The following is a 68961-nucleotide window of genomic DNA, read 5'->3' as shown; positions in this document are numbered from 1 at the left end:
TGGCGATAACTGGAAAGTGGAGGGAGTCATGGTGCCACATCCGAATGAGACCGTCCAGCAAAACTTCGTGACCTCTTACGGGTCAGTATTCACCAGCAGTGGCCCCAGAAAGCAAATGGCAGTTATGCGCTGTGCAACATTCCGGTTGTGTTGCAGCTAAAATCCTCTCTGTTGTCTGCAGGATGTGCAAGAAGTCGCAGCTGATTGATTTGGCGGTGGAAGGTTACAACCCATTGTTTATGGATCACTTCCAGCCAGACATCAAAGTATCTGATTGGTGAGAAGGACACACATGAAGAACTCTCGCAGCTCTAAATCCTGATGATCGGTCACGAACCCAATTAAGTCAGTTCTTCAAGTCTTCCTCTTTGTTCGATTACGTTAAAACTTTGACATGCTTTTCATACATCCACGTAACGTTGTAGTTGCGAGGCTCGTGTAAAGGCTCATTGCATATAATACAGCCCCCCCCACATGAAGAGAGGCAGGCTATTTGAACAGCTTATGGTGCTGGAATGAAGTCTGCTACATGTACAACGAGAAAAATAACACAGATAAATAATATAGCGTAGACTATTTCAACATACTGATTTGTGTCGACAACAGAACCTCCATTTATCTATAAATGAAGGAGGCAATAGTTTGCCATGTGTGTGACAATGAGACAGTATGTGATTTTAAAGTTCCGAGTCTCATAGTGCAACACAGAACATACGTTTGCCTGTGAGTCGTTTTTGCCAAACGAGGATTAACAAAAGATGCTTTAACTGTAACTATTAAAAATAATTAAAAGCAATAAACAAAACCTATCAAAAACATACAGGAATGTGTTTCCACTGAGGCTGCGGACCCCTGATCTATGTGCGCATGCTTTCGTTGTATTAGGTATGCCCCACGATGGGATTGTGGCAGTGAATATCAGATCTGCGTAGAGTTGCTGAATCAAAGAAAGAAGCCTGTCCAGACGTTTGCTCCTGAGACGGTTTACTTCGAGCAGTGGAACGATCATCAATGGACTCAGGTGAGTACAAAGCGTGAGGCATTAATTGACGAGATGAAGTTGAGGTACTCGAGGACAATTCCAGACTTACCGAGATGTATTTTTCAGATGACCCATGTATTCCAGAACTACGGAACAGGAGTGCGGTTCATCCGTTTCACCCACGGAGGCAAGGACACCCAGTTCTGGGCGGGGTGGTATGGAATTCGTATCACCGACAGCTGCGTGGAGATAAGTCCAGCAATGGACACATAGAGCTTAGTCATTCAGCGACTGCCTGCTTCCCGCCTCTGCATCAAGAAATTCTAAATTGCACCTTATTTTGGGAAATTGCACCAATTGTTATTTTGCTTATGTAATCTGCAGTAATTTTACATGTTCAAGGAACATCTTGTAAGAAGCTATGAATACTGTATGTGCATCAGTTTCTTTATGAAATGTCATTTTTGTAAAACTCCCAATGCCGCACCGTAACAAGACATACATGTAGATTTAGAGTCGCATAGCACGCTTTTATGATATGCGGTTCATGAGTTAAAGCAGTTCTGTACAGCACAACTGAAACATTTTTGTCGAATTGAACATGTTAAAAAATACTATTCTAGATCATGCAAATCTGAGATTATAATAAAATCACTCAAATAAACATTGAAATACCGTCCATGGCATCGGGTTTCAAATTTTGAGGTTAAAAAATGATCCAATTTTCCCAAAGAGCCTCACACACACACACACACACACACACACACACACACACACACACACACCTTTGCATCGAGGTTAGTCGTTTCAGTACCAACACGTCGTTATGGTCCATGACATAACAGCCGCATCACAATCAGTTTCAGGTGCATTAAACGGTAAATCCCCCTCCATATTCAACATTCCTAACTTTTAATGAAAACTTAATGCTTGAGTCAGAATTCAATCATTTTGTGTTCAGTGTTTTTGTACAACTGGTCGTAGAAGTCGTGAGGAGAAGATGCCAGATAGAGTAAGAAGGCAGCTTTGCTGAGCAGACTCTTGGACTGAACCATCTGGCTCTGTCTCAGGACGATAACACCATGAAGTTTTATGAAGGCACCTCTGGGTGCTGCGACGTCATTATTTAAACATCCACGATAAGGCCAGAATGAAGGCAAAATAAAAAGCCGATCTCTCAGATCAGAAGGGATTCTGTGTATGAATATGAACACTGCAGCACTAAAACAAACCAGCCTTAATGGACATTCTATTAATCTTTGCACTAACCTGTAAATGCGTAAGTTATGATGCTAAAAAGTTGTTGGAAAACTATATTATGTGGAAAATGTATACAATGTCACAACATTTAATCATGTAACCAGACATTAGTATTTGAAGTTAGGTTTATTCATAATACTGGTTTATCGTGGCGCTTCATCACAAGCAAGATACAATACAACTTTGATGTCAAATTGAATAAAAACCAAAGAGTAACTCGTTCTCTCAACATTTTCCTGGTTATTTTGTGTTCAGCGTCGCTTCATTTCCTCCAAATCTTTATTTGTAATGCACACATTGTATTCAGTCAATAAGTTATGAGTTATTCTCACTGTATGTACAAATCAAATTCAAGCCCGTCACAATACAGGCACGGTTCTAGTAAAAGACAAATGCAAACAGTGCGAGTTCAGTCACTCAAAACTCTTCACAGGGTTTCAAACTATGTATAGCATTTTTGAAAGAAGGGTGTTCACTTTAAAAAACAGTTCATTAGTCTGGAATCCTCCAACGTTCATCTACTACAACTTCCGATACGCATTCAACACACATTAACTCACTTGTCACAAAAAGTAAATGTCTGGGAAACTGTTGTGCTCCAACTCCTTGCATATAGTTTGATGAATTGACAACTTTTTTTTCATTCCCACGTCTTTATCAGCTTCTGACGAGTGTCAATTTATAAAGTTATATTTTTGGCAAACTAGAACTACGATGGGAGTTTAGCCTAGAAGTGTCATGTGTCAAATATTTCTCAGATCCGCCCAGAGGCTCTGTTGGCTGACATTGAACATGAAATTATGTATATATAAAAAGAAAAAGAGTAAACTACGGAAACTTTTATTAACACTTTAAGAAATTAATTTGTCTGTTTTTCTGTGACAATGCCGTGTCAGCCACATGCAGTCTTGTGCGACAGGGTTGAACATATAGTACACATGATAAACTTCAAGGGAATTACTTAAAGAGTAAGGAATAGATGGAGCACACACTAATACATGACTGGAGCCGCTCACTAACCCAACACACTCAGCTTGTTTGAGTATTACAGGGCCCACAATAAAACTATTAAAATACCATTTCATATTGTTTTCTTTTGGAATCACACTTCTGCAAAATGAACTCTAAACATAATGCGGTCAAACTGAAACTGCATTTAATTATGTCACCAACAGCTTGTTGATGTGTACAAGTATTCAGTGTTCCCATCATGTAAAACCATTTCAACGGCATCAAATCATCACAAGTCACTCCATCTCAAAACCACGTTCAACACATTGAATATGTATTTAGGTTAGGCTAAGTCAGTCAGAAGGCAAATATGTCACAATATCTTAACTCATGTTGGAATGTGCTTGTGCAACACACCTCCTCAGTACTGTTAACCTAGATTTGGAAACTGGTGTGGAGAAGGCTGCGACGGAACTTAGAGCAGAACGCATTTACGCCTTTTCTTAGGTTCAGGAGGCTCCAGGGCAGCCAGTATTGCCTCATCAAACACATTCTTTAATCCTTTCTGTGGAGATAAAATATTAATATTCAAAACAGGGGCTGTGCTCCAAATACATATTAGCATCTTCAGGGAACTAATAGCAAAAGAAGGCTGGGGTAGAAATGGGAGCAGGGCAATCAAACGTTTCCTTTATTCAAATAACATTATACAAGATTCCTTCATGATCAAGTTGTCCGAGTAAAGACAAGAAAAGGCTCATGGGGGAATTTATGATGCTGCAGTAGAAGAAGAAGAAGAAAAAAAAAAAAGGTTACTACTGTCTAAGACGGATTGTGGCAGAAATGCTTTGGAGGTAAAACTGATGCTGAATAACAAACAAATGCATTCATGTCCAGTTTCACAGACAACAGAAAGAAGAACTAAAGGTTGGCACTCTTGTTATATCAGGCAGCATAATTGTGATTAGGCCAAGTTGAAAAGAAAGCACGCATGAACAGAAAGGGGGGAAATAAAGTTAATGGGCACAAAGTTGTTTTTTTTTTAAGTTTAAAAGAGCGTTGTGGTTGTTTTAGTGACAGACATCTCTTTGCAATGAGTAAGCAGCAGACAATCGAGAGGCAAAGCTAGATGCAAGGAGACATCAGAACAAACAGCATTTTCTCTTTCTCTGAGTTTCAGGGGGCTCTAAAGCGGCTAGGATAGCCTCGTCAAATACGTTCTTCAGTCCCCGCTACAGGAGGAGGAAAAGAAAGGAGAAAGACAGGCACACAACACAGAGTTAGATGAAGGTTGTTGTTTTTTTTTTTTTTAGCCAAATGCTGTTAGCAAAAGACAAAAGGCAACGCGTGTCCACCCCGGCTAGGAAACTGACAGTCAGGCACATGCTTGCCATGCTGGCTTCAAGCGCTGTTTACTGGAAGCTCTTACCTGTGTTAGGGCTGAGCACTCGACATATTTGACTGCCTTAAGGTCCCGAGCCAACTTTTCTGCCGTCTCAGGGGTGATCGGCTTCTGTTTGTTCTTAGCGAGCTTCTCCACGGTAGAGGGGTCATCGCGCAGGTCGATCTGAGTGCCTACCAACAGGAACGGGGTCTTGGGACAGTGGTGAGTTATTTCAGGAACCCACTGGAGGGAAAAAATAAATAAAACACACACGGGATAACTCATCACCAAAAAGGCAGACACACTCATTTACAAGTGATGCTACATGTAGGACGTTATGCATGAAAATGCTATTAGCTAAACTCTAGATTTGTAGATCAACACAGACATAGATTAGAGTTTAATTGTATGAAATATGCCGTGCAAGCGGTTTAATTTCAGATATTTGGAAAGAGGATGTTATTAGATTTGTGGGTGAGCAATCTCACTGCACTTGATAAACACTTTGTACTCACCTTTTCTTTAACATTCTCAAACGAGGAAGGTGAAACACTTGAGAAACACACTAAGAAGACATCTGTCTGTGGGTAGCTTAGTGGTCGTAACCTGTCATAATCCTCCTGTCCTGTAAAGAGACAACACTACAAATTAGCTTATCATGTGTCAGACAAGCAGATGTACTTAACTCCATTAGGAATATAATTAAAAAAGGAGTAAACATAATCTTACCTGCTGTATCAAATAAGCCAAGGGTGTACGGTTCACCCCCAATCATTACAGTTACTGCATAGTTGTCAAAAACCTGTGATACAAGAGTGAATGGAATGTTTATGTTTCGTTCAAGGGTAGCTTTTACTTTACTTTCTGAACCTGTCAGCATGCATCGGACTCTGAAACACACCAAACTCACTTACTGTAGGTACATATTCAGAGGGGAATTTGTTCGTGGTGTATGAGATCAGTAGGCAGGTTTTTCCCACCGCTCCATCACCCACCACCACACATTTGATAGTCTGCATCTCTGTACTTTTTTTTGATTCTGCTGGGAATGCAGTTAGCTGTTGGGAGAGGTGATAACTCGTTAGGACATTTAATGTGTTTGGATTGTTGTTGTAACATTGGCTCTGAACTCATTACGTTTATCTCGGTGTCTGCCCCAACGACAGCTTTGATTAAGCAAGGGGGTCTAAGGGAAAAAAGGCTTCGTAAGCTAGCATTAGCTAACGCTGGATAAATGTCACACCCCATCACCAGAACTGTCTGGAGGCTAACGTTAGCTATTGACAACGTTAACTCACTTGCATCAACACTTTATTATCGAGCTAACTAGTATTTTTAAATTAGGCAATATATAAATCACACAATATCACACTACCCAGCTTATTGAACGCGTAGTGACGGTGAAAATGTATTTGTTATCGGTTAGCAAGCTAAGCTAACGCAGTGCTAGCAATCACTAGACAATGCTAGCTAGTTAGCTAGCTTAGCTAATGTTAGCTTGCAAAGTAACGCTAGTTCACTCGCTGTATCTCAGTCCCAGCTAACAAGACGAAGCATGAAAACATATATCCGAACTCCTATCTATACTAACATCAGTCAGATAATTGTTTTCGTACGTACCAATGTCCCTCCGCTAGCTGACGTTAGCTGTCTATTTCGCCGGGCGTTGGCACCAGCGATCAGCGGCAACTTGCTACACTCGGGGAGAAGCTAAGTGAAATCCAGACATCAACTGTCAAGGTAGAGAGAATAATACCGGTTATCACCTTCAAAATAAAACATTTAGCATGCGTACCTAAATATTAGACTACGTATTATTTTAGAAAGACAGGAACTACACTAACAAATTATAACATATTTTTAATCAAATCTAAAGTTTTTTATTTGAGGTACTTCGTCCCCATATGCAGTTTTCATATATTGTAGGCACAGCGGTGGAATGTAACTAACTTATGTTTATTAATTAAAAGAAAACTGTGCCTGTGCTGTCCATTTTGAGGTAACTTAATTGTAGGCTACTTTACTTGAGTATTTCCATTTTATGCGACGTATTGGATGCCAATACAGTACTTTTTACTCCACTACATATATTTATATTTGAGTCAAGGCAATTGCATTTATATAACCCAATATCCCAAATCCCAAATTTAAATCAAGGGGATTTACAAACCGTTGGCTACGACATTCAACTCCCTCTGTCCTTACTTAGGACTTTTAGTTGTGTGCTTTTATTTCATTTTATTTAGTTTTATTAGTTTTGGATATATATTATATATTAGTGTTAGTCCTTCCCATCCCAATTCTAATGTCTGAATAACTTTAAGACATAAAAGTGAATTGCTCTTTTAGAAGGTGTACATGTTTATGCTAATTATTATTATATAAGGGGCATAAAGTGTAATAAAAATATAATTTTGAAATTATTTTGTTTAACAAATGTAAGACAGGCCTAACCGTTTATTCATACAAGCCTGCACTTGTTTTCGTTGTGCTTTTATTTTGAAAGCTAACTTTCTCTGGTTATGGTGGCTGTCTTGACACGAGTTCATGCCAGTGGTTCCTGCAGCAGAAGTGGTGACATCACCTCCTAAATCCCTCACACCCTCTTCTAAATTTGAGCTCCACCTCTTCCACACTAAATCTACACGCTGCAATTTAAGTAATTTGAGTACGAAACATGTTTTTTTATACATGCACTATATTGTGTGTATTTAGCTGAGCTGTTAAATACAGAAAAATATGAAAACATGTACAATACAATAGCCCTGAAATGAATACTGCATTACTGTAATGATCTTTTGTTGTTTTTATTGTTTATAAGTTGACACAATCCTGTGATATGTTTTAAGGGCACAGCTACTTTGCTATAGGCCTCTTTGTGGAAGACAGTTGTGCATGTCACAGTAGAAAAAGCACAGGTGCAACTAATAGAATGACCGATGGCTGAATTCCTTTATTGCATGCTGGCTCACTGTCACACTGATTGCTTTACTGGGGCACATGAATAGGAGAGAGTCGTTGTTAATGTTATTAGTAACAACTGTGCTTTATATGACAAGTCTGCTCTGAAAAAGACCTCAAAGGCGTTTTTCTAATGTTTTGTCCCCCCTCATTTACATGCATGAGGGTGACAGAACAACAAAAACAACATATAATGCAATCTAATAACGCACTGCCGGAGACTAAATACTTCAGTACCTCTTTGACAGGTATAAACTGAACATTGCTTTGCAAAAAATAAGGATTATTGCATTCGATTGTACAGGTTTGTCTAATAAAACTGTGAATATATGCGGCTCTATGTGCTGTTCTCTGAAAGCACAGACCAGCAGACACAATTATCCAATACCTTGCCGCTACAACCGGCAGGGTAATGAAATCTGCTTGACAAGGTTGACAAATCACCAGTGCCTCTTTGAGAGAATAAGTCACATTTTCTGGGGGATTTTAATATAATTTAGCTTTGATTTGTGACGGTCCCTCCTCCGTTCGTTGGTGGCTGCAGAGCTATTGGAGGGTAATCAGTGACATGGGACACACCTGGGCCCGGTAAACCCCTTTAAGCAAGAGCAGCAGCCAGCAGTTTGGGCAGATGTCCGCACACCACACATCTCTGCATTGTGGCTTTTGGTGTCTTTTCCTTGTTTTTACAGCGTAAACATCCATGCAGCACATTTTACAGATCAAATCCTTTTCAGACTTCACAGATTCCTCCCATGGATTTTTTACAAGTATAAATAAATTACCTTGCCTTCATTTTTGCGTTTCTGCAACGTTTCAGATCTTTGGAGCACTAAACCACTGACTGATTTTGGTGGTTAAATTATCAACCTCTATTGTCCATATAAGACCTGAAAATATGTTAAATGAAAGCCAAAAGCCTCACTTCTCCAGGGGTGCCAATTTTAAGATGATTGGATATTCAAAAGTTGGAACCAAAGTTATCCAAGGCCCTGGCACCAGAATTAATTTAGGTTTTAATCATTTATACTAAGAAAAAAAGAAGCCGAAAGCCACTTTTTGACTTTGGTTTATTTCTCAGTTTAATTCACCCACTGATAGAATGTCCACTGGAGGAATAGTTTTGTAGCCTGCAGTATAAATTATATAATATATCACCTATAACTTTCAACCACAGATGTTTCAAATTGAAGTTGTTGATGCCGCCGTATTTTTGTTGCAGTCGTTATCCTCCACTCAGCGATGTGTGTTGATACCAAACAACACAACATTAGAATAAAGAGGATCCAACGCAGCGTCGCCCACCAACTGGTTCAAACACACAAACAAAATAAGGTTTTAAAATACTTTACTTTTGCTCATGGCACATCATCTCATATATTTTATTAATTTGATTGATTATCAACTGCTCTTAATGTTTTTATCAACATTCCACTGAATGACTATTGGAAAGTTCAGTATATTGTCTCCGTAGATTCTTCTCACCTTATTTCATCTTGTTCCGGAATAGTCGTGGTGGTTGTTGTTATCACTGTGGAAAAAAATACTTTGCATTAAACGTCAACAAACTACTTTTACTGACTGATCAATCCTGTCTACGACAAACTATGTTTAACCATCATATGGGCCCAATATTCCTTGACTGAATATATATGTTGGCCAGCCACATCACCATGAGAACAATAAATTAAACTGTTTGCACATTTCAATACTGTTATAAAATGTTTTTGTGTTTTTTGTAAATGATGTAGGTCCCAGACCTTCTGTCCCATTGAGGGACAGCAAGACTGCTGTAATAAGAATTTTAGTTTGTTATTGGAAAATATGATCTAGATACTGTTTCAAATGGTTTTACAGCCTGCAAAAAGATATAATGGGCGTAATAATTCATATTTTAGTTTTCTTAGAGTGAAAAATGCAGTTTCCCTTTTGTTGGTTAGTTGCAACAGACATTTTTTGTCCATAATGTGGAAGTCAAAATTGTCTTTGACTTCACAACACATGAAAAGAACACAATTTGAGGACAGACATTAGCAACAACAAAAAACACAATTTCAAGGAAAATGACTTTTAGATTTTAGTCAACTTTAGTCGCCTACAAGTGTGAGTCAGTTTCTGAGTTTTTGTCTTTCTGGGTCAGTAAAACATTATGAAGCTATTAGTATACCTGTGTTGGAGACGCTGAGCTTGACACCGCTGAAGATGTTCCTTCCCTGTCTGGCGATGACACACCAGTACATATCATCATCACTCGCTCCGAGAGAAGTGATAGTGACAGTGAAGACTCCTGCCTCCTTATCATCTGCAATGGAGCTTGTGCCTTTTTGTCGCCCCCTGGGTGTTTTCACCACTATGTCACACAGCTCATATATCGATCCTTTGCACCAGTACTTTGTGTAGTCTCTGAACTGACTGTCGTACTGACAAGAGACTGTCACAGATCCTCCGTATGTTCCTGTCACCACCTCTGGAGCCGACAACTGGACTGAGTCCACAGCATGCTTTGTTAGCCAGAGGAGACAGAGAACTGGAGCTGGATAATACAAAAAAAAAACACAGGTGAATCGGTCTTTTCAAGTTTCTCGAGCATTACACAGCGACAGTATTTTTAAAAAAGCTGCTCTTACCGTTGAAGAGGCCAAGAGATACCCCTGAGGTCTTCATGGTGAAAATGCAAAGAACAATGGGAAGCAGAAGCAAAGTGTGCAACATTGGCTAGCTTCCTCTTATGTTTCCTATGTTGTAAGATTTGGGCAATGATGTGATTCATGTGATTTGATTAAGCTTGTGTTTGCATGGTTATTGTTGTGTTGAGATCCCACAGCCCATACATCTTTCTCTTGTGTATCTTGTCCATCTGTGTGGGTACTTTAAGGTGCATGGGAACTGCAAGGCCAGTTTGTTTACTTAAACAGTAGGTGGCACTAAAGACCATTAGAGGAGGTATTATGTTTAGTACACCCTCTATCATCCTCTTTATTTTTCTTTTGTGTATTTTAGGAAGAAAGAAGAAGCTTTGATATTTCATGTGCATATCACATCCACAGCGTTTGACTTTGTTGTTCTCTGAGGTGCAGTCCCGTCCTATGTTTAGTTTTGCTACAGTTCATGTTATACTTTGATTTGTGTCACATCATCTCTCTCAGTGACAGCTAACATTGCACTGTTACAGTGTTTATAAGAACAACCAACGCAGACTTTAAATGGTTTCAGTCAAAATTGATACATATATACATGTAGATGTAGCAATTGTAAGGAAAATATTTATATACCAAATCTTACTATATGTATATTATCATTGTGTACTCTGAACTGAGTTTGTCCGAGAGCAGAGGCACAACACAGTTCACATTAAGGTAGCCTGACACGTCTTTTCCAAACAAGAGTATACTGAACTTCATGCTGCATATTTTATTACGTTTTATTACAGTCTGTAAAATTTACAGTCTATATATTACACTACATACTTACAAATGTATAGCAACAAAGATAAATAGATTCTCTGAGTTTTGGAAAAGCTGGAATGACTTTAATGTGTTCTTAAAGGTCAAGCCGCATTGGAAAACAGAACTATGAATGTGACGCATGCGCTGGTGCTGAGTAACTGTGAAGGTTACGACACCCACAGGCACAAATCCGTTTTTGAAAACTTCCCTAATAACTTCATTTTATTAAACCTATTAAAAAACCTATATGCATAGGATAGTTTTATCTGAAACAAATAACCTCCACTACTTATTCTTAAACTCATTTTAAGTTTGTGAATTTTCAGGCTGCTATGATATGTCATGATATGTGACAGATTAGCCTTTGATTTGCACTTCGGGGAAAACATCTTAAGCGCTAAACTTTCCTAAGATGATGAAGTGACCTTGGTTAAAACTTAAATTGGATTGTTTTTCACTTTAAGTGAGAAAATCAGTCGGTAAATGAACCACTTTCAGTCCCCACAACATTTGTTTCGACGCCTTTTTTATTTTTGACACGCCATGTTTGTTTTGGAAAAGCAAATGGCATTACTTCTGTCTCTAAGCTTCGGCTCAGCCAAGGTGTTTTTCCGCTGACACCAGCATATCTTTTTTAAGTATTACATAAACTGTTAAAGATAAAGAAGGCTGCATTATAATGGAATTGAAATGATTAGATAAGTTCTCCATTTTCTATGTGAATGCTTTTGATTATAATGCAAATCCCTGTTCATGACATATCACGATCCTCTTTTCAGCGTGATTAGAGTTGTCAAACATATTTATCATCACATATCTGCAGTCTAAGTAGTTTTACAAAGGCAATTTTGCCCTGGTGCTTAAGCGAGTTGACTTCTAATGCTTTATGTCACCGCTGAACGGAGACGGGGAATTTACTGCGTGACATGAAAGGCATATTTGATAAGATATCATATATTCAAGCACTGTAGTCAAATTAATAAACATCTGTCTTTCCTCTTGTTTAGCTGTGCATGCATAGATTATCCCTTGAAAACATTTACATGTTTTTCTCTCTGATATGAGATACGAATATGTATTGTCAAGTCAGGCATAATTGGTGAAATGTAATTATCTACATCCCAACCAAACATTTGTGACAAATTCTTCAATGTTCTTTTGGTGTTTGTGCAACGTTTAGATCAAGCCGGAACCTTATTTTCTGCATTGTATTTGCTTTTTTGGATTATGCTTGTTTTGGATAAATGAGTCCACACAAGGAGAAAGTGGGCCTGTGGAGACCATGCCTGAAAGTGTGATAAGTAATCACATATTACTCCCTAAGTGAGCACGTTTGTCCCAACGTGAGCAACGCAGATGTCCCAATTTGGTTACATTTGAGCAAACTTGGACTGTATAAAAGTGAGTACACCTGTTAGATGACCTCCTTGTACAAGGTAGTCATGGGCAAAGTGCTGTTTGTGACGGGTAAGTCAGTGCTGCATTATGTGCACATGGTCTCCTTGTAATTGCTAGTTCCAGGATTTGTACAAACAGTATATTGCAGCCATCTGGAGAGGGAAATTTTGAGCACTATTATGAAATGTCTTTTTACTGAAAGATAACATGTGACTTATAATCATACAGCTCTGGCCCTGCTGCAGCTTGGTAAGCCGTCTATGAATATGGGATACAGTGTGCATGTTTAATTTCCTTTTTTTTTCGGTCATAAATTGCGCTACCGTAGGTGTTTGGTCGTTAATAATAAACTTCTTTTGAACCAAAGGCTCATCTTTCATACTGTCATGCTACTTCACAAACTGGGCACAGTACAGACCACCTCCAACCATATTTATGCCCAATGACATCAACCCATGCCTGTGTACCCATCTTCTGTATGCCTTCGCCACCATAAAGAGCAACCAACTGGCCACCTATGAGTGGAATGATGTGGAGCTTTACAGTCAGTTCAACGCCCTGAAGAACAAGTGAGTTACTGTCTCCTCTTGTATAAAAGGGAAAAAAAACAATTCAGTTTCACTAATAACGCACAGTTAGGAAAGAAGGTGTGTTTTTAGTTGTCGTTGCATTGTAAAATGTCTGATTCCTTTGGCAGGAATGGCAACCTGAAGACTCTTCTCTCTGTCGGAGGATGGAACTTTGGCTCTACAGGGTGAGATGATCTACAGATATCGGCAGATATCAGCTCTCTAAATGGTGGAAATCTTCTGATTTAATACATTTATTTCTGTTCCCACATTAGATTTTCACAAATGGTTTTGAGCCCTACCAACCGTCAAACTTTCATCACCTCAGTCATTTCATTCCTGAGGAAGTATGAGTTTGATGGGCTTGACGTTGACTGGGAGTATCCAGCCAACAGAGGAGGATCCCCTCAGGAGAAGCAGTACTACTCTGTTTTCCTGGAGGTTGGTTAATTGCTCAGTTTCAGGTTTATTTTTTCACCCAATTCAATTTGAATAATTCCATACCTGATAGCAAATCTAACTGCTCAAGCTTGTCTCAAATGTTTTGGGCCAGGATAAATCCCTGTGGGGCTTCCACTGCGCCACTGAATAAAATATACATAAAAGCAACAAACGGACAACCTGACCATTTTACAAATCACGGATTCTGAATTGTGGAGTTCAGTTAATACTAAATATTTTATATCTGTTGACATTCAACAGGAGATGAGAGCCGCCTTTGAGAGTGAGGCCAAGCAGAGCAACAAGGCTCGACTTCTGTTGTCTGCTGCTGTGGCGGCTGGAAAGAGCAACATTGATTATACTTATCAGATTCCCAAGCTTGGCCAGTAAGCACTTAAAGCAATATTTGTGCTGTGTCCAATCTGATCCACAGCAACATTAATGAGTCACAGTGGAACAGAACAACTCTAATTCTCAACCTTTTTAATTGAAATCATCAATGTAACCTTGTTAAATGTCGCCTCTGTGTTGTCCACACCCAGGGCCCTGGACATGATCAACGTCATGACATACGACTTCCATGGCTCCTGGGACCCCATGACTGGCGAGTGCAGTCCCCTGTTTAATTAAAGGCGGAGAGGACCAGGGTGGTTTCATCTATTTCAATGTGGTGAGTACTTGAACATCCTCACAACTAAATTCACCAAAACTGGGCTTGTGTAAAGAAAGAATACACCTGCGAGCTTTATCTGCAAATATACATTTTTCCAGTTCCAGAGCCACGTATATTTCCCTTTTCTTTGTCCCAGGACTATGCCATGAACTACTAGAAGAGCCAGGAAGCTGATTGTTGGTTTCCCTACATATGGCAACACATTCACTCTTAGGAACTCTGCTAACCATGGTGTTGGAGCCTCCATTGCCCATGCTGGAACTCCTGGAAAATACACACAAGAGGCTGGAGAGCTCGCTTACTTTGAGGTGCGCTTTCTTATTATTGCATTAAAGTCATAGAGAATAAGCTTGAATGTTGATGGCGGTTCAGTGTTAGTTAATATTCTTCTGTAATTCTTGATGACAGAGCAGGTTGGTTTTTCACAGTGTTAAACACTCGAGGCTGTCATTAATGCACTGCTTTGTGAAATTACAGATCTGCGGCTTTTTGAAAGATGGAGCTACTGAGGTTTGGAACCAGGCCCAGGAAGTGCCATATGCCTATAAGGGAAACCAGTGGGTGGGCTATGACAACATGAAGAGCTTCCAGATCAAGGTAACAGAGCTGCACAGAATACTTGTTCTACTGTTTGACAGGCCAATCTGTTTGCTGCAGTTAATTAGCTCTGAGCTAAAAATGTTCCCCACTCTGCATAAACTGTTGAGATTAAATAATATAAAATGTGAAAGTTTTCCCTCTGTGCCACTGCATAATGTGACAGGAGCAAATGTGTTAAAATACGACTATTTGATCCCCTGTTTTCTGTATGTCGGGTCCTGCTGCAGTTACCACAAGTAACAAAATGCTTTTTTACAATGCCCCGCTCTGGCTGTCTGTAGGTTGACTGGGTGAAAAAGAGTAACTTTGGAGGCGCCATGGTGTGGACCCTTGACATGGACGACTACATGGGCACTTTCTGTAACCAGGGAAAATACCCACTGATTAATGTTCTCAAAAAGGGCCTTAATCTGGAACAAGCATGTAAGAAATGTAATACTTTTGTCATTGGTGATCAATGTATAACACGATGAGAAATATGTATTATATTAAATCATTGATTTGTTGTGTTCTTCAGCCTGCGCCCCTCCTGCCACTCCCCTTCCTCCAATTGCAGGAGTGAGCGGGACAACCGGAGGCAGCTCTGGAGGAGGCTCCAGCGGCGGCTCCAGCGGCGGCTCCAGTGGCGGTAGCTCCTCTAGTGGGAACTCGGGCACCAGCGGCATGAACAGCGGGTTCTGCGCTGGAAAGAGCAGTGGCATGTACCCCGACCCAACAAACAAGAACCAATTCTACAACTGCAGCAACGGCAAGACCTACTTTGCGAACTGTGCTGCTGGTCTGGTCTTTGACACCTCCTGTTCTTGTTGCAACTGGGCCTATAGCTGAAGTTATAGATTGACTTAACTGTTCAAAGGCCGGATGACTCTTTTTTACATTTGTTCTTCATTCTCAGAGGCCAATTTCTTTAAGTACAAAGTCCTTCCCTCTGCATTGGATGTTTAACAGTGTAAAACCTGAGGCTGTCCTCTTGACTATTTCATTCTGAAAGCAAAGAAAATAAACATTTGAATCATTGCATGTGTGTTTTCTTTGTTGTTACTTATAAAATGCGGTGTCAGAACTGTCTCTGTATCGGTCAAACCCACACTATGTTCACCATATCAGTATAATTGTTTAATACACATGTTATATAGTAATCCATGTACATATGCCAAAAGATATGCAAACACACAACAATATGAAAACAAAAGATTACAATTAAAACGACAAACAGAAAACAATTGAAACTGAAAAAAAGTATTTAAAAGTATGCTACAGATAATCACAATCCTTGTATTGAAGATTTCAAACCCGGATGAAATACAAAACACAACAATCCACAATTTGATAAACACTGTCTTAGATTGACAGAATAAAAATGAAAGAGTTTGAACTATAACCTCTAACAGTAGCACACCATCTACTTGGCAAACATGTGTCATTTCCAGCACAATAACAATAACACAGTTTTATTTTTGGTCGGCTTTGGTAAAACATCCTTGAAGATAAATTGTTGTAATACTTCATCTCCTACAGTAGCCACTAAAGGACAAAACACAGCTGCTTCCCCTCTCAGCTGCTCTCTGGCTCAGCTTTCTGCTCTGTTTGGGTCGATCCATTCTGCTCTGCTGCTGGATCCTCCACCATGGCTGACTTTTTCGTCGTTCCTGTTGGGATGCAGAGGGAGTATGAGTGGGGATTGATGAGTGTGAAATGAATGAAAAACAAACCAAAGACAGCAGTGTGTGAGGGCGCTTGGCTAATACTGCACCTGTGAGGTAATTTCTGTGCATTCGATGGAACAGCAGGAGACCAATGAAGAAGATAAAACCAAAGCAGGCGATTATCATTCCGCACAGCAGGAAGCTGTAGCTGCCTTTCGTCTGGATAATCTGGGGATGAGACAGAGACAAGAAACTGCTCAGCACAAATCCAAAATCTCTGCTGGGCTTGTTTTTGCAATTATAAACCTATTTCTCAACTGCGCACACTATTTTTCTACAATAATGGAGATACTCATCAGACTTACTGAGCCAACCAGAACCTGCATTACCATCTCTCCCATCCCTGCACTTGTCACCAGCACTGACGTTGCACATCCTGCAAAAAAAGGAATGCACGTTTTATTTCCTCTCCTTGCTTTGATTCCATATTTGTGTTGTAATTATTGTGCTGTAAACACATCATTATACCCTGATACTCAAGGATGTCTTCAGTATAGGCGAGCATACAGGGGAATATGCTACTGAGGAAAAGTCCACATAAAAAGGTCCCGACAAAAAGAAAGGTGGTGCTCGTGTAGAAAATAAGCAGCATCAAGACAGTAACAATGGCACCTGCCTAAAAAGAAGAGCGAGAAATATCAGTTAGGTGTTTGACCTTTAAGTTTCTTTGCGCATGTCCCATCTACAACGGCACTCTGGATGTTTTCTAGGCCTTACCAGGTTGAACATGAGCAGTCTCACAGGCTGGAAACGGTACGAAAGCGGAATGGACAAAAGACGGCCGGCAGTGATCGCTGCCCAAAAGATACTGGCCAGGTAACCAGCTGTCTTATTTGGCAATGACATAGGTGGTCTCACACCGTAAGTGTAGACAAAGCCGGCATATGCACCCTGGAAAGAAAAGGCAGATTCTGTCATCTGCTATGCTTTCTGACGTTTATGTGCACCCCTCACTCACCACAATGCCATCGGTCATGAAGAGCACCATCCCACCGAGGATATGAATCATAAAGAAGGATACTGGCAGCCCGCGCAGGTTATCATTCTGACAGCAGCTAAAGATATTCCCATGACCTGTAACAGAGCGCAAGGGTCACACAGATTGTAACACACAAAATGGCATTTATTGTGATTTTTTTTTTCCAGTCTAAGCCGACTGAAAATCCGCTGAAGAATGTATGACTCATCCTAAAATACGAGTCCTGTGTATAAAGCACTTCTTCCATGTCTTTACCTCCAGCTGCATGTTCCTTCTGCTCCACTTCTGAGCCCTCGGCCCCCTGCTGGTTCTCCATTGCTAGTTCATCTTTGTCCAGAAGACGAGGCGTGCCGGGGCAACATGGGATAAGTTGCTCCCGATACATCAGGAACAGGACTGCAAGGGGCACGGGCAGCTGAGGGTGCATAATGAATATTTTTTGCCATTAACTAACCATTAACTAAAAATATCAGATTAAGAAAAAAGAGTATTTCTTCTCTTGCAAATCTACTACTGTAAATCTGTCCAACGTCTCACATTGATCAGCGCCATGATCCAGAAAGCATAGTGCACATTCGACTCCCCTCCCTCGTGAGGCAGGGAGCTCTCATTTATGTTGTGCGCTGCAATCGGACTGTTTCTCAGCAGGTTCCTGTGATGAAGCACGATCTCAGTCTCATTCCCTGTGTGATTCCCACAGCCCGTCTCGGAGAGGAAAGGATCTGCAATCAGTGGGCTCACTAGGGCTCCGAACCCAATGAAGAAATGAAGAGCCTGTGAAAATGTAGAAGACAAAAGCCAGAAATGTGACTTACTGTGTTTTTTATTATACAATTGGCTCATAAAAGTTCTATTAATTATTCACCAAATGCAAATGCTATCATGTCAGATTCCTACAGGTGAGGTACAGGTACTACTACTTATTCACCTGTAAGAAAACTGCCGAATCCCTCTGGTAGATGGTCACCAGTTGGATGTTAGCGATGGTGTCAATAATGCCCATCGCAAACCCAGACACGGCCATGGCGATGGCAAGCAGGAGAACATTATTGCACAAAGGGATGATGGCAAATATTACAGAGATGGTGAGAGCAGAGACAAATAAGGCAGCTAGAGCGCTGAACAACCTTTAAACAAGAGAAGAGACATCAAGGTTATAATGGCAGTGAATTGTTTCCAGATTATTCGTGCACACCGAACACCTGCAAAGCAGAGTCTGGGGGAGGGATACTCACGTCCTCTTGAAAATACCACCAATAGAGCTGCCAATCAACAAGCAGAACTGCTGGGCAAAGAATACCCAGGTAATTTGACTAAGTGTGGAGTGTGTTTGACATTGCAAGTCCAAAATTGTGGGTCCAAGGAAAGCAATGCAGAGTCCAAAGCTGAAGAAAACACTCCAATAGGTCAGTGTGTGATGGGCATTCCTTTTGAATAGAGTCACGATCCGCTCATCCACAAACATCTTGACCACAGCAAAGATAGATGTAGCTCAGTGAAACAGACTGACAGGGATTTTACTCACTACCAAGTATCACACTCTCAATATGTGATGATGTGTGGATGGTTTTTTTGTCGGAAAATGAGTTTCTGGATCTCTTTTAAAGCTTTTAGCGCCCTCCTCTTTGGATTGCTTAACTGAAAAGGATGTCCTTTTTAGTTAATGGGTGAAGTGGAGATTCTTCCAACAATAATATGACTGATGAATTGTGTCAATGATTAGCAATGAATAAGAGTCTGTGTTGAAATGCTAGCAGAAAATGTGCATTTAAATGTCAGGGCACTTCCAACCATATCACTGGAAAATGTATCATCAAGGAAGCAATTTCTACCTTGACTATCTTGCGGTACTTATTGCTAAATATTACATAACGTGTTCATCTGTGACTGAGACATCATTTAATTATTTATTGTGATGAAACACACCTTTTTTCGCAAGCAATCTTGTCTATGTTTAAATTATTTTCAAAGACCTTTGTTCAATATGCTGCTGAATATATCCAATATCCAGTCTATTACATGTACCCACAATGTTTCTAATTATTTATCCACATTACAGTAATTTTATCCAAAATGACTTACAATTCAGATTCTATCACATTTCTATGCACCGTAGGCACAGCCACGGGAGCAATTTTTTAGGGGTGCTGGGGATCGAACCACCGAAGGACGGCCCTGTTCTCCACTTAGCCACAGTCCCTACCCTAAAGTGACTCTTTATAGCCACTGTCGCGATGTGGCTCTATGGATGCCGATGCCGACCTTGTCGGTCAATGCAATTCTTTGATCCAGACTGACTAACAACTATGGACTACCATGAAATTTGGTACAGATATTCATGGTCCCCAGATGATACTAAACTAAGACTTTGAACTTGGTAAACAACATACATGCCAAACATCAACGTGTTAGCATTGTCATAATAGAATAGAATAGAAATAGAATACCTTTTTATTGTCATATACATATACACAAAATTTGACCCATCCCTGTATATAGGGAGCAGTGGGATGCCAATGATAGGCGCCTGGGGAGCCGGGGGTTCAATGTCTTGCTCAGGGACACTTCGACACACAGTCAAGGATCGAACCGTTGACCTTGCGGTTACCAGACAACCCTCTTAAGCCAGTGAGCCACGGTCACCCCCAGACCAATGTTGGCACACTGTCTTTATATATGGCATTTGGTGATGTATTGTAGACGGAGATCTGAACTGAATTGAATACAGGTTTGAGGTTTCAATAATAATTGTTATCAAATTTAATCGTGCATCTTCTTCTTGTTCTCATTTTTTTTTTCTTGCTGGCATGTGTGTGTGTGTGTCCGTTTAAAGTTCAGGAAGACCACTCAGGATGGACAATATATGCAACATGACACTACAATGTTTAGCTTGACCCCATTTGAGGACGGACGTCAACCTGAGAAGGAACTGGCAGATACTGTACATCTCAAGGCTATCGCATAATTTAGATATTTGGAATTCTTGCACTTAATTGTTCCTTGTTCAATTTTATATGTATTTTATATGCGTTGTATTACTTGGCCGTCAGTGGGATGAATAAAAGAAAGGGCTTAATACCTAATCCCTTTAATGATTGCATGGGAGAAGCAAAGCTCTACCGGTGATGGCCAAACATGGGCTTCCGGCAAAGTTGAAACAAGGGAAACTAAAGAAATCACAATACAGTCTAATTATTAAAACTGCAAATGTAGGCATCTTTAAACATTGTATGGAATACTCTGACACCATTAAAAGCTCCCTGAGTTATATGCAATATTCATTTGCATGATGATGACACAAATCTTTATGTGTTTGATTTACTGGATCATTTTTTGCTGGAACTGTCTCAGGCCTCTCATCCAGAGTTGGCTGAATGTCAGCCTATGGAAATGAGACAGAGAGATGTAAGGCAATGTCGTTTTTGTCCACTTTAAAGCCCGTCAGTGATGTCTTATCTCCTCATGTGGCTGCCATCAGCAAGCCCTGTGTATTGTGCTCAGTGTGTTTAAGAGATAGAGAGAGCAACAATCTCGTTCCATAGATTATCAATTATCTTGAAATAAATGTTGCTTTCTTGGTACTTAATTTGCTACTTGCAAAAGTATGATGCATATCCATATTCTCTGTCTTATTTTAAGTTACTTGTGACACATTTTCCTGTGAGTGTATCTGTCTACACAGTGAAGCATATGCCAGGATCCCACAGTCTACCAGCTGTGTAACTGATTTGCCAACATGCCCTGCTCGGTGGAGATGGTGGTCGGGGACTAAAACCTGAGAAATATGTGTGTTTATACAAAAGGCATTCATTAACATCCGCTTCCTCTTCTGGAGATATAGCAGCACAAGATGACTTCTCCAGGTAATTGTCAACTAACACAATCCTAGAGGCGTGCAAGGGGGGTGTTAAAAATCTACTGAAGTAGGACATCTGTTTTTGAATCAACATATCATTTACACAGGTTAGATTAAGAAGAGGAACTGCATGTGTTTGCGAATTAAAGAACACAAAATTCTCGAAAATCGGTGTACTTGAGGAAATGAGTGGGTGAATAAGATGCTCCACATTTTATAAAAGTAAATGTATCACTTGATTTATTTATTGTATTTTTGTTGAACACTTTTACACCCCCCTCCAGACAAACACTATGCTTGGAATGATAATTTGTGCTGCTCCGCAAAATAAATTCAGTAACATTGCCAGAAATTCTTCATGTCCAGTCCTTCACTCTCTTTGAAGAATATGCAAATATTGTTAATCTTGAAAGTTGAACTGCTGGACACAAGATGTTTCCAATTTCACTGAAAAGTGTCTATGCACCAGAGGCTTCAACTGTGCACATTGCACTTTTCATCAATAGTACTCAGAGACATGTTTCCCCTTCGGCAGATGAATGGTAAAACAGCCTTCTCGTGTCAAACTCTGCACATACATCAGCACGCACAGTGACGCTCAAACACCGAAGTGAAATAACAAAGTAATGCAACACATTTTTTAGGAGAGCATTTTCTACACACAGTTTCAACACTAGATGGTGTAAAAGTATTGCATTCATCCACAATTTAAGGCAAAATACATCCGGTTTGCCTCTATGGGAGATTGTTACTCTCTCTATCTCTTAAACACAACGAGCACAATACACAGGGCTTGCTGATGGCAGCCACATGAGGAGATAAGACATCACTGACGGGCTTTAAAGTGGACAAAAGCGACATTGCCTTGCACCTCTCTGTCTCATCTCTATAGGCTGACATTCAGCCAACTCTCGATGAGAGGCCTGAGACAGTTCCAGGACAATGTGAAAGGAATCATAATCTGATTTTTCTCTCTGCTCTTCCCCCAGCATATACTTCTTTTTTGTGTCAAATCTGTATTTTACCAGGTAACTCTCATTTTGATGAGAAAATCTCTTTTCCAAGAGAGCCCTGGCCAAGACGGCAGCAAAGTGTTTCAAGCAAGATATACACAGACGTACTAGTTAATACACAGTCACATGCCCAGGAACACAGACAGGAGGAAACAGAAATAGCTATGGAAGCAATTACAAACTCTTATTGAATTGGCCTCCAAACCCTTCACAAAGTGTTTAAAAGTTCTAACTGGGATCAACTGCAGGTCTGTGTGCAATCGGTTCCAGGCTGCAGGGGCGGACAGCATGAAGGTCTATTTCAGTGCCAGCCTGACGGACAAACAGTAAGATGGTGCCATTTGATCACAAACAACAATAACTACTTTTAGGGGAGATATACCCAGAAAGATAGGAGGGGAGCAGACCAAGGATGGACTGAATATGTGCCAGTGAGTAAGTCTGTGCAAAGCCAATGAAAGCCACAACACTGTGTGAGCCTGCAGAGAAAAGCACATGCTGCAATATAATATAAAAGAATAATAAATGCCATGGATTACATGCTAATACCTCCAAAGCCCACTATATTTCTTCATAAGCCTGTGGATGTGTATATTTAATAACACGTGAGAGACCAAAATAAACATTTCAAGGTCTTTGAGAAGGAGGAATTCACAGTTACTTGTCAAGTTAGACAGTGATTTAGTGAGTATATGCACAAGTGAGGGGATTAGCTATACTTGACATGATACAGGCTCCTCTTGGAGCAGTAAGACATGTAACTGTCACATATCTGTATTTCTCCAGTCAGTCCCCGGCAGCCCTGGATGGAAATGCCCTGCAGTGTACCCCCAACACATCTCCTCAGGCCCAAAATAGAGCCAAGGATATGTGGTATGCAAACAGACATGGCTGCGGGGCAAAACAGTTGTATTCTTCGAGGCTCTGGGCTGTCAAACTAGCTGCTAGGTGGTAGCAGTTAAAACATAAAGCACTTGTGAGGGTTGGTACATGAGCAGATAAAAAGTCATCAAATTATTCGAGGACTTTAATAAGAGAGAGAGAGACAAAGAAAATGAAGTGTCACTTTCACGTGAAATCATTTCTATGAAACTGATAAGGGAGCATTCTCTGAAGGCTAACTCTTTGCTTTTTAAAAGTAGGAAGAAACCAATCCGAAGATGCTAAAACAGTGACGATGAAGGGATCTTATTTGTAATACAGACTAACATCTTTACCACTGTTTTCTTAAGAATAATATATAATAAGGACAGCCCCACACCACGTCTGCTAATATTTATATTTCATTTGCCAGTTATGTTTTGATGAGAAACAAGCACTGTTCTTCAACTGCTGGAATTGCTTTTTGTACGGCTTACAAGTCGCATGGAGGTGGTCGAGGTGGATACACTGAAGACCAGCGTTCGTACCATGAGGGTGGCATGTGATTAAGGTTTTATGGTTTTGTCTACATGTCAATAAAATGTAGACTTGTCCTGTCAAGAGTGCGCTCAAGCCACTGTTGAATATTTAACCAAGCCCATGATATGTACCTTTAAAGGATAGGTTCACATTTATCAGTTTTTCTTGGTGTGATCATTCATCCTATTGACATTTATTTAACGAAACGTGACTTTGAATGATAACCACCTAAACTGAGACTGCTGACGCATCACATTAGTTTCAGCTACACTTTAAAATGTATTTTTCTTTTGCACAGAACGAGGATTGGGCGTTTCGTCTCCCATCATTAAGATTGAAAGCGCATTAGAAAGGGATCTTGTAGGGGAGGAATGATAACAGCAAGCAAAGCTTGTACCAGTGTTCGTACAGCTTGTTTCACAGCCCACTTGAAGAAATGTGAACCTATTCTTTAACCAAGTTCTGTGTGTGCCAATACATAACCCTAACAAATGTTGAATCATGTTGCTACATGCTGGTTTTGTCTTATAAGGAAAATGAACAAAATACACAAAGAACAGTTAGCAGATACTTTCAGTATCAACATTTTCACCAATTTTTCTAATTATGTTGATAGGAAAGGCATTATATTTTCTAACAAATCGTATTTGCTGTTGCACATTATTACATAAACACGACGACAGGGTTGGACAGCAGCAGAAATGGGAGATCTTTTGATACGACTCCAGAGTTATCATGCATCTTAAAAGAATTGTACTCTGTGTGCGCATTAGGTCTTTCTTTCAGAATGTCATTTGAGTTTTGTAGTGTATTGGACTGAGCGCAGAGCCTTATACTCCAACAGTGGCTTTAATATTATGTGAATAGTAGTTTAAGTTCAGTGGAGCGTTGATGCTTATCCAAAGGCTTCAATCAGGAATCCCCACCCAGAATTCCTAAAAGAGCGCCCAGCCGATCACATCTGGAGCCCTCCGAAAATAATGGCTTCTGTCAGCAAATCCCTACTCTATACTGTAAATGGAGCAGACTATTGATCACTGTTGTATTGGCTAATTATGCTTCAATGCTTAATGCTGCTGGTCTTACAGTGAATTGTTTATCAGAGGCCAATTACTTTTTCTGTTTCTGTATCTACACGTTCAGACCGCCTGACATCATCTTAAACCTCTACAAAAACAATAAATGACATAATATAATTCTACATTACATCACTGCTAAAGGCTCAGCAGGTGTAAAGCTGACATTAAATCCTTGGAGTGGGATTTAAGGGTGTAAGGTAAGCTCTGCTTTAGTTACAACACACCCTGGGATGCATCACTCATCAAGTGCCACTCAAGTCCAGCTCACATGGTTTACAGTAGGGCTGCAACCGATGATGATTTTTATTATCAATTAACTTGGAGAATATTTGGTAAACAATGGTTAAGAAACTAAAGATATTTAGTTTAGAAGATGAAGAAAACAGTTGTAATTGTGTCTTTAAAAATGACTCAAATGATTAAGTGATTGTAGAAACTGTTGCAGATAAAAATAAATTCCGATCGACTAGTCGTAGTTCTCGTTCACCCCACCGTCACTTTGTGAAAACACAACTGCAACCTCTTCAATGGTCCTATTCAGTTTCCAATCTACTTTCTCTCCTGATGTCATGCAGAAAAGAAAAGAAGAGTTGCATCCTCTGTGTTCGCAAATCATCTTAGACATTATTTATTTGTTGTTTGAAACCTTGCAATGGAGAAAGCTGTTTAGAACTGTAACAACACTCCACTACAGAGTCTCCTGTACCCTAAAACATGAAATGATACAAACCAAGAAGAAAGGCTGCAGAATTATTGAAAGTCGAAGCTCAAGGCCAACAACAGAGAGACAATCAAATGGGTATGATTTGATGGGGAGGTTGCCACTGCAGCAGATTTTCTCCTCCCTTATGATTTAGCTATAATTCTAGGAATCATTGTAATCTATTGTGAACAGCTGACTAAACAGTAAAATCACAAGTAGCCTAAAAAAAGGATTCATTTGAAGAGCGTTTTTTCCTGAAATGGACGTGACAGAGTTCTAGAGAACAGACGGCTTAGCCAACACAGGAATAGAAATCAACCACCGTGCCCATTTACATGGATGAAATGCTTTGTCAGTATATCAGCACAGATAATAACTTGAGCCGTGATAGAGTGTACGACCTCAGTGGATTTAATTAAAGGCAAGTGATGAATTCAAAACCCCACAGAGGAAAACAGATTTTCTGTATTGAGGACTGAACCAGCTTTGTTGCCCTGAGGATCTTTCTGTCAGTGAACAACTCATGCATGCAGCTGTCTGGTAATATGTTTCTACACACACATCCGGACACAGAGAAACAAACAATGGTGATTTATTCTATTCTATCATGAGACGTCTCTTGCTTCTTCCCTTCGTCTCCTTCTCCCCTGCACCCTCTCTCCCCCGACACAGTTGTAGAGAGCGGAGCAATGATGCGTGTCCGAGTGAAACCTGGTGAATAGTAATGAACCCAGCCTGTGTGTCTATTTGAGAGAGAGCAAGAAAAAAGACAGAGAGAGGGTAAGGAAGGGTTTGCGGGGAGGGAGGAGGAGGAGGAAGAGGAGGGCAGACTGTGAGTGAAAACAGGGCTTCTCTTGCGCCACCGATGCAGCACAAGCAGCGGTGAGAAGCACAGTGGTGACTGACAAGAGATGCGGTCGCATTAATCCTTTACACCCTCTACACGATCGCCTTCGCTCTGTGTCACACATGCTCATCAGCCATTCCGGTCAGGACGGTGCGATTAACACGTCACTCGTTAAAAACCTTCAACAAACTGTAGCTTTTTTTCTGTTTATTGTGCTTCTCATTCGCCCTATCTAACCCCCCCTCCTTGCGTAGACAGGGTGAGGCGGGTGTATTAGTAGAGGAAATGGATTCAAGGGGGAGATAGCTGTGGTTGAATGTGACTCAGAGAGGGGCAACTGCACCTGCTGTCTTCATCCCAGATTCACCAAGCAAAATAGCATTCTGCCTCTACTAGTGGACTGTTGAAAAAACAGCCCAAACAAAGACTAAGAGACTGTAAAGACACCAGCATCTTTAGATCAGTGTTGACTTGAAGTCAACCCGCGTTTGGTAATCATTCTGGTCCTCTTGTTTTAAACCTCCCACCCAAACTGTCAATACTGTATGTGCAGGGTGACAAAAATAAACTTTGTGTCATCGTTGGGAGAAAACATGTGCATTAATCCAGATGAAAATGCAAAAAAAAAAAAAAATGCAGCTTCTGTACACAACTGAGGGATAAGTGACCGGAATATTCAGCAACTGGCTGCAAAGATCAACTAGAGTGCCAGGACTGAAAGGAAAGGGAACAAACACAATAGGGAGCCCCCCTACCTCAGCCCCTCTTTTATCCTTTTCCATCCAGGACCCATGGGCACTCTGCCAACTTGGAATCTTAAGAACTCATTCAGCGAAAGCCAAAGAAAGGGACTTGTTTAAATCCAGGACTCATTCTCTCACAGTCTCTTGTTTTTCCTTACATTTCCCACATGAAGAGGGATTTCTGGTTACTGTTTTCTCTGACATTGCATCTGAGGAGGGGGGGGGTTTCAAGAATTGCCATTCATGCAACGTCTCGTCAGATTCGTGGTTTGAGAGTATTGTGAGCGAGTGATCTCCCTTCTGAGTCTCCTTTCCCCTCGCTCTCTCTCCCTCTCCCAGTTTTCATTCTGCTTTTACTCCCCCTGTCTCCCCACTCTCGCTCCTGCTCACACAGTAACTCCTCCTCCCCCCACTACCCATTGTCTCACCATACAGTACTCGGCTGAGGGGATGCCATACTCGTTCCAGCGAGGGACGCAGGAGAGGAAGAAGGAGGTAAGAGTCGGATTTATAGCATATGAATACGAGCAGCACTAAATGAACGCCACCATTACTCTCAGAAGTGTAAAGTGACAAAAATGTATATTGTTTTCATCCAAGAATGACAGTGATACTCTGAGGCTTTCATGTGTTGTATGCCGTGTTTAAATGTGTGTTGGTTGTCTTGTCTGCCAGTGGAAGGTGTGTTTGTAATATATGAAAAGGGAGTACTGCATAGGATAAGAAATCAGGTGCCACCACTCTAACTTTCAAGATCAATGTCTGAATGTCAAATTGTGGAATATTAGTCACTTGCTGTATTGTTATAGCTTTGCATTTACAATTTCTTAGAGAAAATATCCACATTCCTCGTACTCCAGAAAAAAACAGAGTAATGTAACTAAATATATTATCTAAAGCCAATAAAAACATCTGGATACTGATTATTCCCTGAATTGGCTCCTAGCAGAGAGATGTACGATGTTTTGGGATAAACGCTAATCCTCCCTGTGGCTGAGATTCACCTTCTTGTCTGGACAGAGTCTGACACAGGGGCTTTACTAATTTATGCTGAGGCATGCATGAGAACAGGCTCCCCTGGAGCTCAGTGGCAGTGGTCTTTTTCCAAAAACCTGGAAAAAGGCAAATCAAATAAACACTTTCCCTCATAATGTTCTCTGTCAGATGTTATGTGAATATCCAGCATATGTGAGGCCAATGAGATATAAATCTAAGTGTGTTAACCACTGGATGTTTGGTTAGACTGACAAACTTTAAAAAAAAGTACGCTTAGCTTCATTGTGTTTCTCAATCTCTTTAGTAAAAAAGTTTGAGAGAAAGTTCGGACATCTTGCAACTATGGGATTTCATAAAAAAGCTAACTTAACTGCAGCAAAGCGATGAGAAAAGATGGGAAACTTTCTGACAAAGTGTTTTTCCAATCTTGCTGTGCAAAAGCAATTCGAAACAGGTGTATAAAAAGGCAACCAGAAGTGGTTCTCAGTACTGGAGAGTTGCAGCCTAGTACAGGAAGCTTTGTGTGCTTGTTCAGAGAAAAAAAAGCGTCTGTCTCAATGGGGCTTTTGTTGTTTGAGTTGGAGACAGCAAAAGCACAAGAAACACTGACTGACAAATACCTGGCCCCTCTGTGCCTCAAATATCTCAGCGGTGCACTTGATACAATGTCAACAAATGCCTCCTCTGTCCTCTATAGTAGTCCGGTTCCTCTCTGTCCACAAGAGTTTTTCATGTTTTCATAAAGGCTACTGTTTTCTGAGCAGACATCTGTGTGTGCAGATTTGGCCGGCATTGCTCGAGTGCTGAGGTCTGTACTCACAGACGGGTTGAAAATGGCCCAAAGCACTTCCAACATGTTAATATAGTGGTAAACAGTCTGCTGTTTCAGTCCAACACAGAAAGATATGATTTCTGTTCAACTTCTTTCAGTTTAAAGAGTCGTGGGAATATGTATGAAATCAATTAAGTACGTTAGTTTTTCTGTGCATTAATTATGCTTGACTCTTTGATTAATTAAAGAGGCACAAGAGATTTACTGCATGGAAATGTTGAACATTATATCTGCTAAAACTGTTTTGGTCACCACATAACAAGATGATACAAACTGCTAGCCTTCCTGTGCCCAGTAGTTGAATCAAAATGTTGAAGTGATGATCTTCTTTGTGCTTGTGGAAGTCAGGCAGAGAGGATTGCTACAGAATACTTTACAAAAGCTGTTTTGAATTCAGAGACAGAATCCTTTTGATCACCATTGCACCTTTCCCCTGTAGACTCTGGTTTAAAACGGCATTTTTAATCAAAGATTGTTCTGCAGAGCCCCCTGAGGAATTGAATAGCTTGCAGGGTATTGCTGTAACATTCACGCATTGGACAGGGGTCAATTTATTTGAGTCTGTGCTCTGAAAAATACAATTCCTTCCATCTGAAGACTAACAAGACAGTTTCATTTTACTCCCCCGGGCCTCAGATGAATACTTACAGTTTCTTTGGTTAATTATTCATGCGAATGTGAGTTTTAAATCCTGAATACTTTCTGCAGCCTGGCCATGTTTTTTTTTCCTCTATTCGCTTTCAAGCTTTCAGCTTTTCTCAAACTCCATCAGTCACTGATTTTGTGTTATTCTCTTCCAAATCAAACCACAACTGCGTCTTATGGCTTTCTATTCCTATGTGAGTTCCTTCTAACATTTCATGTAGGGTTTAAAGCCATTGGATACACAGTGGACAGTCACCTGAGGAAGTGGCTTTAAAGACTTTGTTGACAGCTATTTGTGGCATCTACAATATTTTGTAATGATATCAACAAAAACTGTAGTCAACGGCATCTATGTCACGCATCTCTCCTTACATCAAACTTTTGCAGTTGTGGTGCAAATACAGATATTGTGAGTTGGAGCTACATATTTTCCTGCAGTTGTTTCTGGACAGCTGCCTGGATTTCATAAAAGTTGTGACTTAGCAGATGGTCAAGGAAATTAAAGCGTTTATTTCCTGCTGCTCTCAGCTGCTCTACAACTTCAATAAACAGCTTAGAGCTCTCATTACATACATCTGGGACGTTACTTTGGATGTCTCAACAGGATATTCTACACAACCTGTTATGTAAAAGTGAAAGTTCAGGATTGTTTAAGCCTATATCCTGCTGACGATTAACACGTTTTCAAACCTAAACTTGAATGACATCGCTACTGCCTCATAAAGCTTTACATAAACCTACCAATAAATGCATTCATCGCATTTGCAAAGAATTAGACCTTTTTTTTTACATAAAATGAAATGCTTTTATGTGTTGCTATTAATAAAATAATGGGGCAACATAATTCACTCCATTGTTTTTATCTGTAGGCTGAACACTTTAACAAGTTATCACCCAAATCATGAACCAACTGCACCAGCCTGCTTTTCCGGTTTCCTAATTATTATCTACAGCAATGACATCATATCAGCATGTGAAGACTAGCATATTATGCCCCAGCTGTGATATCTATGGAAAAAAATATTCAGAGGTGAAAAAAGGCCTGACCTTTGGATTCAGGTTATAAACTGAAAAATAAGTAATATTTTCATTCATCTTGTTTACTTTGTTCATTTGTTTAATTTCCATAAAGAACGACGTATTGGTCGTTCAGTATTAATCATGGTTCTGATTAACTTAATGTGAATTGAAATTCAAGCAAATATTATTTGTGCAGTGGCAGTGCTAAACTGCATATCAGTCACAATTCAAAAAACAAGTCACAAACATTTGTTAAATAAATTACATTCAAATCACTGTTTAATAGTAATTTTGATTTTAATATTATTATTGCTCATTTTTGATAGAGGCTAGAAGAAGGCACCGTGCAACAAGACTATACACTTTGAACTGTATCCTCACAGGTACTTTGTGTGCATCGCAGCCAGCTGAGCCGTCAAAGCTCTTTTATAAAACCCTTCAAATGTGGCCTCTCATGGTTCCTACCCCCTCCCTGTGGATCTTTCAAAAGGATTCCAGGAGCATTCAGGCTTCTGACTGTAATAACTCTGAATATCTCCTGACTTTGAACTTGGAATTATCCATATCAGACTTTTGGAATCAAGTCTTAATTCTCGGTGCAAAGCAAATATGAGCAAGTCAGGACTCAAACCACTTTGATTTGAGACTTTTTGTATTAACCTTTAACAGTTTTGTATGCCTTTAAAACACAATCTATGACAATGTCTTGATGCTACAACCCTAACTTTCAATCTACTGTAAAATGTTGATATGTTCAATACTGTATCAGTAAATCATCCCTGTTAACATTCACTGTTACTCAGCAAAAGGCACAATGCAACAAAGGTAACTCGCTGCAGCATATCTTTGCTATTTGTACGACAATGGTGTACATCTCCAAAACTGTAGGGGCGCCAAATTGGGAGAATACCAGTTCTTGCATTATGTTGCCTGAAGTAGAAAAATGTATCAAAAAACAGATTAAAATTCCAGGTGGGCCAGTTGTGTTTTTTTTACCAAACAATAAAACAGTATACATGTTCAATACTGATGGATCCTAATCAGGCAAAGTCAATCCACTCATCCCACTGGAGGCCCCCACTGAAAACCAATGTTGTTTTTCTCACATCACACGGACTTGATCAATCTAAAAATGATACAGTTCAAATTCCCAACAGTAAACAGCACAGCATGCGATCTCGTCTGCTCAACTAAAACTCAAATATCACTGCAAAGCAATGTAAACACCTGCTGTATTGTCATTTCATGAGCACAAACATAGCAAAGTCATCTATTTAAATATCTCTTAGCTGTTTTGTACAATTTGCACCAAAGACAAACAAATTAACCCATCTTTGGCTCATGAGATCCATTGTGCTTCATCTGTTAATGTTTCCACTGGCATTGAGTGGTATTTAAGGAATACAATCCAGTGGGAACATTTTATGCTGTTCCATTTTGTTTTATTTTTCTTGTGTTTTTATAACACATTATAATTACGTTTATAATAGGGCAGTCTTCGATCACAGAAATTCCCGTGTCGACTAACATTAATACGACTTTGTCCACTAATTGATTAGTTGATTTTGATCGACAGATCTGTCAAACTGAGTTTCTCCACAAAGAATCACAATAAACACCACTTTCAATTTTGTGTTCACCAGATATGTGCTCATAAGTTTCTTGAAAATATGCAATTTGGCATAAAAAAAGCATTAAAAATGACTAATTGGCTAAAAATTCTGCTTCAGGAAAATAGTTGAGAAATAATCACAGCAGTACCAGATGTTTGGGGGTAGGGGTTGTTTAGTTTTACTCTATAAAGTCGTCCACACATGTTCAATAATCATGTTTTTTGAGAAGGACATCTGTTGTCGGTAATCACGACCCAGCTTTTCTGGGATCTCACTTATTTCGTACTGATAAGATCTCTGAAAGCACCAGAGGCCTGTTCCAAGAAGCAGGTTTACTGAGTTCTATCTTGACCGCTGATGATTTGAAGTGTTTTTCAGAACAGATGCCTGCTGTAGGTGTTTAGTTGGGGGAAAAAAGTCCTTAATAGAACAATTCAGCACCTCCTGCTTTACAGACAATCACCTGAACAAAGTGCTTTTTCTTGTCTTTTGTTTTTTAACAGATGTTAGGAAAGGAAACTACTCACCACTTCTACATGCACTAGGTGGATATCCATCGTTCCAGTAAAAATGCAGCCTCACCCACCAGAGAGACGACCACTACACCAACAGCAGCCAAAGCCTGGAGGTCAAAGGTACACATTTCAATTGCTGTGGCTTGGCTGGAGGAATTTGCACTGACAACTCAAACTTTCATAATTAGGTAACCAATAGGCTTCTTTTTTTTTTTCACTGAATACATTTTGACATGTTAGAGATAAAAGCCCAGGTGTAAATAATACAATGTATTTCAATGAATTAAATTGTCATGGCTTGGGACATAGAAATGACTCACAGAGTGTATTCACGGACACAAATATCGTGTTTAAGATTGGGGTTTTTGAAGTAAACCGTTTTTGTGTTTAAGCATCATGTAAACAACTAATCCTTTATTTTGATCAAAACCGGTACAAACCTCATAACCGGGATACTCATGTCCATGTAAAAACACTGTTAATTAGTAACGCCTGTACTTTTCTGTATTTAGATATGATATATCTAAATGTTAACTAAGCTTAAAATTAGTTTATCATCAGGTCATGAAAGGATTTCAATTTAATGCTTTCGCTGGCGGTGCTTTACTGAGTACCGGAATTGTTAAATTGCTGTCAATCAAGTCGTCGGTTGCAGCTGTTCTTCTCAGTTCAGATCCTCAGACCACGAGCAAGAGGGATTCCTACGCGTCAGCTCTGTCGGATAGCATCTGCCTTCACAAGTATAAAGAGCAGCCGCTGAAGTTGAACTACATTTGATTATTTTCCGCGTCGTACTCGTGACATGTCGCTGTTTTCGGAGGACCCGGCTCACCTCTCTAAAGCCAGACTGAAGTTGGATCTGGTTGCCCACAATGTCGCGCTGCCACCTGCCAAGAGCAAAAAGGAGATTTATGTGGAGTTGCACTTAAAACACATCAATCAGAAAAACTCAGCGGATTTTTCCAGCGACGAGGAGGATCAAGTACGATATGTGGCAGTGAGTTGATCACACTTATGGTCTTTTTGTCACATACTATATTATAATTTAAGTTACTTTTGCAATCGCAACTTTCTGTAACTTCGCATGACGATGGTGCTTTCTACTTTGTGGTGGCGAACTTCTTATTTACATGTCTGAAGAAATGACGCTCCAAAATGTTTGCCATTATAAATATGTTGCCTGGTAAAAGACTTGTCAACAATGCTGCCTTTAAGGGCTATATTTGTGTTTGATAAGCAGGACTCGTTGTGCATAGTAATAATTGGTATGAACTCATTTAAACCGATGCTGCGCATGCTCCGTAGCTGTGGAGGGGTTGTGGAGCTGGTGATCTGGGTCACGGCTACCAAACGGTCCTGTCAGCTTGGTGTAGCATTCGAGGTCCTTGATCACTGAGCCACCAGCTGTATAGTAGGTATAGATTTACATCAGACGCTTCTGCAGTTGGCTTATGCCATCGCAGTCCAGTGCATGTGCTTGCCACACCTGTCGCACTCATTCAAGTGTGCCAAGAAGAGCACCAGCACTTAACGTCTGGAGGTTGTTTCTGTGCTGTGTCACAGGGGAAGAAAGACGGTCTGTCCAGACTGTGTTTAGTCTGCTTTAGCCTATTTAATCAACAGTACTGTAAAGTTTCACATTTATCATCTGCTGCAGGATTTGCACTCTAGACCCTGCTGATGTTCAGAGCTGAATTAATCTATTGGTCGAGCAAATACATTTTCAACTAGTTTGATGTTCAACTCAGCATTTAAATCATTTGCAGGTTGCAGCTTTTCAAATCTAATATATTGCAGCTTTTATTTTGTTTTTTATATATAAGTGGTACAGGGAAGTTGAAGATATCACCTTGTGCTCTGGAAAATATTGATTGGCGTTTTTTTCACTATTTCTCAGGCATTTCATATAATTAATTTAAAATAATTACCAGATTAATTGAATGATTTTTATTTTTTTTTTCAGAAGCAATCATTCACGTGTTGTCATTAGGAGCTGTGACAAAGTGGAACAATACACCATATCATAATTATCTGTTAGTTGGTATATGATATGCCGGTCTCAACTGATAACTTCTTCTTCTGTGGTTGTTTACAATAGTTTTACATTTAATAAGCAGAAGATTCACAAAGTGCAAAAATTAGATGAATATGAGCATTTTTGTTTATATGCTCTATATCCCACACCTGGAAACTGCTGGCATCCAAGCTGCAGTCTTTGTCGTGTCTCGAACAGCATTCGCTTTAATTCAGAAACTTGTGTTTTGCCAGGACGAGGAGGAGGAGGACGACGAGGAGGAGGAGGAGGAGGAGGAGGAGGCAGAGATGGCTGACCCGAGTGGATTGACTGACGATGACCTCATGGCCGCGCTTCTCAAACACGGGGTTAAAGCTGGGCCCATAGTCGGTGAGGAATTGTTGCTATCAACAATTCAGTTTTAATGAATGTGTTGAGACATAATGTTCAGCATCGCTCTATTTTTTTTTTTTAGGTTTGTTTGCCCCCTGTCTTAAAAGAACTAATCGCTATAGTATTGTTTTTTTGTTGTCTATGCTAGCCTCCACCAGAGCAGTGTATGAGAAGAAGCTCAGGAAACTGCTTCAGTCTGATGGACATGGCTGTCTGAACGGAGTAGAGCAAGGTGTATTGTACTCTGACAGTGAAGACGAGGATGAAAATGGGGAACAAGAGGACGAAGAGTCAGGTATGACCAGTCCGGATTTTTAGTTTTTGTGGTTGGTTTAAACTCTGAGGACACCTAATTTAAGAAAAAGAGGCTCAGAGTAATGTTACCGACGTACACAATTTATTATTCTCAGTGATGGTTTTTGAAGACAGTATATGGACTCAAGTTCTCTCTGATGGGTACTAGCCCAAGCTGTATTACAGCGACTAATATATGGATAAACCATCAGTTAACATAACATAAAGGTTACTTTAGTGTTGATGAAGAGATGGGTTTTGCACAGTATAACAATAGTCTTGGCCATTTTCGTGGCCATGGCCCATTTTTTGTTCTGCGTTTGTATTTCATTGTTTTCTGTGACTTGCACAGGTTCCGAAGGAGCAGAAGAAGAAACGCATGAACAGTCAGACCAGGCACAACAAGGGAGCGGCCAGGTGAGCAAATTGTAGGAAGTTCTTGATATCTTTGGATAGCTGATCTAGACGTCCTGTGTTAATGACTAGTACCACTTGACTGGGGAGCTCACACTATCTGTATGCTTTTGCTGTTCAATATATTTTCTTGCATCACATCGCTGCAGTGCCACTTAGTGGTCACAGATGGCAACTGTGAACTTGTGTTCTAACTGGAACTGTTCATTTTTTGAAGTAAGCACTTGCAGTTTTATGTGTTTTCAGAATGGTGTTTTTTTTTACCCGCAGTGCTTTTTACCCCCATCAAGGCTGGTAAATACTACATATCTTTTGTGCAAAATTCAGACAAACTGAATTCTCAGGGGACACTGATATGTGTTTTTTTTTCCCCCCCGATGTTTGCTTGGGTTGGCCTTTCGTAGCATGCGCATTCTTCTAGAAACAGGGAACTGAGTCCCAAGTGGAATTCAGGGAATGTGATACAACCATTGGAGCGGAGTCGTCCTAGCTGCTCAAAGATTCCCGTAGGAATTAGTAGAGCATCCTCTGTAGATCAACGCTCGGGATTAGGATCAGGGGTAGGCTGGTCTTATTTCACTTCTCTCACGGATTTTAAATTCTCTGCATTCCTCACTTACACTGCAAATTCATTGTGAGCCTGTCAAGCCACCAATGGGTTTTTGTTTTACAGTAATGGGTATTGGTATCTCACTGGTGTTAAGATTGTGTGATGAATGATGCATGTTTCTGTTAACTTATAATACTAATTCTTGCAGTTTCCATCTGGATCAGTTATGCCCAATGATGGCTCAACGATTTCCTCTCAGGCCTTCAGCATCACCCAGATGGTTGAGGAGGAAAGTTAATCTTACAGTTTCTGAACTTTAAGAATTCTTCTTATTTTAAAGGTTGCGAGTTAGCGCCGGTGGAGCGTTCACTCGGTCATGTACATTATCACCTCTAACAACAGATGGAGAGTTCGAGGTCACACTCCATGAGCATAGACACTGAGAGGGATTTGAATGGGTGCAATGTGCAGGAGCATTGTTCGTGCTCCAGCAGGGTCAGTAGTGCTCACATTATTCAGTCGCACTTTAGGCTCAAACTTTGGTGGTGGTCAAAATTGTTGGAAAGGTTCACTGGAGACTGGCGGAAACTCGTACTATAGCAATCACGATGTGTTACGTCTTGTTTCCTTAGCTGGATATGCCCACTCCTAACAAGGACAACCTGAAGAACCAGTCCCTGTACTACACGCCCAAGGCATCCACTTATGATTGGGAAATCAAGGCATATACATCATACATTTTCTGTTTTCGATGTGTGCATTGTCTACTCATTTCATATGTCCGTGTTACTATGTGGAACTGAAACAACAAAAAAAATACACACTTAAGAGTTGCGCTTTTTTTTTTTTTTTTTTTTTTTTTTTTAAATGTTAGTGTTTTTCAGATCTCTAGTGATTACATCACAGTTCACCCTTTACATCACAGTTCACCGGGTCTCTGTTGGACTGGGGCATATTTCTCTTTTTCACTTGTCCTCCTTGACTGTAGTTTCTGCTCTCTTTTCTACCTTTCTCAGGAGCCCATGAAAGATACTTTCAGGGACCTGCTTCCAAACACTAATGCCACACCCACAGGGATCTAGTAAGTGCCACACCAACACTATTACAGTGTGCCTCTGTTTTTGAAGTTGTTGAATGACTTTAAGGTTTCACTCAAGTACAAGAAATATACAGGAATTTGAATTGGTGGTGGGTGACGCGTGGACATCTTGCATAGCAGCACATACTGAAGGAGTATCGTGATTGGGTTATCGGCACATGTACTCTGTTCTATTTCAGTGCCACTCGCCGGAGAGCCATCAAGGGTGCAGCAGGGAGACCTGTCCAGTACACGTACCCAGACACTCCTGCCAGTCCCACGACGTTGGAGAGACGAGAGGTTGAGCGCCGCCTTGTGCCAGTCCAGATCCAGATTTTGGTCTTCCTCATTGTGGTGTGCCTCTTGTACCTCATTTATGTTTGTGTTCAGGACGACTCACTTAGTACATTTGTGGCCTTACTGGACAGTCTAAACCAGGGTACAGACAGCGAGGAGGGGCTTTCGCTTCAGGCTGAGACACGGGACGCACCAGCACTCTCTGGACTGGAGTAACTCTTTAATCCTCCACATTGATTTACAGCTGTGAAGGTTGCTTTTTTTTTTTTTTTTTTTTTTTTTTTTTGGGTGATGCAAGCCATGATGACCCTGTCCTGGGATATCTTCAGGGAGCACATACTGCTTTACCATTGACTGTTTGTCTTTAAGGGAGCAAACCTCAAAGTCTAGTTTTACAGTTTTATAACTTATGCTTATGAATGTGTTATCAATTGCTCTTGTCGGCATTGTGGAAACAATTTCTAAAACACAGAAATTAAGCTGAGACTTTAAAAGATGTTCTCTTATGTATAAATGATAATGCTATATTTATTTTATATTTCCTAACCCAAATTGTGTCATGTTGCATTATCAATGAATTAGCGCCACTGTACTTATGTGATGTATTTTTTTAAAAGTATATTTGAACCATATTTAAATAAAGAACGTGTTGCTTTATACTTTTGTTTGTGCAACTAATTATCCTAACTAAACTGAAAAACAATACATGCAGATGTACAAATCAGCAGGGATCTTTCGCATAGTATAATCCACTTCTGATAAATGTGAGGAAGATTACAAGTGCAATTAATATTGGCGCCAGCAGGCGGCTCTCATTCAACAAACTCATTCACTCTGCACGCAGTCTCAGTGAACGAGTTCCGCTGTCACAACACACAATGACAGACTCGGGGCCAAAGTTTAACATATTCAAGTTTTTAAAGATTATTATAAGTAGTTTATTTATTGCAGTGTTGCTGTTACTCACCATAGCGTCTATCAGGACGCTTTCGCTGGACGTAAATGTCGGACTTCAACTCGCACATTGGGAAAAGACGAATAACATCTCGCTCGTCATAGGCCACCGACAGCGAGAGGAGCTGCTCGCAAATTTTAAAGGTAATTTTTCGCTCGCTAGTGTAACGAATGAAGTGTAAATGCTTGTTGCACTGCGTGGACAGTAGCTGGAAACAAAGCCACCAGTGACCGACACTAATGAGCGTTATCTCTTGTTTATTTGTGTGCAGAGGCAATCCGGATCCCCACCGTGTCATTTTCAGAGAAGGAGAGCAACACCACCGCGCTGCTTGAATTTGACAGATTCCTCCGCAAAGGTAACGTTGAAAGGTGTTACGTAAATACGGTAGATGTTGCGTAACAGTTGAGCTAGTTCCGTGCTTTTACCAGACTCCCTCTGTCAATGGCTTCACTTCCATGACAGGTCATTTGTTTATATCACACAATAAAGCCCAATTCATGCCATTACATTCTTTAAGGAAGGTTTCCTGCCATTTAAAATCAAGTGCATCACTCTTTAGCCTTGCTGACAGTTAACAGATAACGTTACAGTATTTCCACGTGACATTTAATTCAGGTTTTTGTCATTACACTTGAACTGTTTCCATTTAGGCCACATTATGTTGTCCAACCGGTGGTCCAGAACCCCAAAGATATTCAGTTTCATTTTTTTTTCATTAAAAATGACTCAGAAAATGAATCACTTATCAAAATAACTTCTATTTAGTTTTTAAATATTTTTTTTGTTCATTGACTAATTGATTAATCAACTGATTTCAGCTTTACTTATTGTATAATAACACAGACTTGTACATTTAAAGAAATGTATTTGTTCCTTAATTTTGTGGGCTCACAGCAGACAAATATAAAATGTGTGTATATATATATATATATATATATATATATATATATAATATTAAAGCTACAGAGGCTGCGTTATCATGACTTTTAGTCCCTTGTATGTGTTAAGCTCCAAAGACGCTTGATCCTACATTTGCCATGATGCAACGAAAATAATCTTTTTTTGTTAGACCCATGTTTCAGCCCTCATGCCACACAGGTTATCTTTGTAGACTCTCGCACTCCTGTCAAGTTACACATGAAGTTATACACCTTTTTTCAGTATTAAACTGACCTTAATTTGTAAATAGATGGTGTTCACCCTTTAAGCTTGTACTCGTCTTCCTGTGTCAGCCTTCCCGACAGTTTTCTCTTCAAGCTTGGTTCGTCATGAATTGGTGGCCAACTACAGCCACCTGTTTTGGGTGCAAGGATCACGGTCTGACCTGGTGCCATACCTGCTGCTGGCCCACATAGATGTAGTACCTGCCTCCGAATCGGATGGCTGGGAGGCCCCACCATTCTCTGCCAAGGAGATGGATGGCTTCATCTATGGTAGAGGGACCATGGATGACAAGGGCTCTTTAATGGTGCGAGAACATGTAATATTTTGGATGAGATGAATTGGAATTATTCACTTTTCATGTGCCAACCAGACTAATCCAAACTTCTTTATTTTTTCCAGGGAATTCTTCAGGCACTGGAGTACTTACTGATGAAAGGCTATGCTCCATGCAGAGGATTTTACATCGGTCTAGGTCATGATGAAGAAGTACTTAAGATATTCTTCAAACTCTCACTCTTTGGAATTGTGAACTTAGATAATATTTAAACTATTATCAATGTCTGTGTCCTTATCTTCTTTCTTTCTTTGAAGGTCGGTGGTTACAAGGGGGCAATGAACATAGTGCGTGAGCTGAAGCTGCGTGGTGTGCAGCTGTCGTTTGTCCTGGACGAGGGCCTGGCTGTACTTGATGGAGTCATCGGTGGTCTTGAAGGACCTGCTGCACTGTGAGAACCCTTTTATTCTCTTGTGGAAACATGATATTTAGTCTGCAGACTTTACATGTTAAAAGAAAACAAGTGGACCGAGCCTGACGTTACAACAAACTCACAAGCACAGCATAAAATTGCATGTCTCCATTACATTTTTTTTAGTTTTTTAACAGTAATTTCTGTGCGTAAATTCTGTGTGTTTTGTGTTGTACTTGTTTTGTAGAATTGGGATAAGTGAAAAGGGTTCGGCGACTGTAAAGCTTAGTGTATTTATGGTCCCTGGTCACTCCTCAATGCCTCTCAGGGAGACCAGCATTGGGATCTTGGCTGCAGCAGTCAAAAGGTGAGAGGTTCATCCTCTTCAAATTGAGATTTTTTTAAAACTGTTTTCATTTCTATGAATTCTTGTTAGTCTTTGCGTTTCTGCAGAACAATATGTTTAACCACATTCTACATTTTTTAGTCCTCTTCAAACAAAGTCTAATATTGTAATTGTGTCGTGCTATTGCCTCAGACTAGAGGAGAACCCGATGCCAAGATTATTTGGTCATGGGCCTGAACATGGAACATTTGAGCATCTGGCGCACAAGGTAAGAGGAGGCAGCTACTTGATAGTCGTTGTCATCACTTTTAATAGCATATTAGATCCTTTCTGTTGTTACGCACTTACTCATTCTTTGTTTGCAGTTCGGACTCCCAATGAAGTTCATAATGACAAATCTGTGGCTGTTTGCCCCACTCCTAGGCAGGTAATTACATCCTAAAATTGATTTCTCACGTTTTCTTCCGATTGTGTGCATTGGACTAAACCATTTAGCATGTTTTACGTTACAGGGTACTTGAAAGAAAACCAGAAACTAATGCTTTTGTAAGGACAACTACAGCAGTCACCATGTTTAATGCAGGAGTTAAGGTACAGTTATTCATTCTGAAATAAAGGATGATTCACAGGAATTGATTGTGAATTAGATTGCAAGCCTTTTTAGTTTTCCTTAATCAAACCTAAATTCTTTCCCACCATATAGGTGAATATCATCCCGTCCCTCGCTGAAGCTTATGTAAATCTACGAATCCACTCAGCACAGTCCCTACAAGAGGTAGTCAGAAGTTTGATTCTCCTTTTTGAGAATTCCTTATGTCTCTTCATGAATATTCTGAGTTGAGTTTTTGCTGTCACATCTAGGTCCTGGACCTAATCCAGTCCACAGTGGGGGACCAACGAGTGAAGATAGAGCTTGTTGAAGGATTTGACCCCTTGCCTGTGAGCTCTATGGATGAGAAGTCCTTTGGATACCAGATCATTAAGAAAACCGTGTTGGACATGTTTCCAACAGTTACAGTTGCTCCAGGTAGAATCCAGACGGACATAATTTTATAAAAATGTGGTTGGTAAGGTCAAAATATGAAATGTTTTGACATCGTGTTTGTATGTTCAGGTATCTGTATTGGAAACACAGACAGTCGACACTTTAAAGACCTGACGAATGATATCTATCGCTTCACCCCTGTCTGGTTTAAACCAGGTGATGCTCAAAGGTAAGGGTTTAGTTTGTCTAATACTGCATAAAAATGGTCTGAACAAAACCTGCTGCAGTAAGTATAATAAACTCCTTGACCAGAGTAATATCTGGCAAAAGAGCTTTCTGCTGATGGTAACACTTTTATGTTACAAACTTGTGATGCAATGATGTGACCTACTTGTACTGTTAAGACTTAAAGTCCTGGTTGAACAACTATAATATTATTCCGTGTTTTACTGTATGTATGGAACCAACCTTAAGCCCAGTTTGCCGCTCAGCTTTGGGGATTAAAAAGCTATCATCCTGCAAGACCAGCACAAGGGAATTGTAAACATAAAACGTATTTTCTCCTCTTTAGATACCATAAGTTGTTCTTTTCTTTTTCTTAGATTCCATGGCATCAATGAACGGATTTCCAAAAAGAACTACGAGGAGCTTGTAGTATTTTACTTCAGTCTGATTCAAAACGGTGACATTCAGAAGCTTCCTGAGCCGCACAGCTCTATCCATGAACTCTAAGGAATAGACAGTTTGGGTAAAAGTGTAATCCAAAAGTCTTTGTTAGTAATCTGATTAATTTCAACAGCACCCAACGGGACCTTGACTTAATGTATTGGTCACTACATTTAAAATAAAATGTCATTCTGCATTTTACAGCGAGACAGTACACTTTTCCATAGCTTTACCTTTTAAAAACTCTTTTTAAAGTTGTTTGATGACATACAGTATTGACCTTGTTCTGATAAAAATGATCATGAAATCACTATGTAGAGCTCTTCTGCATTTGCGATAACGGTTTTGCGATAGTGTTGTAATGATTTTTACAATTTTAAATCATGATGGTCTAATTTTATGAAAATAACTGATACATTTTTTTGATGGTCTGCTAATAATATTGATATACTTGAAGTTATGATGCTACATATAACATGAATGAAATGACTGCATAAATACATTTTGGCTGCTAATAACAGAAAATATAAAAAGATGTTTCTTTCTGTAGAAATTCTAAATGCTAATGTTTATTTCCTCCTGGTGATCAAGTACAGAGGTTTTTAAAGAATTCTGTACTCTCACTGACTGAATCTTTAAAATTAATTGGGATTTGTAAAGGCAAGTTGTATTTGCACACAATTTTGAGACAGGCATTGTTTAAAATTACAACAAATAACATTTGATTATATGCTCGTTGTCATGTGATATTTTATTAAATTCTTGACATATTACACAATACACTTACAAAAGCACAATTTCCCCAAAATGTATGAAAAAAGAAAAAAAAGCTAGTTTACGATCCAGACTTGTGGGGGGGCGACGGGGCGAGTGAGCCAATAGTCAAAGATGTACGTGAGTCAGAGAAGTTATTTCACATGGCGTTCTCCAAAAACAGAAATGTGGACAGCGAGACCAGAGCCTTGAACCAAGAATGCACAGACTCCTATATGTTGGCACGGGCAGTTCAGAACCAGTCTCATAAGTTCAGAGACTGTGGCAATTATTATATGCGCCAATGTGAAGCGCCACTACGAGACAAAGCACAACTCCTTTAAGTAAACGTACCCATTCAGACCCCAAATGAAGGCACAGAAAAATAAACCCGAGAGCCCAATATGATCAGAATCCTAACATAACATTTTTAACTGTCCAACAATGCTGTAAACAGAGGGGAATATAGCTGAAACAAGTGGTTTCCAAAACCAAAGGTGTAGTCCCTGCACAAAATGTTCTCTTTTTAGAAGATAATATGGATATCTTGGCTTTTTTGTTTGACATCACACCTGAATCAAATGAATATAAAGCTGCAGGGCATGGACAGTTCAGTTAAATACATTTTTAGATTTTAAATATTGTTTGGATATTATTCAATTGAACTTTATTTATTTGATTTGACAGTGAGTTGTTGACTACATACAGACGTTAATACAACTGTTGGCTACATCAATATATATATGGCAAGAAATCATAGCGCAAATGAGACATTATTGTGAAGGAAATTCTCTAACTGGACCTCGCTGAATTTTAATTGAATACCCTTGGTTTATGGTCTTCATCACTAGTTTCTTTTTCTATACAGCATGATGTTAATTTAGTGAATGACTGTCTTATTTAGAGTAAATTAGACAATAAAGTAGGGTATATTTTAGGGCGTGGCTACTGTGTGATTAGGAGGTGGCTACCACAGTGTTGTCTGGTCTTAGGTTTTGTCTTACAGCTTTAACCCTTTCACAGTGTTTTCACATAAGTGAATCGTAACCTTTTTGGTCGCCTAAAAATGTCTTATTCAGTGTAGGGTTGTACGTAGCTACACCCTCTCCAAGCCAAGATGGCGATGTCCAAAATGCCAAACTCAAGGGATAAGTGTGTTCATCCCTTTAATGTTGCAGCAGGTAAAGGTGAAACGAATAAAAAGGGAAGTCCATGAACAATGGGTAACATCACGGTGACTACGTCCATTTCTTATATATAGTTTATGATCTAGCATCAGGTTTATATTATTGGATTGTAAATATTGATGCATAAGTGTGTTCATCACTTTAATGTTGCAGCAGGTAAAGGTGGATCTAATTTGAACTACTTTATATGCTTAATAGGTTATATACTACTCAATAATACGTCATAATGAATTAGTTGATTTATATTTTGTATTTAAAAATCTGAATTTGCAAAGTAGCCTAACTTGTAACTCATATTCTCAAATAAATGTAGTGAAGTTAAAAGTACAATATTTCCCTCCTGAGATTTAGGGAACTAGAAGTATAAATTTACATAAAATGGAAATACTGAAGTAAAGTACAAATACCTCGAAATATCACTGACAGCATTACACCCATTGAAACTAAAAATAGAAAAACAAAAAGCCCCTTGGGGAAATGAAGTGGTTGTCAGGCAGTTCAAGAGAAAGTGTGAGCAGGCAGATCAACAGTGGAGAAAGACCAAATTTCAAGTTCAACACGTTATCTACAAGGATAGACTGAATGACAACAACAAAGAAATTATAAAGGCCAGACAGTCTTTTTCTCTCTGAATTTATTAACAAGAATAGCAACGATGAGAAAGTGCTCTTTTCTACTATCGATCGACTTATCAATCCAACATCTCAAACCCAATCAGAGATGCTGTCAACTGAAAAATGTGAGCAATTCAACACATTGTTCATTACAAAATGATTGACAGAACATTAGTGCAAGAAATTGTTTATGAAACTTACAGTATTTTATAAATTCAACAGTATTAACTTATACATTTACTAACATGTATTTTTATTTATCCACATGTCCACTGTGTAAATATATGCAACATCTGTGTCATTATGGAGGACAAATCTCCCAGTAGCTAAATTAAACCAACAAGAACAAACCCACACAATAGTGTTAGATACACATAATAAAATAGATATGCAACAACCACATACTTAAGTATTTGTAACGGCCATATAAATAAGGAATTAAGTAATTATGGCAGTGGAAAAACAAGAACATACACACCAGACTGATTTAAATACACCTTCAATTAAGAGACAACAATTGTAAATACACTGTAAGTTGTATTGATATATTTTAAAGCATTTCTTTTATTTATCTCAAAAGTAAATGTAACAGCTTTTGACAATCCCCCCCCCCCCCATTTTTTAATGAGGACAAATATTACTACTTACGGACTGGAATGAACACAGATCATGGAGGCTTGACGAAAGACTGTATCAAGTCCACAATCTCTGATGTGAACTCTTGATAGAGAATCACATTGGTAATATTTTGTTGGGTCACCGGGAAAGGCGAAGAGCCCACTGCTCCTTCCATTACAAGGGGTTCCAGTGGAAGAGGGAGTTGTTGTGGTAGTCGGCATTGTTGTGGTTGTGGAAGGGGGAGTTGTTGTGGTCGTTGTAGGGGGAGTTGTTGTGGTTGTGGTAGGGGGAGTTGTAGGGGGAGTTGTTGTGGTAGTCGGCATTGTTGTAGTTGTGGTAGGGGGAGTTGTTGTGGTTGTGGTAGGGGGAGTTGTTGTGGTTGTGGTAGGGGGAGTTGTTGTGGTAGTCGGCATTGTTGTAGTTGTGGAAGGGAGAGTTGTAGTGCTGAGGCTAGGAAAACCTAAAAGAATGACAGTCAGATAATGTGTTGATGCTTTTTAAACTCTGTTTGTTAATCACATAATATTTGTATGTGCCTGAGCATGGCTGTTAAAATCTCTTAATAGAAAGAGCACACATTTGCTTTCTTCATTATAAAATGTAGTATATGTAATGTAATTACTGAATGTTGATGGCATTCAATCAAATACACACTAAAAACTGCCACTCCATGCTAGGCTGAACATTAAGAGTTTAAGACTCTGTGTTCAGGCCATTGGAATGTGTCATGCAGTTGTCCTATCGGGCATGTGAAAAACAAATGTGATCTTTATGAGGGGCCGATATACAGTAAAAATCTGCGATCGGGAGATTGCCATTAATGCTTTCTATTCGCCGATCTCTGAAAATTCTTCATTGTGAACAACAAATCCATTGAAATCGGCAACGTTATTTAACGTTAACGGAGCTCTCCTCTTGCCAGCTTTGAGCAGCTGGTTGGCAGCACAGTCTAGCCTGGCTAAATAACGGAGCTAACAGCATAGCAACATTATGAACTACTAACTTATCCAGACACATAGGCCTATTCTATTGTAATTCATTCCCGTGCTGGTGCCCAGATTAAACACGGTAAACAGCTTTTTCTTTTTATTTACAGTAAAAATAAGTATTGAGCGAGGGTAAATTATTAATGAATTATCATACGTTCAAATGTAATCTTGTAAACTGTAGTTATTGGCCAGAAACTTGAATTTATACAGATGTTTCCACAGCAATATGAAATACATATTAGAGATGGAATTTTGACTCTTTAACTTCATAACACTGTAGCTCAAAGCAGCTTATAATACATGATTACATCTATTAATCCCCCCCCCCGCCCCCCCCATTAACAAAGTTATGGGATTTTTTTTGCCCAATTGTTTCAATCTTTATTTTTTATCCATCTATATTTTGTATTGCAGACAAGTAAGTTTGGTTATCTGGCCAGCAAAATACTTTGGGGCAAGTGGCTGAAAAAGCTTAATGTCAAGTCTCTGCATTACAGGATACGATGGAAATGTTTTGCATTTTGGTTACCTGGAACCAGGATATCATGCAGGTGGCTGATGAAAGGTTGTGGTAGAGAGAGTTGTAGTTGTGGTAGGGGGAGTTGTGGTAGTCGGCATTGTTGTAGTTGTAGTAGGGAGAGTTGTTGTGGTCGTTGTAGAGGGATTTGATGTGGTAGTTGGCATTGTTGTGGTAGAGAGAGTTGTAGTTGTGGAAGGGGGAGTTGTGGTAGTCGGCATTGTTGTAGTTGTGGTAGGGGGAGTTGTTGTAGTTTTGGTAGGTGGAGTTGTGGTCGTTGTAAGGGGAGTTGTGGTAGTCGGCATTGTTGTAGTTGTGGTAGGGGGAGTTGTGGTAGTCGGTATTGTTGTAGTTGTAGTAGGGAGAGTTGTGGTGGTCGTTGTAGAGGGAGCTGATGTGGTAGTTGGCATTGTTGTGGTAGAGAGAGTTGTAGTTGTGGTAGGGGGAGTTGTGGTAGTCGGCATTGTTGTAGTTGCGGTAGGGGGAGTTGTTGTGGTTGTTGTAGGAGGAGTTGTGGTAGTCGGCATTATTGTAGTTGTGGTAGGTGGAGTTGTTGTGGTCATTGTAGAGGGAGTTGATGTGGTTGTTGGCATTGTTTTGGGAAGGAGAGTTGAAGTGGTAGTTGCTGTGGTGATGGGAGTTGTAGTGCTGAGGCTAGGAAAACCTAAAAGAGTGAGAGTCAGATACCTTTTTTAATGCTTTTTAAACTCTGTTAATCACATAATATTTGTATATACCTGAGCATGGCTGCAAATATCTCTTAATAGAAAGAGCACACATTTACTTTCTTCATAGAAATAGTATATGTCATGTAATTACTGAATGCTGATGGGATTCAGTCAAATACACACTAAAAACTCCATGCTAGGCTCAACATTAAGAGTTGACCGCTTGCACTGGGCAAGTAAACTCTGTGTTCAGGCCATTGGAATGCGTCATGCAGTTGTCCTATCGGTCATGTGAAAAATAAATGTGATCTTTATGAGGGGCCAATATACAGTAAAAAATCTGTGATCGGGAGATCGCCATTAATGCTGTCTATTCGTCGATGTCTGAAAATGCTTCATTGTGAACAACAAATTCATTGAAATTGGCCAAGTTATTTAACGTTAACGGAGCTCTCCTCTTGCCAGCTTTGAGCAGCTGGTTGGCATCACAGTCCAGCCTGGCTAAATAACGGAGCTAACAGCATAGCAACATTATGAAATATTAACTTATTCAGACACATAGGCCTATTCTGTTGTAATTCATTCCCGTGCTGGTGCTCAAACTAATCACTGTAAACGGCTTTTCTGCCGACAGCTCGGGGTCTCTCCGTAGCGCAGTTCTGCTTGTAAAGGAGTGAACAGCGAATGTATGAAGGATTCATTTAATAATATATTATTGTGCATTCAAGCTCGAAACAGTAAAAATTTGTATTAAGTGAGGGTAAATTATTAATTAATTATCATATGTTCAAATGTAATCTTGTAAACTGTAGTCATTGGCCAGAAACTGCCTATATTTTGTATTTCGGACAAGTAAGTTCAGATATCCGGCAAGTAAAATACCTTGAGGCAAGTGGCTGAAAAAGCTTAATGTCAAGTCTCTGCCAGGACACGATACGATGTAAATGTTTTGCATTTTGGTTACCTGGAACCAGGATATCATGCAGGTGGCTGATGAAAGGGCATTTGCCCATTTTACAGAACTGTCCAGTAGTGTCGTCCAGGTCCAGAGACCAGACAAAGGCTCCCCCAAAGTGGTTAGTTTTTAGGTAATTGACCTGAGAGGATGAGGAACAACACCTTTCAACAGCTGACGTCATGTTGACAACATATTTATTTCACCAGATTGTGTACAACCAGTCATTTGCAAAGGAATTATAGAACAACAGTGTGAACTGAACAGATGACTACCTTAGTATTAAGACTGGCTTTGTTGTCAAACCCAACCCACTGATTTTCTGTGACAGCATATGGAACTTCCTGATCAACAATCAGCTGGGTAGTATTCCCTTCAATATAAAGGCAAGTCTGAAAAGAATGGTCAAATATCATATTTAGATCCAATGTATTCATTCAAACAGATATTTGTCACACCAAATAGAGTAAAATCGGTTAGCTTATAATAAAGCAATTCATATTAATTAATTAATTCACAGCTTGCTGTTTTACCTCATAAGAGGCCCAGAATCCTTCTTCACCGGTGTAGCAGCCTTCTTCACCAGGACCATTGGCTGGTGCACCAACATCACTGGATGCAGTGGAGAGGTCAAAAGCACGCCCATATGCCGCTAACCCCAAGTTTAGCTTGTGTGCAGGTGCTCCCTGGTCCCGCCAGTACCGCATAGCATAGTCCTACAATGTGGAGAAAACGAAACAATTAAGATGAAAGGACATATCTATGTAGGAAGGTGTTTAAGCAGTTGAAATATGAATCCCTGTACTTACAGTGTTCAAGTAGATTTCATCTCCAGTGTCTTGGGATCCGTTGTATAAGGGGCTGTGATGCCCTGTGACACTTTCCCAGGGGCCGTGAAAGTCAAATGTCAACACATTAATGAAATCCAGATGCCTGTTAAAATGCAGAGGAGATCATGTTAACGAAAACATGAAAACAGCTAATCATGGGTACATTGTCAAGTATTACTTTAAATTAGTTTACGTGGCAATCTGTGCGACTTCATAACTGTCATCGATGATTTCTTTCACAGCAGAGACACTAGCAGTGACGATTAATCTGTCACGGTTAGGTGCTGTTGCTTCAGCCACAAAGGCCTCTTTGAGCTCCTATACAACACAGAAACATGGTTCAGTCTCTGTTAAACATAATGTTATGTTTTCATAAAGGTTTATTCAGTATGCATATTTCTCACAGAAGATAAATTCAGGATCTGACCTTGCACAGCAGTGTGAATCTCCGCTTGTCCATTGGTTGGCTTCCAGGTCCCCCAGGGTACCTCCAGTCCAGGTTTAGCCCATCAAATCCATTTGCTCTCAGTAGTTTGATCGCAGACTGGATGAACCTTTCTCTGTTCTGTTGTTCTGCTACCATTGTACTGAATCTGGTCGACATTTAAACCAAACAGTGCTCTCAAGAAAACACAACACATACTGCATTTAAATGTTCTGTTTTAATAACACGGAAGAGCAACAAAAAGCACAAAGTAATATCTGGCAAGACAGATGTACAGCCATAGGCACGAACTAGTCAACACGCTTTTGTAATTTATGAGGAAAAGTGATGAAAATAAACCACACTATGATCTACATAACTATAATGTGCAGTAACTAAGTAGGGGTAAAATAAAAACGCATGTAAACATTTTTTTATCATACCTGTAGTGCTATTTAGCAATCTAGATAAGAAATGTATTTGAAAAAAATAAACAGCAGTTCCTACATGAAACTGCTCAGAATTATCTTGAGTAAGCGAGTCATGATCTCCTGAAAGACATTGCAATTGATTTGTTCATGTTTTTTTTGGCACAATTGGGGTGGTTTACTTTGTTTTTTTTGATTGTTTAATGGCACCGGTCTGTAATTGATTTATGTATCTGTTTGTGTTGCAAAAATTCTAATATTCTGATTGCATGTACACTTTCTGGGGTTTAATAATGACTAAACGTTTTGGTTTAAACTTGGTCAAACAACTACAACTGTCCTTTTAAGGCGTTCATCTGGTTGCATTCAGTTTGCATTAATGCAAACACCCAATCATTTTCAACATACAACTTTATTAAATTTCTTTTTAGGGTGACAATGTCACATAATCAAATTAAATGAAAATAATTTAGATTAATTATTTTAATACAAACACAAATCCATTTGGTGTTTGCAGATACCAAGAATACTTGAATACAACTTGTATGTGCACCTATCTGTGTGATTCTTTTCCAGCAACCTGATTTTGGTTTCACATGATGTAATGAAAATATCAGGTATAAATATTTCTGCTTGTTGAACTGTTTTAGTGTACTTACATTATTATGTAGATTTTTAATATTTTCATCCCATAGGCTATTTTGCATGTGCTGATTGAATCATGAAATTAACTTATGTAGGTAATCAAATATCAGCATCTGTCCTCGTGCCACCTCATTTGTATGAAACAATGCACCATGCATGCTGTGCAAAGCACAAAATCACAGCATCATTGGGCAAAGCATGTTTTTTGTTCAGCAAAATACCAGCATGTTGAAGTGCTGCTTACGTTTGTCTTTGCACGGACACAAAAAGGGCCGACATGTTCAGGTAAGTAACTTACTTCTGTGTGTTGAAGGTCAAGCCTCCAACCGCCAGCAGGGTTTTGAGCTGTGTATTGCTGTGAGAGCATAAAGGTTTCGTAATGATTGTTTGACAAGACACAAAATCAACATCATTTCCACAAAGTGTATAGGCTAAAGCACTGACCTGGTTTTGAGTTCATTGAATGCCTGATAGTGTTGTAAGTCAGCTGCATTGCTGTGCACCAGCTCATTTTGGTTGTTGATGTCAGAAAAGGCATATATCAGATGTGTACACTTGTTTGGATCGATTTCTGAAATCGAGAACTTCCCATCCCCCTCTCTATTTCCAGCCTCGCTGTTATAGTAACACACCAGCCTGGAGGAGGAGCCTGAGACATGGAAGAAAATAATGATGGTTTTAATTAGTCATTATTTATCTACTAATAAGACTGTTTATTATGATTAATGCATGTTATATACTTACCAAAGCTGGAGATGATCAAACAGAGACCTTCAAAGTGGGTTCAAAATCAAGCTCAACAGGTCAGTTCACCCAAATGACAAAATATAATCCACAGCTTTTCTCACAAACTTCTACTCTTCTCTAGCAGTACAGTTAGGTTTGGTTTTATTGTCTGGGTTAATGAGATATTACTCAATTAGATTTCTTCATCCACCATAATACATTGAAGGTGAAGGGAATTTCATTTTAATAATTCAACAGCAATGTGTATTATGGATAATCAACACTGTGTGTTGAGTGGATTATCCAGAGTAATAGGGACACTGTTTATGAAAAGACTTGCCAGTGAATTTTCGAAATGCAATTTTTCAGTGGCAACACAAACCAAATTCCATTAATTCTCACTGTAGTCTGAGGGACAGAAACATGGGTAAAGTAAACAAAAACTCTGCATAGCTAGATACCAATGGAGGTAAGTGAGAAAATGTGCTTTTGTTATTTGGAGGTAGTAAACATTTATGGAAACAATAACTTGACAAGCATATCTTACCTGTAATTAGAGTGAGCTTGCACATGTTGTCACTATGTAGATAAGCAGAAGAAATAAACAAAAATGTTTAGTATGCAGAGTCCCAGTATGTGTGTCTCCATAGATATAAAACATTCTGTTGCCTTTGTCTGCATTTATGCTGTTAGCACCGTTAGCTCCTAGCTGCCGGCTCAGCCACCATGTTGAGAGCCATGTGGAATCCCTCAATTATATGCTCTGAATTTGGAATTTAGCACCTTTAAACTGTTGCCTATTGCATATCAAGTCTTAAATTAATTATAGATCAGTACCCAAACCATTTCTGTTTTTAAACTCAAGTTCTTTCTTCATTATAATTGCATTCAAACTGTTAATCAGTCTCATTGATGTCTGTCATGATTATGTGATAATCATGATAACAATAATGTTGTTTTCAGATGTTTATCCAACATGAGGGAGGTTGTTACAAACCATGTACAATTGTGTCACAGGGCAAGCTTGGAATTCACCTCTGAAATAAGTTACTTTCATTTATAATCTTACTTTAATTTCCAAAATAAACATCAGGGTAAATCAGGGACACACACCAGTTTAAAAACAGGTGTCTTAGCAGTTTAAAGACACTCGTCACTGTCATATTGTGTACATTTTGACACCTGTAGCATAAATCAGAAATGACACTTCAACAGAACCACACAACATAGCATTTAGTTTCATCGAACATTAAATATGTTAAAGAGTTAAAGAGATACTTATAATGGTGAACAAAACATATACTGTCTCTCTACTGTGACTGAAAACTGAAGGATGTGTTGCTGCATTCTATAAGGTCGTCAGTTGACAGGGTGTGGCAGTTAATTATAGGGTGGGGATAATTACTGCAATGATCTAGATCATCATTATAAATGTGCACCAGAGATTAATTCAGGGCACTCAAAAGCTCTTCATTTTGATAGATTTAGCTAAGTATTTAGTTAAAGAACAACCAAAGGACGGTGGCAAACAATGGTTTAACTTTTTTTTCCATCATAAAGTCATCTCACATTGTCAGCTGTCAGTAGACAATGTATTATTTTAATATTAACTTTAAAGTTTTGAGACTGTAGCATGTTGGAACTGGATATTGTTACCTCAATATTAAGTTTCCCTTCGTCCCTTGTGACAGCTGACGATTAGCATCGTCTTTAGATAGATAGGTCAGTTTTGTATTTTGTGGGGTGTCCATAAGTGCCACCACACACTGAGCTGCAGGCAGTTTGTGGGTTTACTTAAAAGTATTGGAACGGTTATTTGGATGCCGCACACAGCTGCGTTTTTGCATTTAAGTTATAGCCAACAGCCATTGATGTTGTCAGCACACAACCAAAACAAATAAGAGATATTCTCCAAGAGTATTAATCCAGATAAGCACTCAAGTTGTGATCCTTCCCAATACCACAAGTTTGGGCAGATGATACGTCTTGTGAAAAAAATGTTGGATAGAAGGTTATTGTTCAGCATATTTTAATATCTACTTTAGCAATGCTGATTTGAAAGGAGTGTGAATGGAAAACACAACTGTCCTATCACAGAGTCAAACCAAAGCACCTGCTTCAGATATATTCCTTGTTTTCCTGGAGCCATGACATGTTCACCTTGTTTAACAGGTAATACAACACACAACCAAAACTTTAAATACAACACAACGGCAACATACAGCTATTGAATGTCAAAAGTATAGGTATTAAGTGTATAGGACATTAGTGATAACATTATATCCAACTAAATTAAAAAAGAAAAAGTGCACAGTGTCTGCTGATTAAAACCTTCTCCCTAAAATGTGATTAGTTCAGCTAGTTTGAGAGATTGAGCAAGTATAGAAGTAGACATGGCAACAGCAAAGAAATTAATGAAAATGTGGTTTGTTAAAATCAGAATAAAAGAGATACTTACAAATATGATTGAACGAAACATATACTGTCTCTCTACTGTGATGGATGACTGGCAGATGACAGGCTACTCTCTTTTAAGGTAGAGAGCTGAAAGGGTTTGGCAATTAACTAGGGTGGGGATAATTACGGCAATGTTCCAATGTGCTTATTGGACAGTGATGGAATGTGGGATAGCGGAACAGTCACCTCATGCCAGGCACTTTACATCATGATCAAGTCTGACGTCTGTTAAGGTTATTTCTGTCTAATAGAGGGACTGAGAGACCATAATTATAAATGTGCACCAGAGATTAATTCAGGGCACAACAACCAAAGGACGGTGGCAAACAACGGTTTAACTTCTTTTTCATCATAATATCTGGTTCATTTTAATCTCGCAAAGCTTTATTTAGCTCCATTGAACATTTCAGGGGAAAACAAAAAAATACGTAATTTAAAAAAAAAGAACTATGACAACATACTTCTACTGAGAAGCAAACTGCTGTCCCACAACCAAACAACTAATTTAAATAGCATTGATTTAAGTATGCAAATCTTAGATGTTTACTATTATAATATCTAATGAAACCCAAAATAATATTTGAGAAAAAATATATATACTGTATATATATCATGGAAAAAAAGAATCAGGAATGCTCCTAGACCATAAGGATTATATGCATATGTCTGATCTCTTTTGAAAGGTGAGAAGTGAGAGTAAATGGAGATGCAACAAAGGAAAAAAATATATATTTTATCGTTTCCTCGTGTATCATCTTAATTTCAAAGGCAATATCACCATTATAACCAAGATCTATGAATATTGATGCAACTGAACGTCTTCTACTACGCTGCACTACATAGTGGAAGACGTTCTACTAGGAGGCCGCTTTGAGCAGAATTTCAGGCCGAGCCTGTCTGTCTCTCCAAGCGGATCACTGTGACTCTCTGGATGTTAATCATTGAAATAACTAAATCTGCAAATTTTAGCTAAAGTAACATAGGCTTTGATAAAATACTATCATGCAAAATGAGACTTAATGTAACTACAGGGATGGACCCACTACCGGGTCCGTTGGGGAAAGGTCCATGTCAGAAAGACACTTCTTTTTTTACAACACACATGCACCAAATAAAGGAAAAATACAAGTCTGCAAGCTATAAGAGAAACATTCATTCCTTGGATATTATACAATTTACAAACCTACAAAGTTTGGGGAAAATGACATGTTTATTTCAAAATGTTTTCGTCTCTGACTGAATTGGATCAATTCTGTAGAATGGCCCAGTTGTTTCTCTGGCATGATCAGTCAAAAGGTTGCTTTTGACCTGTAGTTCCTGGGCATTTGGTAATATACTTCCTGTAATCAAAAGATATTTTTAAAACAACGTCATATGACGTGATACGACGTAAGTATGTCAAGTTAATTGTTAGTAATTGTCAAAGTAGTAACAATACATTCACAGAACAAAGCTACAATCAATAGAAATGAGAACAGGACCATTGTCAAAAGAAATGTCTAATTACACAAGTCACAAATTCACCAACAACAACACACCCACACTTCAATGCCAAAGTTATAAGTATATAGTATTATAAGTTATAAATAACCAAGCAAATAGCACACACACCTAATTGGGTTACCTACCACCTTGTTGTTACTATTCTCTAGTGACAGACGGTACTGAACCGTGTATTTACAGTGGTCATTGGTATTGGTCACTGCTATTCCACTGTATATTAACCAGTACAGCATTCTGATTGGGGCTGACTGAAAAATACTGCTTCATCAGCTGTTCCCTTTAGTGATTCCTCTTATAAACTGGTGTGATTTTACAGTGACTCACAGAGCAACTATAGAAAAGTAATATGCCACATCTGATTTTAAAAGTAAGATACACTTCTACTTCATTTGTATTTTTAGCCATGCCAGCAGCTTGGTACAATGGATGGCAATGTTGGTCAGTAAGTTGGTCTACCCCCTTGATGCTGACTGCAACACAGTATCCCAATATCTACTAGATGCATATTCATGTCCCCTTAAGTATGAATTGCAATAACTTACAGTAGGTGATCCCTTACATTTTTTATCTAGCTCCAACATTAGGTTATCAACCAATTTCATTCATCAGCCATTTGCATTTTTCAAATACTTTGGTGTGGGCCTGGTTTAATTTTCATCAGCCTCAGCTGTATTACTAATTAGCAATGATGTTTAGCATGCTTACACGCTAAACTCAATGCATGTTAGCATTGTCATTGGGAGAATGCATATGTGGCTCAATAAGTCATGTGTAGTTCAGGAAGTACAATCATTTCTTGGGTGTAATGTAAGTTAAGAGAGTTTGTTATATTTCCTATGTGTTTAATTAAGAGGAGGAAGTGTTCATTGTAGTTAAAAATTTAGGGTACAGCGTTATTTATCACCAGCTACATTTTTAGGCAGTAGATCCAGTGGATCGCCAGTAGGTGTCAGTGTTGCGACATGAGCAGCGTCTGTGATGAGAGCAACAGGGAAGTCTCATGAGAGGATGAGAATCCCTGTGTACAGGACAGAAGCAGAAAACGCTGTGGAACGACTGTATACCTAAATGCATATTTTTGTATTTTGCAGAACATTTTCATTAAATGTGTAGCACCAGATTGAGCCTGTGTGACATCATTCTGTGCACCGCTACGCATACTGATGCTAGCATTAAACCCAAAGTGCCGCTGGCTGTAGACTCTTACAAGGATATTTTCTTTAATTTGTGCTGAACTATCAAATAGCATTTTCCTTTTACCAAAGGATGGCATCTTAGGTCTCATGCAACTTGTCTTTTATGGCATTCCAGTGAAGACACGCATAATAGGGGCAGAGGGAATGGAAAGGGATTCAAATAGCAACTGTTCCTGATTTATCTTTATCTTTAAAGATAACGATGGTGAAAGAAGCATTTACTCTCGACTATGACTGATGGATGACTGACAGATATCTGTCTGTGCTGTTTGGAATTGTGTTGAACGCTGTAAAATGTCATTGTCCGAGGGACAAAACAAGGTGCAAACATCTTTAAAGTGACACATAACATTGTCATTATCAATGTTACACTCAATCCAAACTTGAAGTATACAATAACAGTACATAATACACTATTTTTATACCAGCCTATATATTACACTGACTCAGGCCTGGGTACTGTGTACTTTTCTTCAGACCTGCTGGTTGTGTGTGGTTTATCTTGTGTAACTGAACTGTTGATAGATGGTCAGTATCTTCCTCTTGGTCCTGGGTTCCTCCTTGCACAAATTTCAGCATTGACCATGCATTAATTTAGAAATACAAGGGAAATGAATTTGCATGTAAATGCAGAGTTAAATATGGGTTCAACTTCCATCCATCCATCCATCCATTTTCCTCCGCTTATCCGGGGTCGGGTCGCACTCGGCTGCAAACTGCCCCAGTGAATGCTGGAGGTCACGATCCGAGGAGGCTAACAGGACCACATCATCTGCAAACAGCAGAGAGGCGATCCCGAGACCCCCGAACCTGACGTTCTCCACCCCCAGGCTGCGCCTAGATATTCTGTCCATGAAAGTCACGAACAGGACCGGAGACAAAGGGCAGCCCTGGCGGAGGCCAACACCCACCGGGAACGTGTCTGACTTATTGCCGAGAATGCGGACACAGCTCCTACTGCAGTCGTACAGAGACCGGATTGCCCGTTGTAATGGGTCCGGCACCCCATACTCCCGCAGCACCCCCCACAAGAACCCCCGAGGCACCCGGTCGAAAGCCCTCTCCAAGTCCACAAAGCACATGTAGACTGGTTGGGCAAACTCCCAGAACCCCTCCAGTAGTCTTGCGAGGGTAAAGAGCTGGTCCACTGTTCCACGGCCGGGACGAAATCCGCATTGCTCCTCTTGTATCTGAGGTTCGACAAACGGTCGGAGCCTCCTTTCCAGCACCCTGGCATAAGCCTTCCCCGGGAGGCTGAGTAGTGTGATACCCCGGTAATTCGAGCACACTCTCCGGTCCCCCTTTTTGAAAATGGGAACCACCACCCCGGTCTGCCAGTCCATGGGCACTGATCCCAACCCCCATGCGACATTGAAGAGGCGTGTCAGCCAGGATAGCCCAACTATGTCCAGCGCTTTCAGCATCTCAGGGATCTCATCATCCACCCCCGGCACCTTGCCACCAAGGAGCTTTTTGACTACCTCAGCGGCCTCTGCCAGGGATATGGGTGAGCCTCCCCCTAGATCTTCAGGCGCTGCCTCCTCTGCAGAGGACATGTTGGTCGGGTTTAGGAGTTCCTCAAAGTGCTCTTTCCACCGCCCGACGATGTCCCCTGTCTGGGTCAGCAGTTCCCCCCCCTGCTGAGAACAGCCTGGGGTAAGCCCTGCTTTCCCTTCCTGAGCCGTCGGATGGTTTGCCAGAACCTCCTTGAGGCCAACCGAAAGTCCTTCTCCATGGCCTCCCCGAACTCCTCCCATGCCCGAATTTTAGCATTCGCGACCACCGCAGCTGCAGCCCTTCTGGCCTGCCGGTACCTGTCAGCTGCTTCGGGAGACCCCTGGGCCAACCAGGCCTTGAAGGTCTCCTTCTTCAGCTTGACGGCTTCCCTCACCTCCGGTGTCCACCACCGGGTTCTCGGGTTGCTGCCACGACAGGCACCGATGACCTTCCGGCCACAGCTCCTAGCGGCCGCGTCCACAATAGAGGCTTTGAACATGGTCCATTCGGATTCCATGTCCCCAACCTCCCTCGGGATGTGAGAGAAGTTCTTCCGGAGGTGGGAGTTAAAGACCTCCCGGACAGGGTCCTCCGCCAGACGTTCCCAGTTCACCCTCACTACACGTTTGGGCTTGCCGGGTCTTTCCAACCGGTTCCCCTGCCATCTGATCCAACTCACCACCAGGTGGTGATCAGTTGACAGCTCTGCTCCTCTCTTCACCCGAGTGTCCAAGACATACGGCCGCAAATCAAATGATACGATTACAAAGTCGATCATTGATCTCCGGCCTAAGGTGTTCTGGTACCAGGTACACTTATGAGCCACCTTATGTTCGAACATGGTGTTCGTTATGGCCAAACCGTGGCAAGCACAGAAGTCCAATAACGAGACACCATTCGGGTTCAGATCGGGCAAGCCGTTCCTCCCAATCACCCCCCCGCCAGGTTTCTCCGTCATTGCCCACGTGAGCATTGAAGTCCCCCAGGAGAACTATGGAATCAGTAGGTGGCACCCTTTCCAGGACCCCTCCCACCGACTCCAAGAAGGCCGGATACTCTGAACTGCTGTTTGGTGCGTAAGCACAAACCACAGTCAGAGCCTTGCTCCCCGCAACCCGTAGGCGCATGGAGGCGACCCTCTCGTTCTCCGGGGAGAACTCCAACACAGCGGCGCTCAGCCGGGGGCTCGTGAGTATCCCCACTCCCGCCCGGCGCCTCTCACCCTGGGCAACTCCGGAAAAGGACAAAGTCCAACCTCTCTCCAGGAGCTTGGTTCCAGAGCCAGCGCTGTGTGTGGAGGTGAGTCCAACTATATCTAGCTGGTATCGCTCCACCTCCTGCACCAGCTCTGGCTCTTTCCCCGCTAGCGAGGTGACGTTCCACGTCCCTAGAGCTAGTCTATGCTGCCGGTGATCGGCTCGCCCAGGCCTCCCGCCTGACCCGCCGCCCGGTCTGCATTGCACCCGACCCCGATGTTTGTCCCTGCGGGTGGTGGGTCCACAGGGTGGCTGCTCCATGCTGTTTATTCGGGCTGAGCCCGACCGGGCCCCATCGGCGAAGGCCCGGCCACCAGACGCTCGCCGACGAGCTCCCCTCCTGGGTCTGGTTCCGGGAGGGTTCCCCGGTTTCCCTGGTCCGGGCGAGGTGGCTAAAGTCCGTGGGCTGCTTATCATTAAGGTCGTTTGAACCGCTCTTAGGCTGGGCTCTCCCCCGAGACCTATTTGCCTTGGGAGACCCTACAAGGGGCTAATGCCCCGGACAACATAGCTCCCAGGATCACTGAGCCACTCAAACTCCTCCACCACGTTAAGGTGGCGATTCGCGGAGGGTTCAACTTGAGAACCTTATTTGTCACTGGCCCGTAAATATATAAAACACAGCAATACTGTAACAAATACTACAGGGATAGCTTACAATTTTGATCCAAGTTATGCATATTATATCATATGTAATGAATGTTAAATTGAAGAAATATATTTTCATCTGAATGCTCTATTAAATAATCAACAGCAACTGAGAAAACAGCACAAAGATAACAAATTATGAATATAATATTATAAAAAATAAACAATGACCATACAAATCACACCACTAGGTAGTCGCCATTTGTCCGAAAAAACAAACACAAATCAAAGGGACACTGATGCACCATGGGTTTGTGGTTTACGCAGGCAAAATAAATCATTGTCTATACAGGATTCTGTGTTTGTCATGATTTATTTAACAAAACAAAACTAAAGCATCAAATTAAAAAATCCAATTGGTTTCCATCTGTAGCAGGTCTTTATCTGATTAACAGTTAAACTAATGTTATTGCTTCTGTTGAACAGACTATTTACAGTAGCGTTTAAGTATACGTTTTCTGTGTGCCAGTATTGTTTTAGTTTGTCGGTCGAGCAAACTGAGTGAGCAGAAAACATTTTAGAACAACATAGTGCTGTTGACTGGTCTAAGAATGGCAATATTCATAGCTTTTTGATATACAAATTTGCACTTCATTTGTCATGGGAGTTCATGGGTTAGGACCCAATCGCAAGACCACAGGAGACAGAAGTTGATATAAACAGGTTTTATTTTGAAGGTGTGTGAAGGTGTGGAGCCCGTGGTCCAACACCAGAGAGTAGGCAGATCGACGGCGTGATGTCCCGTGGCTCGACACCGGAGAGCTGGCAGCTTGACGGCGTGTGTAGTCCGCTAACACAACGGAGGGCAGAGCGGTGGTGTGTAGTCCGTTAACACCACGGAGGGCAGAGCGGCGGTGTGTAGTCCGTTAACACCACGGAGGGAGGAGCGGCGGTGAGTAGTCCGTAAACACAAAGGAGGGCACGGGGGATTCCCGGACCGACGGAGGCAGGCAATCGAGCCAGAAGATGCAATGGGGTTGAAGCGGGTGAAAGACGGTACGACCTGACAACCCCAGACTGCAGGACCAGAGTTTATATAGTGCCAGGGGAAGCGTTAGTGGGACCTGAGTCTGGTGTGTCAGCCTGCAGGAGGTAATCGGCTGGAGTGGCTGCAGCTGTGTGGCCATGGGAGGTGTCTGGTCTGACAGGGATCCTGACATCATTGGACATTCACTCACATTCTTGTTAAACTAGCTCCTAATGTTTCCTACCAATGTAAGTATGAAAAATAGATGATGCATACAACCCCTCACTGATATAGTCCTAGGAGTCAACACGTGCAGATCTTTTCACATGTGACTTAAAACCTCAAAGGGGATTATTACATTGCAATGTAGCTCAATGATATCAAGAAATGTTTGACAAACAGGTTTTGCTCATTTGACTTCTACTTCATACCATCATTTGAATTGCTTTTTCATGAGTGCCAGGAAGGCAGCTGGTTTTCAATGTTTAGTGTGTCTATTATCTTATAAACACCTGATACATAAAGAACAACTGAGAACAACCAAAGAACAAAACCATTATTTCAGACAAATTCAAGATTTGTATTTGTCCCTGAGGGGTAATTGGTTTTGCCGCAGTAGCAATAACAACAACAACACCATATAATAACATACACATTCATACATATACAACCAAAAGAACAGGCATGGTTGGAGATTTGCTGATACTACCTGTACTTTACAGAGTTGAGCAGTTAGATGGCACAAGGTATGAAAGAGAATTTATAACTGTAAGTTTTGACTAATGGTTGTCTGAGGCAAGAACCACAGGGTGGAACATTTTAAGTGCAAGGGTTGGGTACTGTCAGATATAATGTATTCTGTTTTCTTAGACAACTGTTTGTTGGACAGTTCAGATAGATACTTCTGCCGAGTGCCAATCATTTTGCTGCCGACTTTCGTCCCTCTTGAGTTTTTCTCTTTGAGGTTTAGCAAATCGAAGCAAACTGACTCAACCTGATCTCAACCTGGAACTTGGTAAACTTCCCCAGACAAAAGAGACGCTGCTGGCTTTTCTGGGTCAACTTATTGTCAATTATGATTCACAAAGTAGTCCTTTAATTATAGTGGTTGCAAGAGTTAGGTGGTGACGTGTTAAATCAATGCACATGTGCCTATTCAATCAGAGAACACACCCATACAATAGGGTTAGACACACCCATAATTACATTGATATGCAACAACCGTATAATTAAGGCATGTCAAATTTAAGGATGACAGTGAAATAAACAAGAACATACACACCCAACTGTTTTAGACACACCTACAATTAAAAGGTAGCAACAGGAACACAATTGTAAATACACAGTACAAAATATTAGTGCTGTCATTTGATGCGTAAATTTATCAATTAAGAGTAGATTAGTGAGGCCTGAATTTTTTATTTTATTTTACAAATAATTAAACTGAAAAATCAGAAGTAATTGAATAAACTGTGAAATGATTATCCACACTGTTTGCCCTTGAACATCTTACCGTCTGGGCACATTTGCCTGATGGCTTCTGAACCAGTGCAGTTGAAAACATAGTTTTTGTCCTTAGGGTCGACAAAAAGCCCTTTGCTGTTTCCATTACAATCGTTTCCCTGATTGTTAACTATGGTACTGGGTGTCAGAGTAGTTGTTGTTATAGTAGGGGGCATTGTTGTGGTAGGGGGAGTAGTTGGGGTAGTGGGCGTTGTTGTGGTAGGGGGAGTTGTGGTAGTCAGCTTGTTGTAGTTGTGGTAGGGGGAGTTGTGGTAGTCAGCTTGTTGTAGTTGTGGTAGGGGGAGTTGTGGATGTTGGCATTGTTGTAGTTGTAGTAGGGAGAGCTGTTGTGGTCGTTGTAGAGGCAGTTGATGTGGTAGTTGGCATTGTTGTGGTAGAGAGAGTTGTAGTTGTGGTAGGGGGAGTTGTGGTAGTCGGCATTGTTGTAGTTGTGGTAGGGGGAGCTGTGGTAGTCGGCATTGTTGTAGTTGTGGTAGGGGGAGTTGTGGTTGTCGGCATTGTTGTAATCGTGGTAGCGGGTGTTGTGGTAGTTGGCATTGTTGTTGTTGTCATAGGGGGTGTTGTTGTGGTAGTCGCCATAATTGTAGTTGTAGTAGGGGGAGTTGTGGTAGTCGGCATTGTTGTAGTTGTAGTAGGGAGAGTTGTCATGGTCGTTGTAGAGGGAGTCGATGTGGTAGTCGGCATTGTTGTGGTAGAGGGAGTTGTAGTTGTGGTTGGAGGAGTTGTGTTAGTCATCATTGTTGTAGTTGTAGTAGGGGGAGTTGTTGTGGTCGTTGTAAGGGGAGTTGTTATGGTAGTCGCAATGATTGTTGTTGTGGTAGGGGGAGTTGTGGTAGTCGGCATTGTTGTGGTAAGGAGAATTGTAGTGGTAGTTGCTGTGGTGATGGGAATTGTTATGTTGGTGGTTGGGAGAGTTGTATTGCTGAGGCTAGGAAAACCTAAAAGAATGAGAGTCAGATGTTAAATGCTTTTTAAACTCTGTTAATCACAAAATATTGGTATATACCTGAGGATGGCTGCGAATACCTCTTAATAGAAAGAGCACACATTTGCTTTCTTCATAAAAATAGTATATGTAATGTAATTACTGAATGCTGATGGGATTCAATCAAATACACACTAAAAACTGCCACTCCATGCTTGGCTCAACATTAAGAGTTGCCCGCTTGCACTGGGCAAGTAAACTCTGTGTTCAGGCCATTGGAATGAGTCATCCAGTTGTCCTATCGGGCATGTGAAAAGTAAATGTGATCTTGATGAGGGGCTGATATACAGTAACAATCTGCCATCAGGAGATCGCCATTAATGCTTTCTATTAGCCGATCTCTGAAAATGCTTCATTGTGAACAACAAATTCATTGCAATTGGCCACGTTATTTAACGTTAACGGAGCTCTCCTCTTGCCAGCTTTGAGCAGCTGGTTGGCATCACAGTCCAGCCTGGCTAAATAACGGAGCTAACAGCATAGCAACATTATGAAATACTAACTTATTCAGACACATAGGCCTATTCTATTGTAATTCATTCCCGCGCTGTTGCTCAAACTAATCACTGTAAACAGCTTTTCTGCCGACAGCTCGGGGTCTCTCCTTAGCGCAGTTCTGCTTATAAAGGAGTGAACAGCGAATGTATGAAGGATTAATTTAATAATATATTATTGTGCATTCAAGCTAGAAACAGTAACAATTTGTATTAAGCGAGGGTAAATTATTAATTAATTATCATATGTTCAAATGTAATCTTGAAAACTGTAGTCATTGGCCAGGAACTGCCTATATTTTGTATTTCGGACAGGTACGTTTGGCTAAAATACCTTGGGTCAAGTGGCTGAAAAAGCTTAATGTCAAGTCCCTGCCAGGACAGGATACGATGTAAATGTTTTGCATTGTGGTTACCTGGAACCAGGATATCATGCAGGTGGCTGATGAAAGGGCATTTGCCCATTTTACAGAACTGTCCAGTAGTGTCGTCCAGGTCCAGAGACCAGACACAGGCTCCTCCAAAGTCGTTAGTTTTTAGGTAATTGACCTGAGAGGATGAGGAACAACACATTTCAACAGCTGACGTCATGTTGACAACATATTTTTTTGACCAGATTGTGTACAACCAGTCATTTGCAAACGAATTATAGAACAACAGTGTGAACTGAACAGACGACTACCTTAGTATCAAGACTGGCTTTGTTGTCAAATCCAACCCACTGATTTTCTGTGACGGCATATGGAACTTCCTGATCAACAATCAGATGGGTAGTATCCCCTTCAATATAAAGGCAAGTCTGAAAAGAATGGTCAAAAATCATATTTAGATCCAATGTATTCATTCAAACAGATATTTGTCACACCAAATAGAGGAAAATTGGTTAGCTTATAATAAAGCTATTCATATTAATTAATAAATTCACAGCTTGCTGTTTTACCTCATAAGAGGCCCAGAATCCTTCTTCACCGGTGTAGCAGCCTTCTTCACCAGGACCATTGGTTGGTGCACCAACGTCACTGGATTCAGTGGAGAGGTTAAAAGCACGCCCATATGCCGCTAACCCCAAGTTTAGCTTTTGTCCAGGTGCTCCTTGTTCCCGCCAGTACCGCATGGCATAGTCCTACAATGTGGAGAAAACGAAACAATTAAGATGAAAGGACATATCTGAGTAGGAAGGTCTTTAAGCAGTTGAAATATGAATCCCTGTACTTACAGTGTTCAAGTAGATTTCGTCTCCAGTGTCTTGAGTTCCGTTGTATAAGGGGCTGTGATGTCCTGTGACACTTTCCCAGTGGCCGTGAAAGTCAAATGTTAACACATTAATGAAATCCAGATGCCTGTTAAAATGCAGAGGAGATCACCTTAACCAAAACATGACAACAGCTAGTTATTGGTATAAAGAATTACATTAAAATAGTTTTACATGGCAATCTGTGAGACTTCATAACCGGCATCGATGGTTGCTTTCTCAGCAGAGACACTTGCAGTGACGATTAACCTGTCACCGTTAGTTGAGTTTCCTTCAGCCACAAAGGCCTCATTGAGTTCCTATACAACACAGAAGCATGCAGTTTATTTTAAATGCCTAAAAAAACATTTGAATGCATAGTAATTGCACTATGGCATATTTCTGACAGTGTCTGTCCCAGGAGATTCAGGATCTGACCTGGCACAGCAGTGTGAATCTCCCCTTGTCCTGTCCCCCAGGGTACCTCCAGTCCAGGTTTATTCCATCAAAACCATTATCTCTCAGTAGTGTGATCGCAGACTTGATGAACTTTGTTCTGTTTTGTGGGTCTGCCACCATTGTACTGAATCTGGTAAACATTTGAACAAAACAGTGCTCTCAAGAAGATACACAACATACTTCATTTAAGTGTGCTGTTTTAATAGCTGAAACAAAGAGCCACGCAAAGGACAAGGTCATGTGTGTAAAGACAAATAATATGCAGCCATAGGCAAATGGTTTGGTTACCACGCTCTTCACATGTAATTATGAATAGTGATGAAAGTAAGCACTTTTATGTGCACATTTTGTGTGATTCTTTTCCAGCAAAGTGCTTTTGGTTTCACATAATATAATGAAGGTATCAGGTATAAATACTTCTGCTTGTTGAACTATGTTTAAGTTTGTATTTCCTTTATCATTTTGTTGCCAAAAATTGACATCACATATTTTGTTTGAATGTGCTGATGGAATCATGTAATTAACTTAATTATATAGGCCAATTAAACACCAGAATCTAATATTTTGCTATCTAAAAACGATGTACCATGCATGCTGTACAAAGCACAAAAATACAGTATGATAGGTCAAAGTTTCATGGTCAGGAAAATGTCAACATGCACTCACACAAAGAAGGCCTAAATATTCATGTTAGTAACTTACTTTTTTGTGTTAAACCTCAAGCCACCAACCGCCAATAGGGTTTTGAGCAGTGGATTTCTGTGGGATCATAAAAGTCATAGAAATAGAATGAGAGTAGAACTGATATTCCCATCTTCATCAACATAGCAGGATGGTTACAATGGCTGACATGGCAAACTTTGTAGATATGGTTGTAGTGGGCTAACTTCCTTATTATCTGACTTGTGGCAAGTCGTGGACTCACTTATGCTGGCGTGATGTGTAAATCAACAGTGTCTAGTGTGTGTGCGTGAAGTCCCGCCATGCCGTCAGTCCTTTTTAGAAGTAAGCTAGAAGGAAAGTATGAATCCACTACTGACCCAAATCAACTACAGAAGGCTACATTAAAACAATCAAAACCATGGGATTTATTAACAAACAACATACAAACAAGACAACACAAAATGCTAAATTGAGAGGCAGCAAGAGAAACAGTCCCCACACCAGAGGCCTCCCTCTTCTGCTCCTGGCACAGGAGCATTTAAGCACTTCCTTGCCAGTCCAGGTGCACCTCTATGAGCAATGCAGTACACCTGGGCAGAGCTACTAGAGAGGGATAAAGGGACAATGGCAAAGGAAACATATACAGTTGTAACAGTTGTCGCAATAACAGCCAACAACAATCATCATTTTCTAAGTAAAATGACCATGCCAAACAGTTCAATGTCTGCTCTACTCTCATTGTATTTCTCTGATAAAAGTTCAGTAATGACTGTTTAACGAAACACAAAAATCAACATAATTTCCACAATATGTAAAGGATAAAACTCTGACCTGTTTTTGAGTCCATTGAACAACTCATATCGTGATATGTCAGTGTCACAACTGGGGACCAGCTCATTTGTGTTGTTTATGTCGGAAAAGGCATAGATCAGATGGGTACACTTGTTCGGATCGATATCTGAAACTGAGAACTGTCCATAGTCTGGTCTATTTTCAGCCAAGCTGTTATAGTAACACACCAGCCTAGAGGAAGTAGCTGAGACATGGAAGAAAATCATTAATTATATCAAAATCTTTGTTTACCAACAAATTGTTTGGTGCATTACTTATCTGCTAGTAAAACTGTTTATTGTGATTAATACAAGTTATAAACTCACCCAAGCTGGCGATGATTAAACAGAGACCTTCAAAGTGACAGAGTTGGTCAATATGAGGTTAAAAATAAAGCTTAACATGACTCTTCACTCACATTTCAAATAAACGCCCAAAAATGATTTTATCACTCACTTCTACTGGTCTCTAGCATTACAGTTAAGTTTGGATTTTTTTTCATCCCAATACATTGGAGTTAAATGGAATTTAGTTTTACAAATTCAACAGCAACCGTGTATCTGGATAATAAACACAGGTGTGTTGTGTGGATTATCCAGAGTTATAGGGTTACTGATTCTGGAAGGAGTTGCCAGTCATAAGCACCACAAACCAAATTCCATTACATTGAACCTGTGATCTGAGAAACAATCCGACTATCTGCATGGCTAAATACCATAATAGGTAAGTGAGAAAATAATGTATATATATATTGTGATTTAGGCGGCATTCAGTCAACCAGTGTGCCTTACCTGTAGTTAGAGTGAGCTTGTCCATGTTGTCACTGTGTATACGCAGAAATAGAAAGGTCTTATTATCTTTATGCAGTATGTTGGAGGGATTTTTCCTAGATCTATTTTATCAATTCTGGAGTGGTAAAAACATATCTGCAACAATTTAGGAGACATATACTCTATCATAATGTTTAAAGCTCTTTTACGACCAATTAATTAATCAATTAAATCATGAATGAATTAGTACATTAATTCTTTATAATAAGAAAAGAGAATTTGTTGCCATCCAAAGTTTAGTTCAATGACATTACAGAATATGACTTGTCATTTTAAACTGCAACTTAAACCCCATGTTCAACAATCATTCTGATTAATGTACCTGATGACAATGTGTTTTGTATTGTGTCATTTAAGTTATTCACCCAGCAAGACTCAGGCTGTTGTAACCCTTGTAAAACTGCTTACAGACCAAGCTTTGAATTGACTCTCGCAATTTATCTACATCTACAGATAACTGACAAAATAAAAAAGTTTTTAGTTTAACTAGCGAGTAAGTAAGAGAGAATGAGCAGGTATAGCAATATACAAAGTAACTAAGAAACGAGTGCAGATGTGGTTTAATGAAATTAGAATAAAATGGATACTTACAAATATTCTGGTGAAAG

The 68961-nt window shown here is 40.2% G+C and overlaps 8 protein-coding genes and 1 pseudogene across 12 annotated transcripts in view; 4 read left to right on the top strand and 5 right to left on the bottom strand.

The window, feature by feature from the left end:
• LOC116382066 (F-box only protein 6-like) overlaps window positions 1–2471 on the top strand; it is a 3899-nt gene extending 1428 nt beyond the window's left edge. Inside the window, exons 3-6 of the mRNA XM_031844748.1 lie at window positions 1–81; window positions 182–277; window positions 886–1021; window positions 1109–2471. The exon at window positions 1–81 is cut by the window's left edge and continues 34 nt beyond it. Coding sequence (XP_031700608.1) covers window positions 1–81; window positions 182–277; window positions 886–1021; window positions 1109–1255 — 460 coding nt within the window. The 3' untranslated portion in view covers window positions 1256–2471. The remainder of the gene's footprint in view (window positions 82–181; window positions 278–885; window positions 1022–1108) is intronic.
• LOC116382068 (cell division control protein 42 homolog) lies at window positions 2350–6304 on the bottom strand. 2 transcript variants are annotated; one of them, XM_031844751.1, is made up of 6 exons: window positions 6198–6304; window positions 5492–5635; window positions 5307–5379; window positions 5093–5202; window positions 4623–4820; window positions 2350–3758 (listed from the first exon to the last, which is right to left on the bottom strand). In XM_031844751.1, exons 2-6 carry the CDS (start codon window positions 5594–5596, stop codon window positions 3669–3671), a joined length of 576 nt encoding a protein of 191 aa, XP_031700611.1. In that variant the 5' UTR covers window positions 5597–5635; window positions 6198–6304; the 3' UTR covers window positions 2350–3668. The 2 variants fall into 2 exon arrangements, with proteins under 2 accessions (XP_031700611.1, XP_031700610.1); XM_031844750.1 differs by lacking the exon at window positions 2350–3758 and adding an exon at window positions 3862–4425.
• A 1374-nt stretch (window positions 6305–7678) lies between these two features.
• Window positions 7679–10234, bottom strand: LOC116382067 (CMRF35-like molecule 3). Its single transcript, XM_031844749.1, has 4 exons — window positions 10166–10234; window positions 9706–10071; window positions 9024–9069; window positions 7679–8846 (listed from the first exon to the last, which is right to left on the bottom strand). Exons 1-4 carry the CDS (start codon window positions 10200–10202, stop codon window positions 8693–8695), a joined length of 603 nt encoding a protein of 200 aa, XP_031700609.1. The 5' UTR covers window positions 10203–10234; the 3' UTR covers window positions 7679–8692.
• A 2192-nt stretch (window positions 10235–12426) lies between these two features.
• Window positions 12427–15493, top strand: LOC116382598 (acidic mammalian chitinase-like; annotated as a pseudogene).
• Window positions 15494–16219: 726 nt separating this feature from the next.
• mfsd4ab (major facilitator superfamily domain containing 4Ab) lies at window positions 16220–18815 on the bottom strand. Its single transcript, XM_031845779.1, has 10 exons — window positions 18586–18815; window positions 18279–18477; window positions 17888–18124; window positions 17606–17765; window positions 17330–17445; window positions 17089–17262; window positions 16840–16987; window positions 16677–16747; window positions 16419–16539; window positions 16220–16314 (listed from the first exon to the last, which is right to left on the bottom strand). The coding sequence occupies exons 1-10, from the start codon at window positions 18813–18815 to the stop codon at window positions 16220–16222; spliced, it is 1551 nt and encodes a 516-aa protein (XP_031701639.1).
• An 8447-nt stretch (window positions 18816–27262) lies between these two features.
• lemd1 (LEM domain containing 1) lies at window positions 27263–37893 on the top strand. Of its 4 annotated transcripts, none has more exons than XM_031845431.1 (12): window positions 27263–27487; window positions 32602–33610; window positions 34900–35017; window positions 35169–35315; window positions 35667–35731; window positions 35999–36022; window positions 36133–36288; window positions 36487–36567; window positions 36681–36773; window positions 36911–37000; window positions 37295–37359; window positions 37557–37893. In XM_031845431.1, exons 2-12 carry the CDS (start codon window positions 33416–33418, stop codon window positions 37867–37869), a joined length of 1347 nt encoding a protein of 448 aa, XP_031701291.1. In that variant the 5' UTR covers window positions 27263–27487; window positions 32602–33415; the 3' UTR covers window positions 37870–37893. The 4 variants fall into 4 exon arrangements, with proteins under 4 accessions (XP_031701291.1, XP_031701289.1, XP_031701292.1 ...); XM_031845429.1 differs by having other exon boundaries at window positions 35975–36022; XM_031845433.1 differs by having other exon boundaries at window positions 27265–27487; window positions 32602–32733; window positions 35975–36022.
• A 623-nt stretch (window positions 37894–38516) lies between these two features.
• Window positions 38517–43815, top strand: pm20d1.2 (peptidase M20 domain containing 1, tandem duplicate 2). Its single transcript, XM_031845428.1, has 13 exons — window positions 38517–38751; window positions 38880–38966; window positions 39844–40079; window positions 40175–40261; window positions 40367–40500; window positions 40709–40828; window positions 41000–41075; window positions 41173–41234; window positions 41320–41398; window positions 41511–41582; window positions 41669–41834; window positions 41922–42021; window positions 42395–43815. The coding sequence occupies exons 1-13, from the start codon at window positions 38532–38534 to the stop codon at window positions 42522–42524; spliced, it is 1569 nt and encodes a 522-aa protein (XP_031701288.1). The 5' UTR covers window positions 38517–38531; the 3' UTR covers window positions 42525–43815.
• A 1989-nt stretch (window positions 43816–45804) lies between these two features.
• Window positions 45805–52384, bottom strand: LOC116382596 (chitinase-3-like protein 1). The gene is made up of 12 exons (XM_031845778.1): window positions 52360–52384; window positions 51531–51735; window positions 51385–51441; window positions 50017–50182; window positions 49783–49907; window positions 49569–49692; window positions 49293–49475; window positions 49035–49151; window positions 48769–48901; window positions 47874–47895; window positions 47149–47761; window positions 45805–46080 (listed from the first exon to the last, which is right to left on the bottom strand). The coding sequence occupies exons 1-12, from the start codon at window positions 52382–52384 to the stop codon at window positions 45805–45807; spliced, it is 2046 nt and encodes a 681-aa protein (XP_031701638.1).
• An 11203-nt stretch (window positions 52385–63587) lies between these two features.
• Window positions 63588–68339, bottom strand: LOC116382595 (chitinase-3-like protein 1). Its single transcript, XM_031845777.1, has 10 exons — window positions 68315–68339; window positions 67524–67728; window positions 66732–66788; window positions 66009–66159; window positions 65766–65890; window positions 65556–65679; window positions 65280–65462; window positions 65022–65138; window positions 64763–64888; window positions 63588–63788 (listed from the first exon to the last, which is right to left on the bottom strand). The coding sequence occupies exons 1-10, from the start codon at window positions 68337–68339 to the stop codon at window positions 63588–63590; spliced, it is 1314 nt and encodes a 437-aa protein (XP_031701637.1).
• Window positions 68340–68961: the final 622 nt, after the last annotated feature.

Source organism: Anarrhichthys ocellatus, unplaced genomic scaffold, assembly GCF_004355925.1.
Source record: "Anarrhichthys ocellatus isolate YVR2014 unplaced genomic scaffold, GSC_Weel_1.0 scaffold5, whole genome shotgun sequence".
In the NCBI taxonomy this organism is placed as follows: Eukaryota; Metazoa; Chordata; class Actinopteri; order Perciformes; family Anarhichadidae; genus Anarrhichthys; species Anarrhichthys ocellatus.
Note: the sequence above shows the minus strand (reverse complement) of the source record. Positions and strands in the feature narration are given on the sequence as shown.

What these genes read in the sequence shown, in the direction of transcription:
- mfsd4ab (XM_031845779.1), bottom strand. Translation starts at nt 18,815, where the DNA reads ATGTTTGTGGATGAGCGGATCGTGACTCTATTCAAAAGGAATGCCCAT. An exon ending in GAAGGAACATGCAGCTGGAG is followed by an intron (nt 17,446 to 17,605) that starts GTAAAGACATGG and finishes GCTCTGTTACAG; the next exon opens with GTCATGGGAATATCTTTAGC. An exon ending in TGCAGGTTCTGGTTGGCTCA is followed by an intron (nt 16,540 to 16,676) that starts GTAAGTCTGATG and finishes TCTCATCCCCAG; the next exon opens with ATTATCCAGACGAAAGGCAG.
- LOC116382067 (XM_031844749.1), bottom strand. Translation starts at nt 10,202, where the DNA reads ATGAAGACCTCAGGGGTATCTCTTGGCCTCTTCAACG. An exon ending in GCTCAGCGTCTCCAACACAG is followed by an intron (nt 9,070 to 9,705) that starts GTATACTAATAG and finishes TTTTTTCCACAG; the next exon opens with TGATAACAACAACCACCACG. An exon ending in CCGGAACAAGATGAAATAAG is followed by an intron (nt 8,847 to 9,023) that starts GTGAGAAGAATC and finishes TGTTTGAACCAG; the next exon opens with TTGGTGGGCGACGCTGCGTT.
- lemd1 (XM_031845429.1), top strand. Translation starts at nt 33,416, where the DNA reads ATGTCGCTGTTTTCGGAGGACCCGGCTCACCTCTCTAAAGCCAGACTG. An exon ending in ACAAGAGGACGAAGAGTCAG is followed by an intron (nt 35,316 to 35,666) that starts GTATGACCAGTC and finishes TGACTTGCACAG; the next exon opens with GTTCCGAAGGAGCAGAAGAA. An exon ending in GCCACACCCACAGGGATCTA is followed by an intron (nt 37,360 to 37,556) that starts GTAAGTGCCACA and finishes GTTCTATTTCAG; the next exon opens with TGCCACTCGCCGGAGAGCCA.
- pm20d1.2 (XM_031845428.1), top strand. Translation starts at nt 38,532, where the DNA reads ATGACAGACTCGGGGCCAAAGTTTAACATATTCAAGTTTTTAAAGATT. An exon ending in TTGGCTGCAGCAGTCAAAAG is followed by an intron (nt 40,829 to 40,999) that starts GTGAGAGGTTCA and finishes CTATTGCCTCAG; the next exon opens with ACTAGAGGAGAACCCGATGC. An exon ending in TGTTTAATGCAGGAGTTAAG is followed by an intron (nt 41,399 to 41,510) that starts GTACAGTTATTC and finishes CCCACCATATAG; the next exon opens with GTGAATATCATCCCGTCCCT.
- LOC116382595 (XM_031845777.1), bottom strand. Translation starts at nt 68,339, where the DNA reads ATGGACAAGCTCACTCTAACTACAG. An exon ending in TTCAATGGACTCAAAAACAG is followed by an intron (nt 66,789 to 67,523) that starts GTCAGAGTTTTA and finishes ATGATCCCACAG; the next exon opens with AAATCCACTGCTCAAAACCC. An exon ending in TTGAGGTTTAACACAAAAAA is followed by an intron (nt 66,160 to 66,731) that starts GTAAGTTACTAA and finishes AATGTTTACCAG; the next exon opens with ATTCAGTACAATGGTGGCAG.
- LOC116382068 (XM_031844751.1), bottom strand. Translation starts at nt 5,596, where the DNA reads ATGCAGACTATCAAATGTGTGGTGGTGGGTGATGGAGCGGTGGGAAAA. An exon ending in TGGCTTATTTGATACAGCAG is followed by an intron (nt 5,203 to 5,306) that starts GTAAGATTATGT and finishes GTCTCTTTACAG; the next exon opens with GACAGGAGGATTATGACAGG. An exon ending in TTGAGAATGTTAAAGAAAAG is followed by an intron (nt 4,821 to 5,092) that starts GTGAGTACAAAG and finishes TTTTCCCTCCAG; the next exon opens with TGGGTTCCTGAAATAACTCA.
- LOC116382596 (XM_031845778.1), bottom strand. Translation starts at nt 52,384, where the DNA reads ATGTGCAAGCTCACTCTAATTACAG. An exon ending in TTCAATGAACTCAAAACCAG is followed by an intron (nt 51,442 to 51,530) that starts GTCAGTGCTTTA and finishes ATGCTCTCACAG; the next exon opens with CAATACACAGCTCAAAACCC. An exon ending in GCATGATATCCTGGTTCCAG is followed by an intron (nt 47,896 to 48,768) that starts GTAACCAAAATG and finishes CTTTCTATTAAG; the next exon opens with AGATATTTGCAGCCATGCTC.